The sequence below is a fragment of the Papaver somniferum genome, chromosome 1 (assembly GCF_003573695.1).
Source record: "Papaver somniferum cultivar HN1 chromosome 1, ASM357369v1, whole genome shotgun sequence".
Taxonomy (NCBI): domain Eukaryota; kingdom Viridiplantae; phylum Streptophyta; class Magnoliopsida; order Ranunculales; family Papaveraceae; genus Papaver; species Papaver somniferum.
In genome coordinates this window covers 19,540,003-19,612,091 of record NC_039358.1, presented here as the reverse complement: position 1 = coordinate 19,612,091, position 72,089 = coordinate 19,540,003, and the positions used below count along the sequence as shown (strand labels likewise).

Below are 72,089 nucleotides of genomic sequence, written 5' to 3'. Positions count from 1 at the left end.
TGGTATATAAAGATCTTGTGAAACTATAGCACTGAAACTTACTCAAACAAACTTTGCTACATTAGAAATAACCTCAGAGCTTGTAAAAAATTGCGGCACTTTCATCTAGCAAGAAGTGTAGCTTCAACACCTTCATCGGTGTGGGACATTCTGTCAATAAATCTAGAATAGAATGGGACGAGAAGTCTCGGGACCATTTAGTTGATTTGCCATCTAGTTATAACACGTTTAATTTACTACCCTGTTTCCTTAAGTTTCAGTTTTACTTGCAGGATTCAGATTATGTTATTGTGAGCATCTTCTTGGATGTGATCCTTAAGCAACTTATCTCAAGGATGTGAGTGTTCCTAATTAACAATGTTCCTCTAGAATAGAACATAAGGTAAGTTCGGATATCAACAAGTTAAGCGTGCAAGTTTTGTGTTTGGCTCATAATTATCTGCTTCTGTCTCCAAAAGAAACAAAATTGAAGTCCACTTCTCGATGCTCATATCATACTACTTCAAACATCTAGCATCCTACACGATGATTTCCATTGACAGTTAATCACAGGAAATATATTTTTTACATCTAGAGAATGCAGACATAATGGTTTAGACGCCATATCTCAACAGCTGTATAAGCTTGTCAATTTGTTAAAATAGGTTCAAACTTCCTGAAGTCTAAGAGGATGGTTTGAGCCATTCTAACCGAAAGGGGTTTGAAACAACTTGGTGAGCTGTCACCCCATCTCCTAGTAATTTTAGAGGTGCTCGTACACTTCTTTGCATATCAACAAAGCATTTGGATTATCTAAGATCAAACCTCAAACATGGAAACAATAATGATGTTTAAGTTAAAGGGGAGTACGCAGTTGCAAACCTCTGAGACTGTAAATCCATTTCTCCTTTCACTCCATCAGACAAAGCAGGGTCAAGATTGATCTGCAGTTTGATGTTACACCGCGGTGACTCCATGTATAAAATTCCTTGAGCAAGATCAATGAATGTACTAATAAGACACATTTCTGGAACCTGTCAAACATTAGGAAAATTTCATCCAACGAAAACAGTCCAGTTAAAAGTAAGTAATTAGGCTGAAGGACCAAATCTTGGAGTCATGCAGTTTTCAGTAAAAAGACCACATAACAAATTTTGATATGCCATTTCAGTGTGCAGACCTTTAATTTGGTATGCACACCAAAATGTGCATATCATATCCTTCATGAATATGGGTATGCAATCTGAAATGTGTTTTGTAAACTAGATAGTCCTGTTATTTTCCTTAAAGAAAGAATGTTTTCTGAAAACTTTGGATAATATTATTATGGCCCTCTAGCCTAAGTTTCGGATTTTAAGACATAAATTAACTTGTAAGACTCATGTGCAATCATACGTTGTTGGATGACTGAGCTAAGTCTCCCTACTATGGCAATCCAATCAGGCAACAATTGTTCATTTACTTATCAACGAGAAGAAAAATTCAATGGAACAAGCCCATAGTTATCTTTTAGGCACCATCTAGCAATGGTACAGTTATTCTAAAAAAGAAAACTATTCTTGCACCCATAAAAGTTAGCAAGTGTAGAATTAGAGAGATGATCTAAACAAAATTACTAAAATTCAAAGGTAATTCACCACATTAAATGTACCAACTATACATAAACAAAAATTTTTTGAGTAGATTATTCAGAAAGTTGTCCTAATCCTAGCCCCCATTCAACTTGCTTGAATAGTTTTAATTTTTCGAGGAAGTTACAACATCAATCCACGATCAAATACTAATCCATGAAAAAGAATTACCAATTAATCTTATGCTACAGTTACATTGCTTTAAAGTATGTCAAAACCGAATAATTGAACATTTAGGAAAATGACTTGGTCAATCAAAAACAAGAACTCACATACAACCATTTACTTACCTTTTTTTGGGTAAGAATTTCACCACTGGCACTTCTAAGAAGCCATTCTCGATCATGTTGCAGTCCTGCTCAGAGATTAGATTAAGCATATGTAGGCATTAGTATTACAGAATTTTATTCACACCAAGAACTATTTATCATATCAGTGTCACAAATGAACAAATATCCAGGTCATGAAGATATCTAAGCAAGCATATTTTTGTAGAATAATATTCAGTAAGCTCCTAAATTTTGGCCGAATCCCCCAAAGCACTCACCCATGTCTCCAAAACTCTGGCTAAAACTACTCACTTGTTCTAAATGTGAAACTATGTCAGCTGATCACTTAGCGGGTTCTTGGTCAGGATCTGGAGATAATAAAGAAAGTACTTCTTCAATTGGGTCAGCTGCAGGGATAATCTCACTATGTACAGGACTTTCTAATTTCACCAGCTCATGTAGTCGCACTAACTACTAATTTTCCCACTCACATTAAATAGAGAGGATGAGGATCCACTGACTTTTTGAGAGTTGTTGAAATTGGTTAGTTCCACTAAGGACATCTGAGACCTACATGCTGTCCTCCTAAACGTTTGGTCAGGACTCTGGACTCCAAAACGAAGTCTGTAACTGCAGCATGATAGAGGAATTAAAAGTTGACTTGGCACGTGAAATTTGATTCAGAGGACTAAATACATGCTGATTTTGTCCTTCCAAGGAATTCTCATAGCAGTGCAGTTTTTCTTGTATAAAATTTAAACTATGTCAACTAATAGAACATGTGAGGTCTAACATAAAATGATTGACTGCCAATGCACAACGACTAGTAAGGATACCTGTACTGCTTAGAGGCCAGCTATCAACACTAAATCCTGCACATGACTTTATCGGATAGACAGTAATGGCCTTCAGATGGACATCTGCAATCGAGATGTGTGATGTAAGCACAAGATAGAATGTGATGTATCCAACTTCTAAAAACCAATAAATAAGACAATAATAATTTATGTTAATAAGTGCATATCTTCACAGTGTATGATAAAAGAACAAGCAGTAAAAGATAGTTTAGGTGATCTTACAACAACTCTCTAATCCATGACCGAAGAGTTCATTGCAATAACCAAATGTAACTAACAAAAAATTGAACACAACATCATTTGGTTAAGGATGCTGCTGAAGACAAACAAACAAACAAAAAACAAAGGGGAAGGAGGAAAAAGAGTAGACTAAATGAACTAAGCATTTGAATCTTAACAAAAGAAGCAAAGTTGAATCTATGCGTGAATAAAATCATCATGCAGTCATTAGGTGGCTGTAACGGGAAAACGATACAAATGAAGAATTTAGCATTTGCACCTCTAAAGGATAACTCATTAGTTTTTAAATGATCATACTAGTTCGCCAAAAGACCGTGATGACCTATCCCTAATTAGCGCAGGTTGCGTAGCATCTGCAATTGACCATTTGGGAACTACAAAAGCCCATTAAATCAAATTGCTTATAGCCAAAATATGCGATCAACAACAACTGAGAGAAATGTGTGACCGCCCCAGTAATTAAGCTAAGATTGTTGATGTAATCTGTTTTTCCCCTTACTCGCCAGACATCCATATTCCCCTTACTTTCCAGCCATCCATCTAACAAACGAAGATTAAATTTATGAGTTTTATGACACTATTTCAGTGTTTTGAGCCTCGAGTGGTGTGGTTATATTTTAGAAATGTTTATGAAGCGATCTTGTTAGTGGCTTAGTGCAGTCTTAACAATTGTGGTGTCCGACCTCTGTAATGTATTTTGATTGTCTCGAAGATATCAGAAGTGAGAAAACCTTCAAACTGTAACAATGGTAACAGGAGGCGAAGTAGTAGATGATTCCCTATGACCAATTGACAAAATAGGAAGCTTAATATAAGTAAACGAATGATGCTCTGTGGTGCACACTTCTATTTTCATAAACGTGATTGCTCTGACCGTATCGCATCCGCTTCCAAGCATTGCCTTACACATAATACTCAACACCTAAAAATTTTATTGCAAACACAATTTGACGGAGACACGCTACAAAAAAGAACTAGGCTGCTTCAACTACTACATGCCAACTTATGTCCTTAGCTCAATTTATCAGTCGTGGTTTACTGGCTTAAAAATTAAATGTGGGTAACTCACACATCATTTGGAAGCTCATAAGTTATGAAAGACTTTAACCAGTCAAGCAGTGAACAGATTGGTATATTGCTGGTCATGCTGATCCTAGAACACTTGTAGATAACAGACATTCGGATTCTTAAAATATTTAATATTCCTATGAACGAATAATCTAATATGCACGTATTGGGTTACAACGTGAAGTACTAGGACGTGAGTACATGAGTTGGATCTGACATTCATATTATTTGCCTAAGTGGACCAATTTCTTGAAACTTCGGGGAAAACAGGCAAGTAAAAAACATTTGACATATAGAAAATGTGATCGCATAACAAAAAGGAATGCTATACATTATTCTAGCCGAGAAGTCACCTTTGCCTGAGAAAGGAGTTGACTCTCCGCTACATAGATAACCCTTTCCAGCTAAATTTGGTAGCGGCACAAAAGAATTTACTACGAAGCTGATGAATTTCTGCATAAGATAATTTTGTGAAACAGATATCAGCGAGCTATCAATTAATTACGATAACCAATGAGGTCGGGAACCATTAAAAATGGAAAGCAAAAAAAAAAAAAAGTGATCAATAATTTTCGGGCAAAAGAAAGACGAAGAAGTAAGTCTACACTTTTTGGAGGTAGAGAAGTGACGGGAGAGTGCAAATTGACCTTAAATATCTTGAATTTAGATATCCGGCCTACTTATCAGAAATAAAACTAGTCCAGCTCATACTAAAATGGAAATTGAAAAAGAACCAGCCTGTTCACATTTCGGAGACAATATCCGTGTGTTCATTAAAATACAGTACTGTAGTTGGTTTTAGCAGCATGCCAGATATGGCATTTAGAAAGAACATGTGGTATATCCAAAGCATCTTAACTATACTTTAGCTGTATTTCCTGATGCTGATGGTTATTCGTATCGTACAATCCAAAATCTTGGGGAAAAAAACAATGTAGAAATGAAAAGAAAATAAAACAAACTTTGAACTTAAAATATGTAGAGTCAAGCCCGACATACATTGTAAATGAAATAGTTTACCTTGGCATCTTCAAATGACGACATATAACCGAAGGAAATTCTGACAGCACCCACAGGTTTTCCATTAAGTATGTCATTATCATCCCAGCAGACATGACCAGCCTAATTTTAAAAGGACTTCTGTTGATAAGAACGTGCATCACATCCTTCAACTCAGAAATCAAAGCTTATCTCACAGCAATTTCTAACAGCAAAAGCTGGAGACCAATGATGAATATGACATACCTCAAAATTGGAAAAAAGATCCGTATGAGATAAACCAAGATACTTTGCACATGCGCCAGGGTTGCAAAAGCATCCCGTCTGCAGAAAAATTGCCAGCAGTTACGTCAGCAAGTTAGCATCATAATGTTATCCATGCAACTCAATGAAGATTCGTCTAACTCCTAACACATGAGAAATTACCACCCTCTCAGTAACCTACTAAATCAGACGTCTAATGATTTAACTCTCAAAATTGAAGTTTTGAACCAACATTTGAAGCAATAGTTAGCCAGCCATGATACAAATGTTAAAATAGGCAATTTCCTTTTCCACAGAATAGTGTTAGTCATTCAAAAGGAAGTCGCCCAGCTAGTGGCCACGCTTTTGGTCAACTTCTTGTGAATTCTACTTTTATTTTTACAGACATACTAGCAGACAGACATACTAGCAGCTTTTCTTTGGAAAATCAGTTGGAGGTACCTTACCACCTTCAACTTATTTCCTCACCGCGACCTATTGCACTCTCACGTTTGACGGGAAGCGGGATGAGAACTAACTGTAAACCACCTGCGAAGATATCTATCTACGCCAACTTATGTAACAAGAATTTTAGCCATTCCCAGGACCTGGGTGATATAATCTGGTAAAAAGCCTGCCTACTTTTCTAACAATAGTGTCAGGAACACTACTGCAGCTTCATGGTAGTGTAATAGAAAGCTTAGAAACATATAGAAGCAGGGGAGTAGATTATCAATGATACAACATATAATACACTGCACGTCAAGAGAAGAAGCGGTAGCTCAATTAACATAATATACAGATCAAACGTACCCTTAGCTGAATTCCAGATAAAGACGCCAATTTTTCCACCTCACGATATCCATGCCACGACCCATCGGGGCGTCTGAAATTGAAGGATATAGTAGGGCCCCATTCACGGGAAGACATCTTAATGAAACAAATTCAAGAAATTAGAGCCTTCTCCAACCTATACAGCCAAATTATTGAATGCAAGAGATTCATACAACAAGAAATGCAAAAAAATATTTAAGATCGGACTGCAGGTAGCTCAGAATCTTGGGATTGTTCCGCTATATCTACAACGTTTTCAGTTTTGGTCAGACAAATTGAGCAGCGACAATACCCATATGAAACTTGGATAAATTACCAAAACTAATCTAGGCATTTGAAAGCATTACATTATGAGGAACAGATAGGTGACTGAAGAAAGGTTGCGAATTTTAGGTCGCAAGAGAAGAGACTTCCCTCACCCATAGGAACAGTAATAAATACCTCAACACAGATTGGAGTGTGGTATAGTGGTTATAGATGGGTTCGAAATTAGACCCCAACATATAAGAGCTGGACAGAATACCAAAGTTACTGAAGTTACATGCTGCTAAAAATTGAAGAATTCCAAATAAAATTTGAGGCTTAAACTAGCTAGACACACAAAAAGAAATCAGATTAACTACAGCTTACACCAGCTGTGGCTGTAGAGGCCATACGAACGAATTTCGTTATGATGCTACCTTCTAGGTATAGAGCATCCATAATGTCAAAAAAAGACAGTCTCTAAATTTCTCCCATCAAAAGATGGTGAGTAGATAGCGATTAAGAGATTAACTGATGCATGATGCATCCTTCCAAAAATGCAAAGCTGTATTTAGAGAGGACTGGGAATTCTTATTGGACCACTTTAAGCAGCCTCAATCACATGTTTGAGAAAGGGCCTAGAGTAAGTTTAAAAGGTTTGCCACTTATATTAATTAACCCAATTGAGGCTACTGACACCATGCTAGATCAGACAACGTAGTGGTTAAGCAGAAAAAAGGCACATATGGGAATAGAGAAAAAGTTTTGGCAGTTCAAGGGCTTGGGGTGCCTTTCATACGACCTTGGCTTGTATCATATCTTTCAGCAGCCAGTCCATGCATTTTCCCAGGATTTCTCATCTTACTTCGTTGCGTTAGATACCAGTGTCTCTCAAGACATTACTTGACAAAACTGGATAACTTGGGTGCTCAAAATGGAAGATGCTGTATACCAACACATCTCTGTACATGATGTTGTCTATCTGGAAAGCTAGGAGTCAACATGCTGCAGCAAGAATTTTCAACACAGGCTCTCAATGCACAGTTCATGGTTTCTCTAATTCAAAATTATTGAAGATTTTAAAATTTAACCATCTGATTCCTGCTATTAAGTCCTCATACAGATCCAATATCGTAGATTAACCAACCCAACTTCACCGGTGAGAATTATTTGGTACTAACTGCCTTCAATAATGTAGGTTTTTATATAAAAATAAGGAATTTGCTAAATGTTGAATATGTATTCCAGTATTACGTATTCTTTCTGCATTTCTAAATAAGATGTCTTCGGACACTATTGTGGGAAACAGTTGACTACTGTAAAGTTGATCCAACAGCAATAAACTAACCTTTGTAAGATCTCCATACAGTGTGCAAACAACAGCACCATTTCCATGCCTCAAGGCCGAAAGCTTCTTTCTTACGTAAGACATGAGACATGACGTATGCCTTCAATAACAAAAAAAACAAAAACAAAAAAACAGCAGTGCTTATTTAGACCAACAAATAGTGATACGCAATATATGATCTAAGAAAGCAGCAACAGTGGAACCAGTGAGACAGTGATATGATTGTTTTAAGGCTAGTGGCAATATTTAGGCTTCAGATAGATGCATCTCGGTTACTTCAATGCGGAAGAAAAGTTAAACAAGAAGGAAGAGAACAAATGGCCCAATCAAGGAAAAGAGACATTTCCTGAGTAGAGAACAACAACATATTTTTCGAAATTGATAGGCCCATTTATGTATGTCATACTTCAACAAATCTTTCTGTTTTACAAGTTCAATCTGTTTCAGTTTCGCTAGTGTCAATAAAAAATGTTATTATTGATATTACATTTATAATTAAGAAATAATATCAGTAAAATCTAGAAAGCAACTCTAAGAGCTGCAGCTAAACAAATTCTTATACAGAAAGTTGAAATTTAACAACCACCCACTAATAGAATCTGTATGGATTTGATTTAGTTCCTCTTAGGGGTCACATTTAAAGTGGTCCATATAGTGCAAAAGTGTCGCACAGTTTTAATAGAGAAGGAAGGTACATCATATTTTAATTAACGTTAGACCACAACGATTCACTTAATCTACAACGTACCTGTCTATGGCGTTTAGAGTAAGGTTATTAATTATTCTAAACCCGTGATGGAGGGAAGCAAGGCTCAGGAAAGATATAGTTCCATTCTCAAAGGATTCCTCAATACCCTCCCTTCGCCTAACAAAATCAATATCAGCAATGGAAGCAGCTACTGTGCCTGCGGGGGAAAAAAAGTAGGAAAAATTTTTAAAAATAAAAAATGATGAGAGAGATGAGTGTTAAATGCTGTGTAGGAAGGTATTAACCCACCTCCACTGAAGTATGTCTTCTTCAGCAACTTCGCTGCATCTGGTTCCCAGATGAACTTAATTGGATTAGCAAAATGAAGGGGTGGAATACCCAACAAACAAGAAAAACTGATTGTTCAAGAGATATACAGGAATAGAAAGTAGTGGGCGAACAAGCACAACACCTCAGCTAAAGTCAGAAAATATACTGAAACATATGCAAAGTGAACCGATGTAGAAACCAAAGTGGAGAAATTGCCAACATAGTTTACTCTATAGTGAATTCTTATAAGCCAAGCAAGTGTATCTATGATACATTTGGTTCAGTTGAGGTAAAATGGGAATGCAGATCCAGGTATTAGTCCATTCATGTTTCAGCATCCTTGCACGACTATATCTAATAGTTGGATTTCTGTCAACTCCTTGCTACAATCGGACCTCCTGGTTATGAGATTGTTATTACAAACTCTAACTTCCCCCAACTCCCAAGAGTTAGAGCTTTCATAGATAATGGGAGTTGCAAAACACGACGAGTAAGACATGGAACAAGAACGAAAATCTATATAACATCTCACCAAATTTAATTAATCCAAAAGCAATCAAGGAGATGCGAAGTGAAAAATCACGGAGGCGTTTATCGAAGCATCCAATTACAAAATAGGGAAATACCACCAAAGGAGATATGTTTAAGAAGAATTAGAGCATGTCAGAGGCAGCTGTTTTTACCTGTACGAACAACGAGAGCTCCGAGCCCTGTTGGATAACCAAATATCTAGACAAGGACGAGTAGATGTGTTAGATCAGCCCACTGAAACTTCCTAAGAGAGCTAGAAACAAGTTTGACTACCTTATAAAATGAGATGGCAACAAAGTCAGCCGGAAATCTAGCTAAATCCGGTGGTTGTGTGGCACATCCCTTGGCAGCATCAATCAAGACCATCCACTGTCCACTGAACCACACCAATTGAAATAAGGGCCGGCTTAAATATACAAGTATGTTTGAGTATCGCATAAAGATACAAGCAAACAAGCCACCTAATGCCAAGAAAGTCTATACGCAACAATGCAACCTTGACATAAGGTATACACAAAATAGACTTTCAAAGTTCAAGAATCTGAGCTGCTCTCATGCCCAAATAGGAAAAGTACGGACACTGAAGACATTATCCACACTTTTTCTGCAAAACGATTCTGTTTCCAAATTATCTAGAGAACATAACTAAAATCTTAGAAACCTTATAATTATTACCCAACAATTACAGCTGGGTTTTTTTGGGGGAAATGGGGGGTAAGATAAAAATGGATGTATGAGTAGATGCCTCTCTAATAAGGTAGCGAAGTCGCTGGATGGAAATAACCACGAAATAAGGTCGAAATTCTTTTACATTCTAATTTATCAGGGGAGGAATTAAAAAGGTAAAGAAAGAAAGGGTGTCTGCATGACAAAGTTGTATACCTGGAGTATGGTGAGCCTTCCAAAGCTCTTTCTGAATTTTCCTTCATAAGCTTCACCAAGTCTAGGCTAAATTTCATACCAGAAAAATTGCACTCCGAAGGAAAAGCAAATAGATTGTATGCACTACCTGCCATCAGCAAAACATTGTAAAATTATGGTAAGAGAAGATCCAGTAATAGTTCCTCATTAAACAATAGTCTACCTGTTATGACATCATATGACTCGGCTAAAATAAATTAAAGTAATTAAAATTATCAATAGTAATAATCTGGGGCCGCAGCTTGTTTCCCTCTTGTCCTCTCATTAGAAGTAATCCTTTTTGCTATGTGTTGTATGGTGTGTATCACGATAAAAAAGTTCTTTTTTTAGAATTTTTGACAGAGATTTTTATCGTGCCCAGATCCCTGTTACTTTACTACTAACAATGCTAAATCAAGACAGTTCTCAAAAGAAGACCAAAAGGGCAAATTCTAGCTAATCTATTAAGCTAAATTTAAACGACCAGAATATTGCAGGTAAAATGACATGCCGGATATGGTAAATACTACTAAAATCACCATATCCAAACCAATCTACCACCTTCAAATACACTAACCTGTATATCAGTCTTGTAGAAACAATTTAATGATGAACATTTTAAGAGGTTAAAACCAAACTAAATGTAGACTGATTCAGGGAAGTTTGTCACACTGCACATCCATATACCTAAAGAATTTGCTGTAGGGATATCTTCAAAAATTTCGGTTCTGCTCCTTCTTTGTGCAGAACGCTGAGATAACTTGAGCGAAGATAGATCATTTCTAGGATGACCGTTCTGATTCTCAATCTCTTCCACATCCACAGCCAAAGCAGCAGCACCTTTAGCAAGAGCATATCTAAAAAAAATGATAGGCAAACATGACTTGACATTCTCAGTATGGTGATTAGTAGAACTCCCCCGACTTTCAGGGGTTCCATTAGCAAGAGGGGCACATAATACTCAGAATTACTTCATTATTCCATAATACCCCAATACCGTTCCTTCATCCAAAATTAAAGCAGAAACATTTGAAGTCTCTTCTACATTTGATTCATGAAAAGTATCAACGGGATAACAAAAGGCTTAAAAGAGAAAAGTATACTGACAGATACAGTTGTAAAAGTATATGCCTTAATTACAAATATAAGATGTACTATAGTTATTGTAAAGGATACTCTCTAATCCCAAGGACACTGTTGTGATTCTCCATTGTGTACATAAAACAGCTCTCTTTGCTCCAAGGAAATGCCTCACCAACTAGTTTCAATGCGGCCGTTGCTCCCGAAGTGAATATGCATTTGTAGTCCTTAGGGGATGCATTACAATAGTCAAGGACCTGAAATTCATTATAAAAAAAAAAAAAAAACAATAAATAAAGTATCTTCATTTAGGTGTTCATTTAGAAAGGCACTAGTTTACATCAAAATCCAAAGAACTTAAATGCATGGAACTTATTTATTTTTATACTGTTTGATTTTGGTTTACCTGTTGACGAGCAGACCTAACTAAGTCAGAAGCGGATGAGCTAGTGTCGCTTTGGCTATCTAACGCAAATCAAGGATGACAATTCCATGGAAAATCAACTAAAATCCATACATCGTATTAATAGAACACAAGATTCAATCTTAAATTGAATGAACTTTTTAAGAAAATTGAAATAAAATGAGAATTTGTTAAGGATACGAGGATTTCCATAAACATTAGTAGTAAAATCTTTAAGGATCATTTCCATCTGGGACTCGGAATATAAAGTTGCTCCAGCATGATCCAAGTAAACAAGTTCTGCAAAAAATATTTCAATACAAAACTAATCAAACAGTAGTTGATTAAGTATTACACACAAAATTAAAAAAAAAAAAAAAGGGAAGAAATGAAGATAATAATAATACTGACTTACCTTCCAATCTCTTGAATTCGGAAGACCTAATTTGATCGATGTTTTTGGGAGAATTAGGGTATCCATAATACTCCCCAAACTCCATAAGAAATCTTTCCTTGTCGTCGTCCATTTTGTTTTCGATCAAAAATGTTTTTTTTTCTCTCTCTCTCTTTATTTCTGCTGCTGCTGCCGCCTACTTCTTGGCGGTGCGGGGGGCCGGTAGTTGTTAGAAAGTATTGGACCGGTGGTTGTTAGAGTATTTACTATAGAATGAACAAACTTCATTTTGCTCCCATTATGGAATGAACAAACATGAAAATTGGATGTTCAAATTAACAAATTTGTTGGTTTGAACATTGAATCGGACCATCCAGCACGCGCTTGAGGGAAGAACGGGCAGGCTTGCCAAAAACGTTGGTGTGTGATACAAAAACGCCAACGCTTGTCCTTCCAAGGCGCGTGCTTACTTCAAACACCAGCGTTGTCACAAAAGCACCAACGGCTGAATCTGGACGGCTGAGAAATCGTGTGATCTAACGGCTATAATTTTTAAGTTCCATAAATACTCCTAATTTCAACTCTAAATTCACACATTCTACACATTTTTCACTCTCAAATCATCTACAAAAATGCCTCCCAGAGTTCGTGGTGTTAGATACACTCAACAAGAGGATTTGGCTATTTGCAATGCCTACGTTTTTCAAACATAACATGTTGTCGCTGATGTTGCTAATGGTAGGAATGTATCACAATCGACGTTCTGGGAGAAAGTTTTTGAAATGTTCGCTGCTGAAACGATGAACATTAATGGGCGTGATTGTCACGGATTGGCGCATCATTTTAGGGTAATTAGTTGTAATGTATTGGAGTTCGTCGCTCAACTAACGGAGAATCACAAAAATAAGCTCAACGATGAAGCCGAACATGAAGTGGAACCCAGAACTCTAGCGATGTGGCCAGCATCTCACCGCGGTCGTCCTTTCGACTTCCATGCTTTTTTTAACATTGTTAGGGTGCTCATCAAATACGATCCCTACATCGCCCTAGGAATTCCACCACCCGAACCACCCGCCAAGAATTGACGCCTATGTATAGTTGTTTTAATCTAATGTATTTATTTTATTCTCATGTATGATGTGGTTGTTCAATGCAGTATGTTTTTATTTATGAGATTGATGGTGCAATGTTTAATAGAGGAAAATGTGAAGACATCCACCCCTGGTGCCGTATTTATTACAAAAAAAAAAAATACACGTTGGTAACTCAAACAGGCGGTTTTAGTAAAATCGCGCGGTTTTACTTCTAACGCCAACTGTAATTCAAACGGACGCTCAAAGGAAAGCCGCGCGTTTATACTAGAAACGCCAACGGCTCGATTTTCTTTGTCGATCTATAAATTTCATTCTTCTCATCTCAAAAAATCACATCTTCTTCTTCTTTTTTTTTCTTAAACTCTTAATCTCTCTCACTCTCCAGAAATGTCTATTAGAAATCGGGGTACAAAGTTTACTGAAGAAGAGGATATAACTATATGCAAAGCATATTTTTTTCATTGGGCAATCACTGGTATTGGCTTTCAAGACACTGAGAACGTTTTTTGAATGTTCGTCTCACTGACGGGAAACCCAGGAAACTGAGATGCTCGTCGATTGCGTGCTCGTTTTCAATCTATTAGGCTTGCAGTCCAGCCATTTGTTGCTCTGGTAATGGAAATTGATCGAGAAAATTTCGTCGGTATAACTGAAGATGAAGTGATCCAAACATCTCTTGATAATTGGGAGGAAGCTCACGGTAAACTTTTTCATTACGAAGCGTGTTTCAGAATTCTAAAAGATGGTGCATCTCAAGCAAATCGTTACTGCACTTGAACGTCGCTCCCGGTCTTTACAATATAAGAAGATGTTACTCTTGTTCCATGTCGGTTACATCGTATTAAGAGACCAATGAACAATGACCAATTCTGGGAAAGAATATTGGGACATTTTGTAGCATCGCGGAACGAAAGCATAAGAAACACTAAGAGCCTAGAACTAAGAATTGCATTCATCACTAAGGAAGTCAAACATTATACGGAAGTTTTGTGGATGATTCACCGTAGCTATTCTGGATTATCTAACGAAGAACTTGTGAGTATCTTACCTTTGTCCTCACTAATCAACTACATCATAAATATCTGAACTTGTTGTTTATGTTTTACAGAAAACCCCCGCTCAGACCAAGTTTATTGAAGAAAGCGAAAGAGAGTTTAAGCATTTTGAATGTCGTGAACTCTACAAAGAGAATGTCGCTGGATTTGATGTAGTTTGATGTTTTTGTTGTGGTTTATTAAAATGTAGTTTGATGTTATTTGCAAGTTTAAATTATAATAAATTTCGCTTAATCTGAAGTGAAAATCTATATTTTAAAATCTAAATATTTTCATTCATTGATGCCAATTCTTTTACAAGATATAAACTTAAGCAATAATAAAACGTACTAAACAACTTCAATAAAAATCGAGTACAATTTTTGGCCTCCTGTTTATCTTCGTTTGACGTATCTTCCATTCAACGCGCTCTTTGACAGTTTCGCCTTTGTTTTTGAATTTTTTGTTGTTAACTTTCAAAACTGGAGCTCTTCTTTGCTTTTTAGCGGAACATTTTCTTGGAGCAACTTCAGAAACTTGCACTTCCCTCTTACAATTTTCAATCTTTTAAAACTCCCACATATCTTAGAAACAATAGCTTCAAGTTTTGCATTGCAAAAAAGTACGATCGCCTTTTCAGCCATTGAGAAATAGATTTTAGAAGAGAAAATTCAAGAGAAGTGAATTTTGGTGTGAGTGAATTGTTTGAAATCGATGGTAATTTATAGAGGTAAAAAGTGAATTTTTAATTTTAAAAAAAAATACACGTTGGCGTTTTTGCTACAAACGCCAGCGTCATATGTTAAGGCGCCGCGTTGAAGCTTTGAGCGCCAGCGCTTGTACTACCAACGCCGCGCTTTACTTACAAACTCCAGCGTTTGTATCTCGGTCGCGCGCTTAGTTATCTAACGCCCAGTGTTTTACCATAGTGGAAAAACCAGTTTGGCCATCCACCTGGCTCAACAAAATTTTGCATTTGACCGATGCCATAGGATTAATCGCCCTTAGATCCCAAAAGTATAGCCGCTATAATAGAGGTAGAGTGTGATTTCGATAAATGAGTGGTGTATTCTATTAATTTATGCTTAAAAATAAAGCCGCGTACTATTAATTTATAAACCTACTGGATTTTACGCCTGTGCTACGTTCGGGCATTTTTGTTCTTTTAGCCATATTTTTTATTAGGTGTCATGGGGTTTTTCCCCTCCCGATCACGATACATTTTTGATTAGGTGTGGCTCGGCTTCGCCTCGCCTCACCTTGCCCCGTCCCTATTTGATTTGGTAAATCTCGGCTTCGCCTCGCCCCGTCCCGATTTGATTTGGTGTGGATCAGCTTCGCCTCACCTTGTCCCAATGCATTTGATTAACCTGGTAATCGATAATGTCAGTAGCAACTTCTCGTGGGACATCACAATCTCGACTGTGTGACTTTAGTTACGATACATCAAAATTCTAACTTTCATATAAATTACATAAAACTAAATTGACTTTTACAATATATTAGGGTATAACACATAGAGCAGATAAACCGATTTTTTTTGTAATACAATTATTTAGAATTCAACTACTTAACCCTAAGCGTAAGGACATCATATACCAACTATATGCGAATATGATATTCACAAAAACTTTAACCCTAAGGGTTATTTAACCCTTCAATTTTGAGAATCATTGAATTACCGATTAAGGGTTGACAGACCCTAAACGGAGAATACTCTTGATACCTGTTACAACACTAATGAACCCTATATGAACCTAAAATTGAATAAGATAACCTATCTAAGTATGTAATTGGCCCGACTAAATATGTAAAGCAAAGACAATATAACCTGACTAAATATGTAAAGCATCGCACAATTACAGAAGTACACAGTGATGCAAATCACCGAAACCATAATAAAGTTATAAAATACTAAATTCGAATTATAATTATAATTAAAGTGTCGGTTTACACACTTGTGCAACAGTTCACATGGAATACATTAATAAAGACACTAAAACATACAATTTCCAAAGTACGAAGGTATCATTTTATAGGGTTAATACCAATGAATTAAGACAAAAATAGTACATGTTTCATTTTTCGTTGAGGTTTTACAATTGCGTAATTACATCTCCTACAACTGATTCATGAATCTAAATGTCAATGACCTGTAAAAATGCCGAGATAGAGAAATAAGATAAAAACACTACCGACATCACGAATATACAAAGTGAAGCTTTATTAGTGCAATTGATAACCGCAAACATTTTACCTTTCCCTCCAGCAGAAAGATGGAAATTAAACGATCACAAATATATATATGTATATATACAGATGAATTGATCACCTTGATATAGAGAATCGTACTTTGCAATCACTAATGTTAAATGCATACACTAGAATGTACTTAATTAACCAATGCAAGAGAAAAAGTCTGAGTATCCCATCAACAACTTTAAATAATTATAATCAGAAGTTTACAGAAATCCAAGTGCATTATATGACACACCAGCTCAGTCCCTCATACCCATTCAAAGTCATAGTCTCATATTCGTCCCTACTCTTTTGATCAACTGCTTTTTCATTATTCTCCGGGTGCTCCAAGAACTTGGACACTAACAATCAAGTAGAAAAGTAAATAAAAACTAAAACCGGAATCATAATTTACTATTTTTAGGATTGTAGAAAAAATTAGTGAGGTGACGTTAGGAGCTAAATACCATTCACAATAATTATTTTACCAAGCAAGAATTCCACCTGATAAACGCATAAAATAAATCTTTGGCATAATTGTTTGAAAGTACAATCAACCAACTCAATTCAAATTTTTTTTAATTAGCTAATTTCTTTATTCAGAAACATATATTGTTCTAGATAACTAACAACCAAAATGTCTTAACTGTTTTCGACATAATTAAACATCCTAGTTTCTTGGCAAAATTAAACAACCAAAGTGTCTTATCGTACCTTGAAAGCTATATGTGATTAGCAAGTATTTTTCTCATTCTTATAGCAGTAACTCGATTCAAGCTACAATTTTCAAATAATCCTTACAGCGAAATGCAACCTACAACTTGATAGTATGCTAAATTAAGATCTTTATATCGGTTATCTCTTCACTATTTGTTTTCTTCCAATTACTAATGTATCATTCTTCGTTTCTAATGTATCTCTCAGTTGAACTGAGCACTCAAGTCTACCTCCATCTGTTGTCAGTTTATTTTTTTGGCTAACCATATTGTGTAGCTTTGGTTATAAACCAACATATATAACTCAACACACTTCTTCATATACAATTAAACTAATGATAACAGATACATCTACAGAAAATGCAGAATAATTCTAGAAGGAGCAACATACATCTATAGCATGATGTTGCACTGTGTAAGAAGAATTATATGTAGTGTTTTGGGAATTTTTTTGTTAGAGCATTGCTCGGTCGAACTCGCATGCGTTTCTATCTCAAGCATGTTTGTCAATGTTAGTGATCAAAACTATAAGTCTTGATTTCTAGTCTACTATAGTTAAGGTCTCGGACTACGATAGAAAGTGTAGTTGAGCTCAAGAACTCCATGGAAATCATCATACAAGACGAAGGAATACTCAAGGAACCGGTGGATCTTCATCGACTAAAAGGTATGTGGAGACTTGAACTTATCTATCACTCAAAAGTCTATGTATCTCCTATCTTGAGACAAAAGTCGTTTTGCTATATAGACTTAGATTGTACACATTTGCTATTTCGAGCCGAGTTTATCTCGCCTATCTATTTCTCGAAATATGTGTTGGTAAGCTTTCTCTTTAGCCAAGTTCATCTTTACCTAGTGATGAAATTCATGCCAAGTTTCAATCACTTTGAAAATTGCTTACTTTGACGAAAAATAGTTTGTGAATAACAACTATAGAATATCAACGTCCTCTAAGAATGTTTCAATGATTGAAATGAGAGTTTAAATTATCTAAACATTAGAGGATATAAGCATTGTTGTGGAAACACATATATGTATAAGTCCTTATTCCTTGAACCGAAGTTTGCGAACTTTGTTGATCAAGAGAACCGGAATAGTGGCGTGAGCCAAGTCCGCGAACTGGCGGAAGTTCTTGACCCGAGAAATTTTGCTCGAGTTTGTGAACTCCGTCCGGGAACTTAAGTCCGTGAACCCAGTCCGCGAACTTGAGTAGGTTATATCTAAGAACGATGTTTGTGACCTTATTCTTATATAAACTAAGGAATGCAAATTGCAAACCGTGGCTATATAGTTCATGAACCGATTCGAGTGAATCAAATCGTTTTCGCTTCAATTGTGTCTTGTGTAGTTACATAAGATTTCCTTGCAATTGAACAACTCTCTAACTAGTTCTTTTGAGTCACTTGAACTAGTTATGGTGAAGAAGAAGAATATGGTTGATATGAAAGTGATCATATGGCTAACCATTTGGTTGACTATTGTTGAACCAACAAATGTACAAGTTTGGGTACGGTTACACAAGCCTAGAAAGATATTAGCCTGAATCTAATCAGGTTTTCATCTAACGGTGAATATTAAATGCTTTGTTACCAAGCTAACATTGATTGCAAACCCTGATTTGAAAGACTATATAAGGGAGAACTCTAGCAACTGGGAAACCTAATCCCCACACCTTCTGTGTGATACTAGTCGTGCTAAGCTAGAGTCGATTCTCCTTTAACCTTTGGTTTCTTCTTCTAAACCAGGTTAACAACTTAAAGACTTCATTGGGATTGTGAAGCCAAACCGATACTACTTTCTTGTAGTTGTGTAATCTGATCTTGATGTTTCTATCGTACGAGTACAATTGTAATAATTGGCTTGAGATTGATATCTCTGATAGGCAAGATATAAAAGTAATCACAAACACTTTGTCTCATCGTTTGTGATTCCGCAATATCTTTTTTCGCTGCGTCGATTAAGATTATTGTGAGGTGATTGATAATACTAGGATGTTCTTCGGGAATATAAGTCTGGTTTATCAATTGGTTCCTGTTCACCTTGATTTATCAAAAGACTGAACAAAACTCGTAGGTATATTCGTGGGAGACGGATTTATCTATTACCGTAGACTTTTCTGTGTGATACAGATTTGTTTATTAAACTCTTCGACTTTTGGTCGTAGCAACTCTTAGTTGTGGGTGAGATCAGCTAAGGAAATCAAGTACGTAGTATCCTGATGGGATCAGAGATGTAGGAGAATAATTGTACCTTGGATCAATGTGAGATTGATTGGGGTTCAACTACAGTCCAGACCGAAGTTAATTTGGAGTAGGCTAGTGTCTGTAGCGGCTTAATACAGTGTGTGTGTTCAATCTGGTCCCTGGGTTTTTCTGCATTTGCGGTTTCCTCGTTAACAAAATTCTGATTTCTGTGTTATTTCTTTTCCGCATTATATTTTGTTATATAATTGAAATATCACAGGTTGTGCGTTGTTCAATCAATTAGAATATCCGACCTTTTGGTTGTTGATTTAAATTGATTGACACTTGGATATTGGTCTTTGGTACCATCCAAGTTATCTCTCTAGTATTTGATAAAGACTCGCAGATTTCTATTTGCTTGAGCGTATATCAAATTGAGAGATTGAGATATAAACTCTTTGATATAATTTTTATCTAGATTGAGTCTGAATGTCTAGTTGATTCTCTAGAAAGTATATTGGAGTTTTTCCATACAGATTGCTAAGCGAAATATTGGGTGTGGTTGTTTTACCCCCCACTTTTTCATTTTTTATGTAAAAGTATACCCTGTGTATACCTATGACACCAAGAGTATTTCTACAAACATGCGGTTTTAACTTCAAAGCAAAGGAGGTACCTAATACAAACATTCAAGGGAATGTGTAAACATTTAAATCTTTAGTTAAAGATGGAGATCAGTTGAACAAATCATTGTTGCAGTAGATAAGGTGTTACCTGGGTACTGGGCCGGGAACCATAACTCTGCACATGTTGCACCAAAAGTGACCTTACACAAACACAGAATTTGAACACATAATATATGAATTAAACATGTAACTCTAAGAATTTGCAAATTCCTTGGCCTCCTCTTGTAAAAATCAATGAAGGAATCATAAATGTATTTTCAAAACACAACCAAAAAATAAAATAATTCACATATAATATAATAGGGAATAAGGTAAGATAATTTTTATTACCTTCGAAGAGGAAATCAGTTTGAAGGTCTGATCAAAGTGAGGTCTGCAGTACCCAATCCTAAATTACATAGAAAAATTAGGATGTCCTCATTTTACAGACCTTGGGTTTGGGTTCATCCACTTGAATTTGCATTCGGGGGACCAGTTGTCTCTCACATTACCAACCACCTTGGACGTGCTGTTGCACATGCAGACCCTTGGTCGGATCAGTTCCAATAGTTAGTGAAAAGGCGAGGGTACCCAAATATACCTCAAGCTAAAAAATTTCCTTCCTATAAGTCTTTTCTCCGAAAGTGATTATCTATGGACTGATTCGAGATAATACAACTAATCGGTTCACACTTCATGTGATCGTCTATGGATACGAGATCAAGGCAATACAACAACGAAGTATGTTTACTTGATACAAAGGTTCGGACTTAACCAAACACAATAGGATTACTTATCAAGTTAATATGAATTAACGTTTGTGTAATTTACTTTAATTATAATAAAACAATTATAATGCGGAAAATAAAAGTAAATGACACAGCAAGATTTTGTTAACGAGGAAACCGCAAATGCAGAAAAACCCCGGGACCTTGTCCAGAATTGAATACTTTCGGGATTAAGCCGCTATACAAAATAAACCAACTTCGTATAGTTGAGACCAAGCAACTAAACCTATAGTTCACCTAGTTCTGTATGTATTCCCATGCCTCCAGCTTATGAATAAGTCACGTACTTGGAACAATTTATTTGGTTCGCATTCCAAACAGTAAAGGAACAACAAATCTGTTTGGTATCAACTCTCTTCAACCAAGTGATATGAGCCGGACAAAGGCTCTTCTGTTTATCTTAACATAAACTCCTTCGTCAGGTTCTTAGATCTATCTTATGTTTAATTACCCAAAGTAATCATAAGATTTTGCAATCAATACCTTTAATCCCAAGGAACCGTAGTGATGCCGATATACTCAACTATTTTATCCAATCTACCACAAGGATAAACCGATTATAGTGAGATCCTCTTTTTACCAAAACAAGTATTGTGCACGACAAAGATTTATAACCAAGTCAGAAATCTTGTATCTCTTATTTGTCTTTAAATCTTATTAGATCTTCAATAAACACCTGCACACAACTACTTGAATCTCTTGTAATCAATCATACATAACGAAGTCTGTTAACAATGGATTATCACAAGATCGTCTTTAGGACTAACAACAGTCTAAAGATCCCTGTCGAAACTTTGAACTAGTTTGAGTGAATCTTATATCAGAAGAGAAGATTCTCAAGCATAAACAAACTTGGTGCAATCAAAGTTCAACCATCGTTAGTCAATCAAATCAATCGAAAACAAAAGATAAACCGCAATTATCTAGTTTCCCACCAACGGTACTCGTAGAGCTTCTCAATCCCAAGGAAGTCTTTAAATTGAGCGGCCTTAAGAGATTTCGCCTAATTAGGTTACTCTCCTCTCCGAATAGGCGGCTTCACCAGTAACAGTACAACAAAGGAAGTTTACTGTCGCGAAGGATTAGTTTGCTAGAAATACAAACTTCAAGTATTTATAGACAAGGAAGTTTGGACACCAAGGAATTTCCAAAACCGAAAATATTCTCAAGATATTCAATAATTATTTCCATATTCAGTTTTCATAATTCCTGAGAATGCTCTGTACAAAAATATTGATCAAAAATCTCCTTGGAAAATCTTTAACTAGCAAATACACATTACTAATTCTTATTTTCCATATATAATTAAAAACCTTAATTAAAAGATTCTCAACTTATTTAATTTCGATCCTAGGATTTACTTCCTTCTTAGTTGTTAAGGAATATCTTTGAACAATAAAATATACGCATTACTGCATGTGTTCAAAGTGTGTCGACATCCTTACTTTGTAAGTCCTCTTTCATACTTATACACTTGAAACCAATTTACCATGCTTCAAAATAAGTTTAGAATTGGTTCATCTGACTTTCAAGAGCTATGCGATTAATTAAGAACTCTCAATCACAAATCATGGGTTTAACGGTTCTACCATAACAAGTTTTGGTTCTACCTCCATGTGAGTATTGTGCATAGTCACACTAGCTTCCCCAAATTCGGTTGACTAGGTACTAGGATCGGTTCCCCACATATATATGGTATCTAACTCATATGTGTTGCACATGTCCGTAGGATCGGTTCCCCTTTGCCTAAAAACGTGTTGCACATGTCCATAGGATCGGTTCCCCTTTCTGCTATAAACCTTACTGCACCCCAAACAAGGATCGATTCCACTTTGTGATGTGTTGCACCTCTTACTAGGATCGGTTCCCCTTTACCCAATGTTAGGTCTTACAAACTACACAAACTCGATCATACCATCAGGTGATTACTTAAGATCGGTTTCACTAATAAAAGTCATATCAATACAAAAGTCAGACCTCATGTGAATAGTTTTACCAAGAACACAAACAAGTCATGAGCGGTTATACTAATCACACATATTGGTCGTTCATAAGATATGCAATAAAGAAAAATCCCAATAACGCCTGGTGATTTCCTTTTCGATTCACAAATAAAGTTCATGAACTTACTTCCTTAAAACACATGTAAACACATTGTTTCCTAGGATGATATCCTCACCTCATACCCATACATAATCACAATAACATTCAAACGATTATGCCGATGTCTTATCTACAAAGTTTAATGGTTAAGAAATAAACCTCGTATTATATTCGTTAATACTATGTCTATCTAGAGTGTTCATGCTTCGCAGTTTTGTTTTCAATATGCACGACTTGAAAGATACGTTAGGGAATGAAACAGTTCAAGTCAAATATCACTAACCTCAAGGGGAAGGATGATATTATGGTTGTAGCTCCTTACTTCTTCACTTCTTCAAGTCTTCGCAATACTTGTAATGTCTCAAATCCTAATACTTTCAAGCTAACCTATACGAAGTTGACTCTATTACATTTAATCAAGCGACTCTTAAATGAGTTTTGGTTAACTAAAATATGACAACCAAACTTGACATACCAACGCTTGGTGGGTTCAACTGAGCTATACTCTAACAATCTCCCCTTTTGTCAATTTTACAAAACTCTTACAATCATATGGTTAAACAAATTACAAGAATTCATTACACATACGGTTGATTCCCGAACTCAAAAACACACATAACCTGCATACATTCAATCCTTAAAAATGCAACAGTTGTTGACATTATAATAACAAAGCTCATACTCCCGCTAAAGGATATAGGTATATTTCCAATCCTCACGTCTTTGTTATACCAAATCATATGATATGTTACTCCCCCTTAGTCTATGCTTTTCCTCATTCATTAGATAAACGTTCAAGCACCAATGTCCTTCTTCCCTAGTGACACCAATCAATATAAATTGACACCAGCATCACTTGTTTACTCCATATATTTCTCCCCCCTTTTGTCACAAAATGACAAAGAAACGAAAAACTAAAGGACAACACGAAAATGATCTTACAAATCTCAAAATATACTTGCAACCTTTTGAGTCAAGCACGAGGTTCCACACATCATTTTTGATAACCAATATCAAAACCGAAACTACAAAGTAATTATGTTTTGATATGTTATCATGAAAATAATTTCCCGAAACAATTTTTCCCAAATAATTTATCAAACCAAAAATCAACTAAGCATATTAGTTCCTTTGCTAAACCGATTGTACAAATACAATCGCTTCATTCGATAAGACCAAAATAAAGATAACTCTATTTTTCTCATCAGGTTCTAATTATCCATATAACTTAGACCTTTAAGTTTTAAACAAGCCAAATACTAGGTTAGTTAACTAGTATTTCTTGTTAAGGCATTCGATTAGACTTGAATAACCGAAACCTCTACTTTGATAAGTCTAACTAAGATCAGAATTAACTTAGTTTCTCTTATCCGGAATCGAATTGGACTAAACAACTCATCCCGTAAACATATTCTTTTGTCAAGCCATAAAAAATTCATACAAACCAAAACAAATCATCTTGCATAATTATTCACCTCAACCGGAAGCAATTGAAACAATATAAACATTAAAGCACCGCAATTGCACCGTATATTTATAATCCTAAACAATTGATACCACACAACAAAGTAAGATAATAATAGTTTTCTTAACCAGAACCAATTGAATCACACACATATCCATACACACATAATGGAATAAAAAAAAATCAATTGTACCGAAATTTTGTTAAGCAAAATCAAAAGGATATAAGCAATAACATTAGGCTTTTCTTAAATAGGAAAACAATTAACTAACAAGATTGTTACCTCAATTTCGCATCCAACTTCTCCAATATGATCGCATCTTCTTCTTCTTCCAGGGAGAATTGATATCGAAATACCATTATGTTGTCATCCTTATGCAAAACAAAAGAATAACAATAACCAACCTTTACCAGAGAAAGGTTGAAAACCGGTTTTTAACTATTGCAAGCAAAAGTTGAAAACCCATGAAACACATACGCTTTTATGCTATGCCAAACCGATTCAACATACTGTGACTTTTCACATATTGTTTCTATCAGAACCCCTCATGATCCTTTGATAAATCCTACCAACATGGGCTAGAACTTAATCCTGCTAAATCAAAAAGTCACCCAAACCATAAGGGTTCACAACATATTATGAGATCGAATATCAAGGTAATAAAACCGAAATCAAACATCTCATAAACATACATAGCAATAAATAAAGCATTCAGCACAGGCTATGTAAATCAAAAACTATCACAAGAAAAATTATAAATCAAATAACTTTATTCATAATAGACTCAGTACAATCAATGAAAGAAATCAAAAATTGCAGCCTATTTTTCTTAGATTAAGTATTACAACATATAACTTAATCTCTAGTGGTGCTCTTGTTGTTCACTGAGGTTTCTTCAATGTTCAAACTGTTAAAGCATGTCTTAAGAGACTTGTCTGCAACTACTTCTTGTTTTTCAAGATCTTCAATTAGAACCTTAAGTTCAGCAAGAGCTCCTTTTGACCCTTCGATCTTCTCTTTTAATAAATCTTGATGTCGAATAGTCATAACAAGATTGGTTTCTAGTTCTTCAAAACCTTGAATATATTGAGACATACTATCGTACAGAATCCACTTGGTTTTGGTTGGATCTTGCTTATTGTAAGCCAACAGACATGACTCATCTTGTGATCCTTCTGAACTATCAGAATCGTAATCAGACATGATTTTTTATCTATTTCTCTTTTTCCTCTCTATATTGATTCCTTGACAATCTTTAACCTTTTGAGCTTCCTCCTTATTAGCCTTTGAGATACTGCGAGTTATTGGAGGCATGCTCGAATATATAAAAATATAAAGGATTGAACAGGGTATCGGAATACAGGTAAGAAATAGTTTCCCTTTAAGAGGAGACAACTTACGGACTGAAAATAATAGAGGATCCGAAAATATTACAGAAATATATTCTGTTTCATTTGTCCGAACTTCTCAAGACGAAAGGTTTATTAAAATTTGAAAATTCTAACAAAAAATCCAAATTCTGAAGATCATGTTAAACATGAACATTTTTAGAAACCATGGATTCACATCTATCCATAAAGTGTCACAACTTTTCTGATAATCAACTACATAAACCTATGTGCTCCAGTTTTATTGTGCCTCTCCCATGCATGAAAAAGAGCACGAAAGAGGATGAGAGTGCACAAATTTTGATACAACTAAGTTGCATATGAGTAAGCTTTTTCCAGCTTACATTGAATATCAGAAACATAGTTTATGTTTCTCTTAGGGAATTTCTTCCCAAGATATTTTCTCTCAAGACGATGATCTTTTATAGCTCTAGAGATATGATCATGTGGAGAAAACTTACTGATGTGAGAATTTTCAGAGATTGGTATATCTCTCTTAATTATTTTAATGAGATTTTCAAAGGATTTTCTCATTCTAAGGACTTCCTTATGATTCACGTCAGTGTGATTGTCTGAAACAATTATCGGAAATTCCCGATTGTTTCTTTTGGCGGAGATTCTCTCTTTCCCTTTCTTCTGTAATTTTTCATCAAAACAACTGTTTCGATATGAATGCGGAGGAACCTTTTTCCAGAAGTGATTATCAACTCTTTCCTCTGATTCTTTTGAGTTGATCTTATCAGGTAGTGGTATAATCTATCTTTCTACTGAGGAATGGTCTTTCAGTTTTTTAAGACAGGAAACTTCTTTCAATATTTTTACCATAGTATATTGAAGAAGTATAAGTTTCCTGTCAAGTGACTGAAACGTGTATTTCTTAAGATTACTTTCACGTAATCGGTTCAAAGTTTCCTTTGGACAAGATTTCGTTTTATCATCAGTAGACATAGAAGATGGTTTCTTATCCTCTTCGTACTTGATGTAGTTGGGTAAACTACTATCATCTTGATCTGTTTCATACGTGACCAAACCAGTTTTATCACAATCTGTAAAAGTCGAGCAAGGACTTTTAGTTTCCTCAGTATCAGAAGAAATCACAACAAAATCATTCGTCAGAATCATAGGATGTGTCTCTTTTCTTTGAGAAAGAGATTTACCAAGAGCTTATAATTTGACAGTGAGATTTAATTTCTCTTCATCCAGACTATGCAGTTGACTGTCTTTTTCTATGATCTCCTGTTTAAGAAGATTTGTCTTTGTCTTCAATATAAGAACTTTAGAAGACAGAGATTTTATAGGCTTTAGGAGTTTTACCAACTCTTTATCAGCATCTCCTTTTTCATCATAAAAATACATAGATGTTTTCGCAACTCCTGGATCATGAGTTAACGAAGTGGTAACATCATCAACTTTTGAGTATTCATACTCTTGCAAAACATTAACTGAATCAGACATAGATTCAATTCTTATAGTATGGATCGCACCAAACACAGATTGTTAGATCTTTTCGTGTTTGCCTGCTCTGATACCAATTGAAAAGGCGAGGGTACCCAAATATACCTCAATCTAAAACTTTTCCTTCCTGTAAGTCCTTTCTCGGAAAGTGATTGTCTATGGACTGAGTCGAGACAATACAACTAATCGGTTCACACTTCGTGTGATCGTCTATGGATACAGATCGAGACAATACAACAACGAAGTATGTTTACTTGATACAAAGGTTCAGATTTAACCAAACACAATAGGATTTCTTATCAAGTAAATAGGAATTAACGTTTGTGTAATTTACTTTAATTATAGTAAAACAATTATAATGCGTAAAATAAAAGTAAATGACACAACAAGATTTTATGAACGAGGAAACCACAAATGCAGAAAAACTCCGGGACCTTGTCCAGAATTGAAAAATCTCATGATTAAGCCGCTATACAAAATAAACCAACTTCGTATAATTGAGACCAAACAACTAAACCCATAGTTCGCCTAGTTCCGTATGTATTCCCACGCCTCCAACTTATGAATAAGTCATGTACTTGAAACAATTCCTTTGGTTCGTATTCCAAACAGTAAAGGAATAACAAATTTGTTTGGTATGAACTCTCTTCAACCAAGTGATATGAAGCAGACAAAGGCTCTTCTGTTTATCTTAACATAAACTCCTTCGTCAGGTTCTTAGATCTATCTTATGTTCAATTGCCCAAAGTAATCATAAGATTTTGCAATCAATACCTTTAATCCCAAGGAACCGTATTGATGTCGATCTACTCAACTATTCTATCCAATCTACCACAAGGATAAACTGATTATAGTGAGATCCTCTTTTTACCAAAACAAGTATTGTGCACACCAAAGATTTATATAACCAAGTCAGAAATCTTTTATCTCTTCTTTGTCTTCAAATCTTCTTAGATCTTCAATAAACACCTACACACAACTACTTGAATCTCTTGCGATCAATCACACACATAACAGAGTCTATTAACAATGGATTATCACAAGATCGTCTTTAGAACTAAAAACAGTCTAAAGATTGAAAAAGCGGGGGGTATAACAACAGCACCCAATATTTTGCTTAGCAATCTATATGAACTAACTCCGAAATACTTTGCTAGAGAATCAACTAGACAGTCAGACTCAATCTAGATAAAAGTATCTCAAGGAGTTAATATCTCTCTCTTGATTTGATTTTTACTCAAGCTAAAAACAATAGCGAGTCTTTATCAAATACAAGGAATAACTTGGACGGTACCAAAGACCAATGTCCAAGTGTTAATCAATGAAATCAACAACCACAAGGTCGGATCTCTAATCGATTAAACTTCAACGCGCAACCTGTATTATTTCAATTATAAAGATAAACAATATAATGCGGAAAATGAAATAACACAGACACCAGAAATTTTGTTAACGAGGAAACTGCAAATGCAGAAAAAGTAGACTCCCAGCACTCAAAGGTCCGATTCCAAACAGTATATGAAGTAGACTCCCAGCACTTAATTCGTTAAACACTTGAGAGCTAAAAGTACACAGGTTAGTGAATCAAATGCAAAGAGAATTAGGTGTACGGAAGTAGCTAATATCATAGAATTTGTGATCTCTTGTGATCAGTGACCCATTCACAAAGCTAAAAGAAGGTTTCCCTCATCTATAAAAGATGTAATGTACTTGTTAATACTGGTGATGGCATGAATGCATAGTCGTTATTCATCTGGTGTAACATAATTCAATCATCAATGTCAATTTTATGAGCGAATTTGGTACTATTTTACTACTTGTAAGTTAGGGTAAAGGATGCAATACAAAAATGATTACTATAGAGGACTGAATCTGGTGTGAATTGAACACACAACCTTCTAACTTGATGTCAGACGCACTACCATTGTGCCACAGATTTATATTCATTGATGCACCGTTTTGGACCATGAAACTTTGTTCTAGCAGAAATTAAACATGCCAACATAAAATTTTAAAGGCAATCTAGAAAACAAAACGAAATTTTCGACACATGGATTAAAATGAACAAACGAAGGGATTACAATGAACAAATGAAGATTAAATTTGTACCAAAATTTCCGGGTTACGCTATTATAATCCTAAAAGTTCTAAGTTCGATTTTTAGAGTAAAGTAACATACAAAACCAACGAAACCCAAATTACATTACTCACAAATAAGTAGTATTACACCATTAAACATAATAGTCAAAACATGTTAACCTTAAGTCTTCACTACAAAGCCTAGGATTGAGATTTATATCATTATTAACTGGGAACCAATTTGTATCTCTTTATAGCTATGCAGATTACTTAAATCAAAGAGAGAAGAGATTACCTCAAAAAATGAATCAAATCTGATGAGACACCCATTGTCCAAATTAGCCTCTTCACCTACAAAATCAACACAAAAATTAATCATTAAAAAATACATTGAAAGTTGGAAACAACCAAATATGACAAACAAATATTTGTGCATGGTTGTATGCAGATGTATACAGACTCAGTACTGCAAGACTGCTTCAGTGATGAAACACTGAGATATTTAACATTGCTCTTTATACCACTTTTATTGTGTGTTTTCTGCTGCTGCCCAAAGGAATTGCGGGAAAGAATATAACTCGAAACCGATATACTTACCCCTAACAGATGCTCAGGATCTTGATTGATTTTTCCTGTTTACATTAACCTGTCGTCAAACCTAACATCACCTCAGGCCAGACTGTCACCATCCAGAGGGGAGTAAACTCTGAAAACACAAACATGATACTGATTATTATACTTAAACAACAAAAATCCTGCAACACAAAACAAATGAATTATATGAAGCGCCTTGTATAAACCTGTGAAAAATCAGGATTAGTAAAACCCACCCTTCACCACTTCGCGTAGGGATTCCTTTTAATCCTTGTTCAACCACTGGTCCTTGACTAACGCAGTGGTTCTATCACCCGAAGAGGAACATCCATTTATCATTACTCATTGACCAATTTAATATAACTACACAAACATAAATGGATGGTTTCCTTTCTATAGGTAGATGAGGGTGTTCAATTAGTATTATGACAATCGGTAGAAAATTTCAACCAAATGAGCTTTGACGATGTAGTCTACACCTCACATCTGCAAAAATGAATTACCGAAATCAACAGGAAGACCAAGACATAATCCAAGGAGTAACAACTCAATATCCATAATTCCCACAATTGTTGATTCAATAATGGCCAAAAGCCCTTTGATGCAACAAAATGTTTCCATCAACTGCCATAAAATCCTATAATGATATCAAGGCTATGACGTTATTATTTTGTAGATCATTTTCACCATTTCTCATCTTGTTAGTGACATTGCATATTCCGCTCAACGTTATAAAGGATCGATCTACTGAATAATAACATCATCGACCGAATAATATATGTCAGCAAATATATCAAGGGTTTCCTGAGTACATAAATCTAAATAGAAGGGAAAATATTTGCTTTGACATGAGAGAAGGTATTTTGTAACTGGACAGTGCTAACCATATGAAATTCTGCACCTCAACCAAATCCACAATCTTGCGTAAGTCTGGGTGGGGCACAAAGAGAGAGACTTAACTATATGATTAGGTAAATACATGAGCAACAAATCTTATGCTTACTTTCGGGGAATGCTGGAGATATGGTACACCTTTATCAGAAACTTTAGTCCAGTAATTTTCCCCACTGACAATTTTTCCTGCAAATAATTACCACAACATCTTAGTACTAAACCTACATTAATTTTTAAAGACACTAAAAAACTAAGATCGTAGAATACCTTCAGTATGGAGGAATGATCGTCCAAGCTATGCATATTTGTGACTTGACAAACTGAATCAGCAAAAAATAAAACATTGTGAGGAATGTCTATTCCTATTTTGGTTGGATTACTAATGAAACCCATTTCAGAGGTGGATTTTGCTAACCTAACTGGCTAACTCGGAGTATGCAAAAATGGAGTTTTTTCACTCAGGAATTTTTTTTTAGTCCCAGTCCAGTCATCGTGGAACCTATAGTTGTCATTATATAGTTTCATTAACAATAAGAATCAAAATAAGGGAGAACTGAAACAAAACAAAATTAAAAAAAAAATCCTAGAAAGCTACGTCTGGTAATGATTCTATGTAATTCTGGAAATTTTGAAATTGAGCAATTATATTAACGATCCGGTATCGTGCACACAATCATATACATGCACATCAATCTATAAGTTAATATAATTGAAGACGAAAGCCTACACAGATTCATTATTCATGATGAAAGAGTGATATGCTTGCACCGACATTGTATATTGATGGGCAGTAATCATCCATTTTCTCCCCCTTGAAACTTACAGGTATTAGCGTGAATGGAACTTGGACCTCCAGTACCCGGTAATGCTCGTCCATTGACCCTGTCATCTTGGAGTGTTTTCCCGTGGACAAATGCAAGAACGTCTCTAGGAAATTAATCAGGCGATGCAATCACTATCCCTTTCTAGAGTAGCGTCAATTGCATCAAAGCCCCTTGTCTTTCCTCCTACAATAGACAATCATCAAAGGTTAAATCAAGTTCAGTTGTTGCACGTGTATATCAAATGATTATACCTTTAACTTCTAGAGTCTTATTTCCTCTAAATAATAGTTTTCATCGTTCATCCATTTCCAAGATGATAATGTAGAATTTTTCACCTGAAAGCAATGTTCTTACCTCATTTGTGAGTGCTTTAGTTTAGGTTTATAATCTTCCATGTCATCTGCTGAGAAGACGAAAGCCTACACAGATTCATTATTCATGATGAAAGAGTGATATGCTTGCACCGACATTGTATATTGATGCGCAGTAATCATCCATTTTCTCCCCCTTGAAACTTACGGGTATTAGCGTGAATGGGAACTTGGACCTCCAGTACCCGATAATGCTCGTCCATTGACCATGTCATCTTGGAGTGTTTTCCCGTGGAAAAATGCAAGAATGTCTCTAGGAAATTAATCAGGCGATGCAATCACTATCCCTTTCTAGAGTAGCGTCAATTGCATCAAATCCCTTTGTCTTTCCTCCTATAATAGACCATCATCAAAGGTTAAATCAAGTTCAATTGTTGCACTGTATATCAAATGAGTATACCTTTAACTTCTAGAGTCCTATTTCCTCTAAATAATAGTTTTCATCGTTCATCCATTTCCAAGCTGACAATGTAGAATTTTCACTTGAAAGCAATGTTCTTACCTCATTTGTGAGTGCATTAGTTTAGGTTTATAATCTGCCATGTCATCTGCTGAGAATCTAACACCAACTGTTGGAACAATCTGCACAGAGAAAGTTTAAATTTTTTTTGAGTTTAACCTGTGATTTGGAATTAGAAGGCTCAGTCTTGCAATGAATATGAGTATTTACATTAATGAATAAACAGTGCAACCTCCTAATGCATGTCTACGTTTTAGGTTAAAATCAATATAATTTTTGTGAATACAATACTAACTAAAGGAAGAATCTGCAGAGGGGCCAGAATCAAGGTTATTTGCACTATTTTCACTCAAACCTACCAATTACATGAAACTCATATGAAAAAGATAAACCACACACTCAAATTAAGCTTAACCCACAAACCCAAATCTAATTAAAATACTAAATTATACGTAAATCTAATTCAGTTTGTGGTCTCTTATTACACAATAGTGATCATCGTCCTATAATTTGAAGAGATTCTTATAAGAACCGTTACTGGCTGAGAGTACTACCAAAAACCCCTAGAAATTGACAAATCCAGAAAACCCTACTCTGCCCAAACCTAAAATCCTAAATTTTGACAATCTTACATATCTTATATGTTGTCTTGTAACGCAACAATAAAGGAATTTCTTGTGAAACGGATTGCAATCTGATAATGCATACTAATTGAACGTAATTGAACCACCTGATTGGGTACTGTATAAACATTCAGTCTTCAATGATTTCTCATAGTATGTTCCTGTAGGTTACCCACCCTTCATCCTATAAAACAAAACTAATAAAAAAAAATATTAGCAATAACCACAGAAAACTAATAAGGGAGAAAATACGATTGAAATCAATATTAATTGGAAATCAATATCGTAAAACTAAATGATAAATCAATGTTTAAACCAATAAGTTGGAGCTAAAAACCCTAGAAATTGATAAACCTATAAAACAATAACTCTGCCCAAACCTAATATCATAAATTGCAGAAATCTCAATAATCGATAAATCAGAGTTTGCTACAATGGATTTCGACATCGATACCTTTTCAATTTGAGGATTTTAACCTCGAAAATTCAGAATCCCAATTACCAATTTCTCAAATTATACCACCAAACTAATTTAGAGATCAAGATAGTCGATGACTTCATGCAATCCAACTTGATTTGATATTAGCAAAAGAAAGGGTTATAAAAGAAAGCCCGATAGCTGCTCCTCCAATAGTATTGATGGTTGTAACAACTTATTTCAAGCAAAGAACCATCAACCCATGCGGTGAATAAGATAAACAATCAAATCTGAGAACTGAGAGCAAAGTAAGAGAAAAACTGAACTCAACTTATTTCTTCTGGATTTAGTGTTTGTTGACCCGCATCCCACTCCATAACATTACTGAAATTTCCTGACCGTCCAAGTCATAGCTCGATCTGAATGATCCGAACCGCCAGATCAGGGTCCCTGTCAAATCCTGTCCGTCTAATGACCCTCAAATCTCAGAGTCAATTACCATTTTTTTTATTACAGAGATACAACAATATAAATACCCCTATCATTTAAATACCTTATCCATTAAAAAATAGATTACCTTAATACCCTCACTTATAATATTATTTTCCATTAAAAATATATTTTTCTATTATTTCACATCCACCAGCAGCACCATTTCACCACCACCAACAACACCGTCGCCACCACCACTCCACCACCACCACCACTCCGCCACACCACCACTTACTAAATACAACCACCAATAATATTCCACCACCGCCACACACCACCACCATTGTTGTTGTTGCCGCCACCACCACCGCCGCCGCCGCCATCAATATTAGGTGTCAACAACTGAAGTTGATCCAAAAAATCAAAAGTTCAAAAATATTTGTCAAATTTGGTTGTTGATTCCATTTTTCTATTGTTGATAAACAAACATTGGTTGTTGACTCCCTAAACTAAGGTCAATTTCTATTGTTGATACACAAATATTTGTTATTGACTCCTTACACTAAGATCAATTTCTATTGTTGATACACAAATATTGGTTGTTGATTCCATTTTTCCATTGTTGATACACAAACATTGGTTGTTGACTCCCTAAACTAAGGTCAATTTCTATTGTTGATACACAAATATTTGTTGTTGACTCCTTACACTAAGATCAATTTCTATTGTTGATACACAAATATTAGTTGTTGATTCTATTTTTCTATTGTTGATACACAAACATTGGTTGTTGACTCCCTAAACTAAGGTCAATTTCTATTGTTGATACACAAATATTTGGTGTTGACTCCTTACACTAAGATCAATTTCTATTGTTGATTCACAAATATTGGTTGTTGATTCCATTTTTCTATTGTTGATACAAAAACATTGGTTGTTGACTCCCTAAAATAAGGTCAATTTCTATTGTTAATACACAAATATTTGGTGTTGACTCCTTACACTAAGATCAATTTCTATTGTTGATACACAAATATTTGTTGTTGACTCCTCACCACCACCACAATCACCACCATAACCACTATAACAACTTCCACTACCACCAGTACAACACCAAATAAACACAATACACCTAAACCATTACCAGTAAACAATTGAAACACAATCAAAATCACAAGATCATTGACATCAATACTAGTGCAATCAAATCTTTAAATCAAATGTACATTGAAAACAGATTCAGTCATTACCGTCAATAGTTGATGGAGTAGTTTTCAGCAACTTGTCGTCCAACCTCACCACCACCACCACCACCAGCAGCGTACAACATTTCCAATATCACAAACAACCAGAATCATCATTATCTTCATTACCAAATTTAATTCATCATTCCAACCAGAACCAACACAATCTCCATCATCAAAATTCATTGTTCTAACCTCACCAGCATCACCAACACCACCAGCACACAGAATTTCCACCAACACCACAATAACCATAACCACCACTATCTTCAAGACTGATTTTATTTCATCATTCGAACCTGAACCAACACAATGTTGATGGCTGATTTTATCTACATACTACCACCACCAGCAGAAACTCAAACTAGAGAAAGAAGATAATCAATTGATAGATTGAAATACATACCTCCTTCATCGCCGTCGCCACCACTATCATTGTAGATATGGTATCTTCCTTCACCACCACCACCATCACCACCATCATCTTCTTCTAATAAAACACAGATTTGATATCCTCCTTCACCACCGCCACGACCTCCACCTCTATTATTATCGTCATCAACAACAACTGACGCAATGTTTCCAGATCTGAAACTAGAATCAATTCTTCAGGTAGACTATTCTTATCGATTTCGTAATGAAACGGTGGTGATAGCAGTGGTGGTGGCGATGGCTGAAAGAGAAATCTTCTTTCTTCGTTTCATGAATCCTAAGCGCAAAAAGATCGATCTCTCTTCTTCACCAGTCGTCGCCACATGAGATAGCAGTGGTGGTGGCGATGACTGAAAGATAATTTTCAGATTTGAATTTGTTTTTTTTTATATTTGTTTCCACTGTATTCTCTATTCGTAGTGGTGGTATGTGGTAATGGTGGTGGTGGTGATGGCACTGGTGTTGGTGTTGGTTGTGATGGCGACGAAGATGGTGGTGGTAGAAATGAAGACGGTGGTGGAGAGTTTAGATTTAGATTTCTCTCTTCTCTGAATGTTCGAAGGGACGGGCTTCACAAATAAAAAAGGAAGTTTAAAGGAGGAAGGGCATATGCGGAAAGAAGAAAAATGTTGATGGACCCCTGATGGGCCTGTAGTTGGAGGGGGTATTTTTATTGTCTCATGAGGGTATTTGTGAAGCCCGTTAGAATTGAGGGCATTTACATAATTCCCATTTCTTTTTTTTATAAACAAAATATAATTGATTTCAGTTTATTTTTCATTCCCTTTTATATCAAATTTTATTTTATTTCCAAAACCTAATTTCACAAGGATTTCCTTATTGGGCCCGGCCCGTGAATCCTAAACCGACCAAGGTCCCGTCATCAAATCAGCGGTTCTACACCAATTTATGCTCATTAGGTGATGCTCTATCATGCCACGGGGATCTTCGTTCAAGCCGTGGTTCGCTCGCGCAATCAAAAATCGGTAACATCTTATCTTACGACTAAGTTCAATTACTTGTTTCGTTCTGGAAAATTACCATTCAGTGCTGACTGAGGAACATGACTGTCCCTCACTAACCAGGGGACTTAATGTAGATGGTGAATTTTCGACAAGGGCTAAAATCGTGAAACCATAATTGTATGTGCTCCTGATCCAGCAATCAGATGAGTATTGAGGCTCATGTCTTTTATCGAAAGCATGAAAGCTCATGTCACGAGAATCTCTGACTGAGAATACTGTCTCTCAGAGTATATGTAGATTTGTGGTTTCTCAGCTGAGGCAACGTCATATCTCATGAATACTGAGCAATTTCAGTAATTACTTATATATAGAATCTAAAGATTGGACGGTTCCTAGACAGCTTGCCTGTTACTATAGAGCAATAATGTCTTCAGGATGTAACAATGTTTTCCCTGACTATATAAAAGAAATATGACGCTTCAATAAGCTCATATCACTCAAATCCTGAATAACTAATGCTCCTAGACGATCGTACTAGTATAGAGCCATCAATTAATTATTCCTAAATCATTAGATTCATTAACTGAATCCTTGGAAAATATTCTATATTTTTCATAATATTTCGTTACTTCAATTCATGGTTCTTCCCAGCAGAATTCCATGGGTTAGTAATAAATATTCGACACACGGGCATCTGAGCACTATCGAGTAAGCTCCGACCAAAATGGTGCAAGTGTACTCAGCAATAATGCACTAACGAGCACCTGAATGCACGAACGAGCATTCCAAAATACGAAGGAACGATGAACCTATGCAAAAGAGGAACAAAATAATAAATAATAAAATATTAATCAAGGCGCTGGGGGATTGGGTCCACCGGCCGGCCGGTCGCTCCATGGCCAGTCCCACGCCCAATTTTATATTTTATCATATTTTCATTATTTTTCTTGATCTCATGAAAATCCCTTCATTTGAACAAATATCCTTTGTTTTAAGGAAACTCCTCAGTTTCATGGTGTTTCCTTCGCATCAAGGAAATAATATAAAATTGGGAAAGATGTCGTGGGACCGTGTCTACTAACCGGCCGGCTATGCCCTAGTCGTGGCCGGTCCCACACCTCAGGATTCCTCATTATTTTATTATTATTTCCCTCATCTCATGAAAACTCCTTAATTTCATGACATTTCCTTCAAGTTATGAAAAATAATATAAAATTAGGAAAACTCGTGGGACCAGGCCCTAGCCGGCCGGTCATGCCCTAGCTAGTCCCACAAGCCCCTTATTTTATTATTATTATTTTTATGTTTCCTTCATCCCATGAAATTCCTTGATTTCATGATGTTTCCTTCAAATCATGAAATAATACATAAAATTAGGGAAAACTCACGGGACCGGACCCCAGCCGGCCGACCATGCCCAAGCCGGTCCCACACGCCCTTATTTTATTATTATTAATATTATTTGATTCCTTCATCTCATGGAAACTCCTTCACTTCAAGGAAACTCCTTGATTTCAACAAAACTCCTTGGTTTCAACAAACTCCCTTGATTTCATGATATTTCCCTAAAATCATAAAAAATAATATAAAATTAGGAAAAGTGCCATGGGATCGGGCTCTTTGGACGGCCGGCCATGCCTTGGCCATAGACGGTCCCACACTTCATGATTCCTTCATTTTATTATTATTTTTCCTTCATCTCATGAAGTTTTCCTCAGTTTCAACAAAATTCCTAATTTCATCATATTTTCTCAAATGATTGGTCAAACACACATCAGAAAATATCAAAATTCTCAGAACTGAGACACGGACACTTCGGCGATGCGAGCATATTATCTTGACCGACCAAGGTTGGCTATTTGGCTTGCAAGAGGCCGGTCCCACATACTTTCATCATTTGAACTAATTTGTTCACATTAGGTTCAAATGCTTCCAAACAATTTTGGAATTTCATAAAACGATCGTCAGTCGATCGCGTGACCAACCAGGGCCGGTTTTCGTGACCCTTTGGATGGTCCTTCATCTCTTCATAATTTATTAGGTTTTATCACCTAAGGTTCATACGAGCATTGTTTGAATAAATGATTAAACCAGCATTTAATCATCTTTTCACCAACTGGTCTTCAAGAGACATTGGTATTTTGTTCACTCGAGCATTTGGGCGCTACATGGTCGATCCATCATCCCATGTATCCGGTCCCTCCTTCACTCCATGGTTGATTTTCAATAAATCATCAATTGATCAAAATTAGGGTTTCGAATCCAAAGCTCTGCAAAAACATAATTCTGAGCAGATTCAAACACTAATAATTTTACGACGATCCCATGATCAACATTTTATTAATTATACTCAGTTCAGTTGCCAGTATCTTAAAACAATATTTTATTTGGTCATGCTTTCAACAATTCATCAAACGAACAACACTTGCTCAAATGAGCAATATTTTCTCAGACTAAGGAATATTGGTTTAACTATCAATATTCAACAATCCATGAGAAACATTATCTCACCTTAATTATCAAAATTTATTATACTTCTATCTCAACAGACACGTTCAATTCATGTGTCCCATAACATTTGTTCGACTCAGCAATACAAGGACTCATCGTCCCATGAAGTCAGCAACTGACTAACTAAATACACGTCTGCCTTGCAGACTCCACAATCACGAGACACCAATCGTGTTACATGGGGGGATATTAACTAGGGTTTTGGTCTGGCGGTCTACGGCACGTGTGTTCATACACACGATGAGAATGTGAGCAAGTCGTGCAATTAGTTGAAGGAGTTGACAAATTAGTGGGTAGAAAATCAACCAAGTCTCCGTACGATGAGCAACTGGTTTTAACACGATTTCCACTTCCCCACTCTTTGACTCCAGCAACTGTCACACTTCATGGGATCAAGGTGTTTACAATTCTAGCAATATAAATAAGTATCTGAATCATGATTGAAGGGAAGACAATCTCACGTCGAACAGACAACAAGAGATTAACAACTCAACATCTGAGCAATTACTCTCAACAGAGCAAATTCAATCATTCAGAACTTATCTTATTTCAGAACACACAATACACCTACAATCTTAGATCACCATTGATCTCACATATTTCTCAGCCTTCCCTTCTACAGATCGACCCATCCTCTCTTGTGGCCGAATTTACTCTGGAACGACCATTGTCTTGGTTTAGGCCGGAGTACTACAGATTGATATCTCGAATTCAAAGCACTCCCTTCTTGCAGTGCATCTGTGTGAGGTTTGACAGTTTGCTCGGTTTAAGGAGTTTCCTCCGCACGGTCGTCTCCTCAATTCCGTAAAAACCAGCAACTTGTTTTCCCCCATCTACAATCGGTTAGCTTAGAGAAAATTAAAAAAAATTTATGGTCTCTTCCCTTTTATATTAAATTTATTTACAAAACCTAATAAAACATGGATTTCCTCTTTTGGGCTTGGGCCTGCAAACGCCGAACCGACCAAATCTGGATTTTCGACTGACCAAATCAACAGTGCTTCATCTTTCTGTGCTCACAGAATCACACTCTATCATACTATCAGGGTCCTTATCTATGCATTTGCTCGTACATGATACCATTGGAGAAAATCGAGGATTCTGAAAATACCTTTATGCGAGCGAGTTCAACTGCGTATCTCGTCGACTGGAAAATCACCATCTAATGTTTACTGCGGAACATGAGCATGACTGTCCCTCACTAAGCAGGGGACTTAATGTTGATGGTGGATTTTCGACAAAGGTCAAAATCGTAAAATCATGATACAACATGTTTCTGACCCGACTTCAGGAACACATGTGACGATTCGTGTTTTACTAGATCTCTGACTGAGTGAACATTCCTCTCAGAGCCACGATGAATATGTTTCTCAAAAGGCATCCACTAGCTGAGCATTCTATGTCGTGCATTTCATCATAACCTCCATGTAGAATAACATGGTTGGGCGGTCCTCCTACATAATTGTTTGTTGAGAGGGCTTAACGCCTTCAGGACGTCGGTGACACTCATTGTTCCCTGCCTACATAGAGAGACCCACCTATACAAAGAAGAATGATTGGGCGATCCTCCTACATAATTGTTTGTTGATATGGCTTAACGCCTTCAGGACGTAGGTGACGCTGACTGTTCCCTGACTATGTAAAGAGACCGTGTATAGATTCGGGCGGCTCTGCTACATAATTGTTTGTTGAGGGGTATAAACGCCTTCAGGACGTCGACGTTGCACGTTATTCCCTGACTATGCACCTTTCAGAACGAGTATGATGCTTCAACTATCTCATATCTCGATTCTACAATAGATTAATTCTACCGTGACATTCGCCACTGAATTCCTAGAAAATAATCAATTTTATCCCATTACTCTGATTTCATGATCGAATCCATAGATGATCTCATGGAATGGTAATAGATAATCACATTACTCCGATTTCATGATCGAATCCACGGCTGATCTCATGGAATGGTAATAGATAATTTTATTATTCCGATTCTATGGTCGAATCCACGATCCTGTGGGATGGTAATGCGCATTTTATTATTCTGAATCCATGATCGAATCCACGACTGATATTATGGATTGATAATAAATAACTACTCACCTCTATTACTCAGTTTCATGAATTATTCTCCACTGAATTTCATGAATTAATAATAAATACTCAACAACCGGGCATCTGGACTATCACTGAGTAAGCCCCATAAAATGGTGCAAGTGTACTCAACAGTGATGCACGAACGAGCACCCAAATGCACGAACGAGCATTCAAAAATATGGACAAATGAGGAATCCTACACAAAACAGGAGAGAGAAAATAATATAAAAATAATAAAGAGGCGCCTAGGGACCGGGACCACCGGCCTTCCGATCATGCCACCATGGCCGGTCACCCACGCCTCTTCCTTTTATTTTTTGTTATTTTCTTATTTTCACGAACTCATGAAAACTCCTTCATTCGAGCAACTTTCCTTTATTTGAGCAAAACTCACGGTTTTTCCATATTTTCATGGTTTCATGAGAAATAGTAATAAAATAGGGAAAAGTGTTGCGGGATCAGGAAACCTAGTCGGCCGGCCATGCCCTAGTCGTGCTGGTCCTACACCTTACAATCCCTAGTCTTTCATAATTATTATTTCCCTCATCTCATGAAACTCCTCCGTTTAAGCAAAAATTCATGGTTTCTTCATATTTTCTCAAATATTGCTCAAACCATGAAAAAGCCAAAAACTCAAATGGTCACATGACCGACTAGGCTACTCACACCAAAAATTAAAATATCATTATTTTAATATTTTCCAAATTTTGATCAAACGAGCAAAGTCCTACTTGCTCATTCGAGCGAAATCAAGAATTTCAGTCAAAGATCGAACTCTTCTGAAAATCCGAGATATTGCTCAAACGCACACCAGAAAATACCGAACTCTCAGGACTGAGACACAGACATTATGGTGACCCGAGCATGCTTCCTTGACCAACCAAGGCCTTACCTAAGGCTTGCAAGGAGCCGGTCCCACACATTCTTATAATTTTGACCTAATTTGCTCGATTGCTCATATTGGGTCCAAACTCTTTCCAACCAACTTGGAATTTGCTCAAACGACCATCAACTGGTCCCACGACCACCAAGGGCTGGTTTCATGCCCTCTTGGTCGGTCCCTCACTTCTCCATAAATTAGGTTTTATTACCTAATGCTCAGACGAGCACTATTTTAATAAATGATGAAACTGGCATTTAATCATCATTCTTTCACCAACTGGTCAACTCAGAACCCTGGTGCACGCTCACTCTAGAAATTGGGAACCACATGGTCATCCATTATCCCATGTGGTCGATCCCTCCCTCACTCATGACCTATTTTCAGCAATTCATCAATTGACGAACAATTGATCAAAAATTAGGGTTTCGAACAAACGCTCCACAAATCATCATTCTGAGCAAGTTCAAACACTAATCAACATTCAGATTAATTATATAATATCTGGTAGTCTGCCAATATTTTAATTAATATTTTATTGGGTCACGTTACCAATAAATAATTCGTCGAATTGAGCAATACTTGCTTAGTTGCTCGAATATTGATCCAACTATCAATATTCGGTATTTATCAGTAATTCTTCGAATTGAGCAATATTTTCTCAGTTGCTTGAATATTGATCCAACTATCAATATTCAGTAATTCATCAAATCGATGCTCAGTTGCTCGAATTTACAATATTTTCTCAGACGAGCAATATCTAAGAACTGCACGTCTAACATGTTCAATCCATGAATCATTGAGCATTCATCAATCATGCTCAATTCAAAAAAACCTAGACTCGTTGTCTAATCAGTCAACAACTGACTAATTAAATACACGTCTGTCTGGCAGACTCCACGATTTGTGAGATATCAATCACGTCACATAAGGGGATATCAATTAAGGTTTTGGTCTGGCGGCCTACGGCACGTGGATTCATCCACGATAAGAAATGAGTAAGTCGTGCAAACAGTTGAAGGATTTAGCAAAGTACTGGGTGGACGGTTAACCAAGTCTCCGCACTACCTGAAACTGGTTTCACCACGATCTCCTACTTTCTCACTCTTTCACTCAAGAAACCGTCACACTTACAGGGATCAATGTGTTCATTATTCTGGCAATATAAATAAGTCCAAAATCGAGGAAAAAAGATAACATTCGTCTGCGCAACAACTCAATTGAAACTTATTCACAAAACTCAACACTCAACAATTCATCAATCTTGAAGAAACCCATCACACATACATAATCCATGATTATCATTGATCCCACACAATTCTCAACTTCCTTCCTACAGATCAATACATCTCTCTCTTTGTGACCGAATTGACTTTGGAACGACCATTGACTTGATTTAGGCTGGATCCCTACAGATTGATCTCTCGAATTCAAATACTCCCTTTGTAGTGCATCTGTGTGAGGTTAATCGGTTTGCTCGGTTGAGGAGTCTCGTCCGCACGCTCGTCTCTCCACTTCCCTAAAAACTAGCAAATCGTTTTTCCCCACCTACACTAATTAACTTCGGACTGGACTGTAGTTGAACCCTAATCAATCTCATACTGATTTAAGGTATAGTTGCGCTCCTTACGTCTCTGATCCTAGAAGGATACTACCCACTTGATTCCCTTAGTTGATCTCACCCATAACCAAGAGTTGCTACGACCCAAAGTCGAAGACTTGATAGACAAATCTGTCTCACACAGAAAAATCTATAGGATTAAATAAATCTGTCTTCCCCAGAAATACCCAATAGTTTTTGTTTTGTCTTTTGATAAATCAAGGTGAACAGGAACCAACTGATAACCCGGACTTATATTCCCGAAGAACAGCCTAGAACTATCAATCACCTCACAATAATCTTAATCGACTAGCGAAAGAAGATATTGTGGAATCACAAACGACGAGACGAAGTGTTTGTGATTACTTTTTTTATCTTGTCTATCGGAGATATAAAATCTCGAGTCAATTATTTCAATTGTACTCAATATGATATAAACAACAAGATCATATCACGCAACTACAAAGATAATAGTTGGGTCTGGCCTCACAATCCCAATGAAGTCTTCAAGTCGTTAACCTACAGGGTCCCGAGAAGAAACCTAAGGTTAAAGAAGATCGACTCTAGTTATGCAACTAGTAACACACATGAGGTGCGGGTGAAAAGGCGAGGGTACCCAAATATACCTCAAGCTAAAAAATTTCCTACCTATAAGTCCTTTCTCCGAAAGTGATTGTCTATGGACTGAGTCGAGAGAATGCAACTAATCGGTTCACACTTCGTGTGATCGTCTATGGATACGAGATCAAGACAATACAACAACGAAGTATGTTTACTTGATAAAAAAGTTTGGACTTAACCAAACACAATAAGATTGCTTATCAATTCATGATGACGTTTCAATCTTGAAAATAGCTTTGATGACGATAGTCGTGAATAACGATTATTATAATATTATAGAAGAATGTTTCAATGATTGCAATGTAAAGTTGAGATTACCAACTATGGATATAAGCATATATAGTGTGTTCGCGCATTAGTGTATAAATCCATGTGCCGGAAACCAAGTGCGTGCATATATGTGCATGCGGTATTGCTGAAGGAGACAGGTTGAGCACGCGTACCAACAGAAGTTTTCATACCGAAAATTTCTGCTGAGTTTGTAAGTTTGAAAACTAGTAAACCAGTCACCTTAGGTACGCATACCCGTACGCGTACCCACAGAAGTTTTCGAACCGAAAATTTCTGCGGAGTTTGTAAACTCAAATCCGGTAGCTAAGGTACGCATACCCGTACGCGTACCCAAGCTGGTTATTTCTCAAATCGGTAGTTCATGAGCTTAAAACAATAAATTGTAAGGAATGCAATCTTTGCAAACCGTGGCTATATTGTTCATGAATTGATTCAAGTGGATCAAACCGATTTTTTCAATTGTGTCTATGAATAAATACCTAAGCAATTGAACAACTCTTTAACTAGTTCTTATGAGTCATTTGAACTAGTTATGAGAAAGATGAATACGATTAATATGAAAGTGCTCATATGGCTAACCATCGGTTAAACTAAGTGTACACGTTTAGGTACGGTTACTCAAACCTAAATGAATACATTTCATTTGTGTGTGACAAGCTAAGTTTCGATCTAACGGTTGAAAGATATTAGCTTGGTTGAATCAGGTTTTTCATCTAACGGTGAATATTGAATGCTTTGTTACCAAGGTAAATTAGATTGCAAACCCTGATTTGAAAAATATATAAGGGGAACTCTAGCAACTGGAAGAAATAATCCCCACACCTACTATGTGATACTAGTTGGTTTTTCTAGAGTCGATTCTCCTTTAACCTTAGGTTTCTTCTCGAGACCCTGTAGGTTAACGATTGAAAGACTTCATTGGGATTGTGAAGCCAGACGAACTACTTTTCTTGTAGTTGAGCGATCTGATCTTGCCATTTTCTATTGTACGAGTTCAATTGAATAATTGACTTGAGATTATATATCCGATAAGGAAAGATAAAAAGAAATCACAAACATCTTCGTCTCATCGTTTGTGATTCCGCAATATCTAGTTTCGCTACCATACGACTTAGATTATTGTGAGGTGATTGATAATATTAGGTGTTCGTCGGGAATATAATTCAGGGTTATCATCTAGTTCCTGTTCACCTTGATTTATCAAAAGACGGAACAAAAACTCATACGTTTATCTGTGGGAGACAGATTTATCTATCACCGTAGACTTTTCTGTGTGATACAGATTTGTTTATTAAAGTCTTCGACTTTGGGTCGTAGCAACTCTTAGTTGTGGGTGAGATCAGCTAAGAGAATCAAGCGCATAGTATCCTGCTGGGATAAGAGACGTAAGGAGCGCAAGTGTACCTTGAATCAGTGTGAGATTGATTAGGGTTCAAATACAGTCCAGATCGAAGTTAGTTTATAGTAGGCCAGTGTCTGTAGCGGCTTAATATAGTGTGGTGTTCAATCTGGACTAGGTCCCGGGGTTTTTCTGCATTTGCGGTTTCCTTGTTAACAAAACTTTTGGTGTCTGTGTTATTTTTATTCTGCATTATATTTTGTTATATAATTGAAATATCACAGGTTGTGCGTTGTATCGATCAATTGTGAAATCCAACCTTTGGTTGTTGATTGGAAATTGATTGATACTTTTTATTAAGATTGAGTCTGACTGTCTAGTTGATTCTATTAAAAGTATATTAGAGTTAGCCCATACAGATTTCTAATTGAAATATTGGGTGAGGTTGTTGTACCCCCGCTTTTTCAATTTCCATACTCAATCTAATTTTAATCCTCTCTCAATGGGTGTCTCTAATATTAGTAGGTAAACTAATTGTCAGAAGTTCAAAGTTTTTTAAGTATAAATCTAGATGCAAGAGTAATCAAGATTCAAGGGGAAAACACTTGCATATGGATACTTCCTCAAAAAATACCATCACCATCTCTGAAATTTCTACTGATTCTGTAAACAACTTAGCAGTCAATATGAAGAACAACCTGAATCTTGAGAGTGCAATAACCAATGATATACTTAGATAAACACATGGTGTTAGAAAAGGAAAATGAAGACTTTTCTTTATGTATGCTTGGCAGAATATGCAGTCCCGTAATTATATCCACAGGCAGAGTGAGGAAATTGGTAAGAGACTTATGGCCAATGTTTAAAGAGGTTTTAGTCAAGAAATTTGGTGCAAGGCTTAATGTTCATATTTATCGCTTTGGGTCTGAAATTGATACCATGAGAATTAAAGATGATGGTCCCTGAGTGCTTGATAGTTATCTGGTGGTGCTTATAGATATTCCCAGCCTAGGATTCCAGTTTGGTGCTGCGATAAATCTGGATTATGAGTTGTTCATAGTTTTTCTATGTAGAATTCCTACTCATTTTATAACTCCAGCAGCATATAGAGCTATGGCTACTTCTATGTAGAATTCCTACTCATTTTATCTCCAGATCATAAAACGATGAAGATGTTGATTACAATTAATGTCACAGGGTCGCTTCCTAAGAGGGTTCTTGCAAGGGCTCAAGAAGATGAAGCATGTATTTCAGTAAATTATAATGTAATGCCGTAGAGAATATGTGATATCTGCAGAGTTCTAGATCACAGGTTGGAACCATGTGTTACAGGAGAAGTAATGATAGTGGATGAACATGTTGTTAGTGTTGAAATAGAGCCTTTGGTGACAAGTCATAGTGGTCATGTGGACATGAGCAATCATGGTGTTAACAAGGCCACAATAACATAGTTGGAGTTAGAGGAGGCTCGTGATTCTATAGTTGGAGAAATTAGCGAAAACGGAGAACTAGGTGGCTCCTTTAGAGATGAAATTACTCCTTCAAAATCTCTGGAAGAGGATGAAGGTAGTGATCTTAATATGGTGGCTGCTCAAATATCAGCAGACTCTGATAGAGTGAATGAGGATAGAAGGATGGTGAAGGAAAGAAACCGAATAAAAGGCAAAGGTAAACTTCCATTGGTGCCAGAAGGAGTTGGGAATGTAAAGTTAGATACAAGTGGACAGTTAGTGATTAAGGAAGGTGCTAATGTTGTTGGTATTGATGAAGCAGTCAGAAGATTAGAAGAAGCAAAGAAACATCAGCTAAAGGCAGACTCGCTACTAGACTTTACTGTCAATATTAAAGAACCGGAAAGGAAAAAGATGAAGTATAAGAGAAGAGTTCCAGTAATGGGGGAAGCAGTAAATCTGAAGAAGTCTAGACTTCATCAAAGTACGGGACCGGAATTACAGTTAGAAGGTGTGGAAGAATTTGTTGGTGAGATGCATGAGAATACTCAGACCAATATCTCTTCATTCGCTCCTCTCCTATTTATTTCCTATTCCCTCTGTGCAATCTCATAGACATGATAACATCATTCTGGCTAACATTCATATGGTTAGTAATCCTGCTGATTCGATCGACGACCCTTTTGGCATGTTCAACGATTACAACATTGACATTTCTGCAAGCCTTCATCCAGTAGTCTCGACTAATCCTGGTAAAGATATGGTGACAACTTCTCAGATCAACAGTCAGGTACACCATACTACACACCCTTTTCCTGTTTTCAGTTCTTATATGTTAATTGAAAAGCATGACACTAGACTGCACTATATCATAAGTAAATGCAACTATGTGTTAGAAGATCATAGATACTGGAATGAATATGAGAATGATTGGATGATTATAGGCTCCGGAAAAGTCTGTTTCTCTCTTGTTATAATGAGTAGGGGTCTTTACATGTACACAATTTATTTGGAAGTTCTTAACATGCACAATTACATCTGATATAAAGAATGTATCCAATTCGGAAACATTAAAATTTTGTCATCGAACTGTCAAGGTTGTGGAAAATTCCTAGGGAACATTTCAAGGCCTTAGTTAACTCTATGCAACATGATATTATCTTCTTAATTGAAACAAAACAACCTAGCAAGAATGTATTAAGTCTACTCAAATCGGTCAAGTATGTTGATGGGCTGTCGTAGGCACACCAAATTAATAAATATATTTCCCAATAATTAAATGGTAATATAGCAGTAGTAAGAAATCGTTCCCACAGAGAGATGTGTAATTGATAGGTTATTCGATCAACAAAATAAAGTAAATAACAAAGGGGGGTTTTGGTTGTAAGATAAATATAAAGACAATAAGGAGAAAGGTATGATTAAGGAATCCTTCGACGTTACCAAGCGTTAACAGGATTAGAATACTTATCTATTGTTCGTAAGAACCATTCATCACCAACCGTGGAATAACAGATATATCAGTGTTATTCCCAAAACTTTTTCTATCACTGGATATGGAAGTTCTCGACTACCAGATTCTATTCAATGAACCACCAAGTAGTATATCACTCAAGGTGTAATCCAATCGAACACCTTAAGCTTTGTGAATTTAGGTTGTTCCCAGTAGTTAAAATCTTAGATCAAGGTTTACTTGCTGGTGTTGTCTTTACGCACGATTTCTCCAGAGAATCCATCTGTAAGGTCTCGCGATTTCTACTTGTGTAGAGAGTTAATCGACGATTACTTATCTCATAACTTCTACTAGCAATATAATAATAATAAACCAGTCTAGTATGCATCCCAAATCAATCGAAGAATCACCCATAAACCCTAGATACAGTAAACACAAACGATGATGATAAAAACTCTCAATAGATTTGTATTATTAATAAAGCTTAACGCTTAGAACGTTGAATTCATCCTTAATCAACAAAAGATTTAGTTTCTCATGATTACACAATTAACCGGTTTCCCCCTAAAGGGGTAAACCCTAAAATATTAATGAAGAACAAAAGTATAATATGAGATTTTCCCTTTTACATGACCTAATACCTTTTTATAGGTTTACATTGCTTGTCCATCAAGTATTTAGTTCGGTTCAAGAACCCGACCCGAAAATACGACACAAAGACTCCAAACGTGACCTTGGGCCTTCCCAAGTATGAATACACGTTTTCCTACTTTCTAAGTACGCATACCGGCCCGCGAACTTCAAATTCCAGCAGAAATTTTCGGAATTAAAGTATGCGTACCCGTCCGCATACTTTACTGTCTTCGGTATTCAATAAAAGCTTGTTTTGGCCACAACTTCTTTATCCGAACTCGGAATGACCTCATTCCTTTTGAATTATTTTTATCTTTCAATTCTCTTCAAGATGATGATGAGAAATCCTTAATTTGAATGAGTTAAGATCGGTCTTTGGCCCTTCTCTTGATTTTGAGCGTTTTGCTCCTTTTCGTCTCACTTCTTCCACTTCTCTTGGACTTGGGCACTTGGAATACTTCTCTTTTTAGATCTTTTCAGCACTTTGTAGATCCATTTTGGATGATTCACCTATTAGAGTAAAATAAGAGAAAATAATAGTAATAATACGAATACGTGCAAGAATAATAGCTTAAACAAGTATGGAATGGATACTAATATGATATGAATTATGCACTTATCAAATTTCCCCAAACTTAGTTTTTGCTAGTCCTCGAGAAAACTAAATAAAACTAATCCTAAATACAACAACTCCATGTCATTGAGAAAACGATTACACTTAGCATGTATAACATGCCTTTAAACCTCTAGGTGTCCCTAGTGGACGAGTTATAGTCTCGTGAGGGTTTACAAGAGGTATACCCACAAAACCTACTCCAATTTCTCGCCTTGGAAGAACTATTAAGGATAGACACAAAGTAGTAGCTAAATAATTAGCCTGCATAAGTTCTTTAGTTGCAAACATCCCACATACACTCCAATCATCACACACAAGCAATTACTTGCGTGTGACATTCAACATGATTGCAAAACTCTACTAAGATAGTCATCGTACTTGTTGCAACGTTTTTCATAACACTCGCATACTAAAATCACATGGATAGATAAGAAAATGGAAATAGAAAAGTGAAGTGTGCAAATGTTGATTAAAGTGAAAGATGTTACCGACAATACCTTTATGAATGTCGTCAAAGGATTCTTATTTATAGAGAAATAGTTGAGAGAAGCACCCATTTAACTTGACCACATGATTAGATACTCTAAACGCATGTTTCCTTTTCAACAAGTATGTGATAGTTGCCTTGGATCCTGCGTTCCACGCTTGTATAGGCGACGGAGACAGGGACAACGTTTCACACATACTGCTATCCAAGTGTCAAGAACCTCATAAATAGTCTTTTTGACTTGCTGATTAATGATTTAATGGGGGTTGTAGTAATGAGGTTCAAACTCTCGGATTTGTGAAGGTAATGGATTTTTAGATTTAAAAATATATATACACAAAAATATTAACAATGGTGCAAGAGGTACTGGGGTTTAGGATTCCACCGAATTCATTTCTTAAGGTTCAAATAATGATTCTTTTAACAATTATAGCTCAGTAAATATATAAAATATATTGACTCTTATTTTTGCCAAGATAAATTCTCCAAATATTAGATGTAAATGTTATGCATGAGGCATCAAATCATCTAAGCTAAGCATGCCGCATCAAATCAAATGACAACTAATTTTTTCAAATCATAATCTCAATTAAAATTAGTGCAAAAGTCATGAGAAGAATTAAATATAATTACCCAAGTGTGAAATAAGGCTTCCTCCATCACCCCAATGTTGGGGTTTAGCTCCTCATATTAATCATAATCTCAAAATACATGTATTAAGCTCAAAAAGTTGATTAAAGGGAGTAAAACAAGTGAACAGAAAAATTGCAACAGAAATAACTGTTGCAAAGGCGCTGTTCACCGTTACAAAAGGAAGAACGATAAAAAGATAAACTGTCGTTGTAGCGTTTTAAGACCCACACTACGACCCATGAGCCGCTGTCGCTGTCACTGTTGAAGAACGACTGCTCTGGCGGGTCCGTTCTTCGTGTTCTTCATCATCATCATCAGCAGCAGCAGAGTTTTGTTAAACTCTGATTTCGTCTTCTCTAGCTCTCCCTAGCTCCCAAAACTCTCGACAACCCTTCTAATCGACCCAAGGAGTTAATTTATACCCAACAGCAGCATTTAATCCTTCGCAATAACTCCATATAATTCTCATTTACTGGGGAAAATATTTTTTTTATTTTCTTCACTGTCAGCCAAGATACGATCTTTTCCACCTCTTCTGCCTGCGCAAATGAGTTGTAATACTTCCATAAGCCACATACAAACTTTATAAGAGAAGATATCTTCCCCTGTTTGTCCACAAACTTTCCAAATTTAGCTCACAATGCACCCGATAATATCTTCCCCTGTTTAACTTTGATTTCCTCCCACGGCTTACTTGGCCCATTTTGCTCGATCAAAATGCTTGTACTAACTCTGTCCTGTGAATTCAAGCCCAGCCCATTTGATTTCAAGTGTTGAATCTCGCAAAAACACGTCCAAAAATTCAACTCCAAATCATGCAGACGATAATTAAGTTTCCCGCCAATTTTGGAATTTGAATTTGGGAAGAAAACTGGCCTCCCCCTAATCCTGTACGGGTGTCCCTTTAGCAATTTGGGCTGAAATAGTAATTCTTGAGTGGAAATAGTAATTTTTCTGGGTTCCTCCGGGACATTTCTGGGACGTTTCCGGTGCATTTTTGGGGTGCCTTTAGTACTTTTCTCCGGGGTGTAAATCATCACTTTTTGAGCAACTCTTTCCACAGAAGGGTATTTTCTCCAAAAACACCTAAACAAACATAAAAACACCGTAATAAGAACAAATGGGTACTAACAAAATACACAAAAGAGATGAAAATAGACACATAAATGTGTATATCACTTGCTATATAATGACGATAGGTTTTTGTTTTTATCGACTATGATTAGTCCGCAATTCCAGACTTATCATTTATTAGTGTCTTTAAATGAAGAGGAGCCTTATATATATATTATTTTTTCCGGCCCACTCTTTATGAGTGTAAGACAACTGTCTTATGGGGCTTTTATATGCTCAACCCATGATTACCTTGCTACAACATCCATGGAAGTATCATGATCCCACCAAATCACTTTAAAGAAACATATAACTGCAAAAATAAAAAGAAAGTGATTCAGTAATGGTTAATTGCGAGGATGAATCTTTCATACCATAAATTAGTTTCACATTCAATTATGAACGTATATTTTTAAGGATTGTAGAATGATAAAGTGGAACTCAATTAATAGTCGCAAGAACTGTTTCAACCTTAAAAAGGTTTAGAGTGTTATCCTAAATAGTTCATAATTAACTCCAAAAGATGAAGTCTCAAGAATGCAATAAATCAAAGAGTATCATATATATTTTTTAATTTTTTATGCAAGCCAAACATGCTTAACTACTCTCCCACACTTAAACTCAACATTTTCCTCAATGTTCAAAACCGAAAATTGTGATTTCTGACATAACAACCCTGAAAAACTCGAAAAATGTACTAATGGGTAGGGATCTAGGAAAAACATCCTAAACGAAAGATGTTCGCCTATATCTTTTCTATATGGTGTCAAAAGGGAACAATATCTAGATAAATGGTCTGAGTTTTATGGCCTCCGGAATGACTGACATGCAATCTGAAAAAGTTCTGGAAAAAATACCGAAACTCAAATGTCCATGCCAATCGCTCCAACTTAACAGACTCCAACTTCAGATTTTCTTTCCGGAAAAGAAAGGCGAGTCTGTCCTGTTTAAAAGTTGGGTCAACCACTCAAATCGGACTCCGTATGAAGTCTCAAGAGCTGTTTTCGTGACAACTGCGCAGTCAGAATTTTCTGACAAGAATTTGTCAAAACTTTCATTATAGATATAGGACTTTGTAAAATCTAATATGGGAATGCAAAATATGATATGAAAAACTAATAATTATAAAAATAAAAGGGATAGAGATACAAAACCGATGGGTTGCCTCCCATGAAGCGCTTGGTTTAACGTTGTCAGCCCGACGTTATTGCTATCGTCCGTACACCAACAATCTGAAAATTTGGCAATCCTTCCAAACAACAATATGCAATTCAAATAATAGCTTCACAAAAACTGTGAATACCAATATTCTGCGGAGCACGTGTCACGATCTTAGTGGCCGCATACAAGATAACTGTGTAGCCCTCGCTATGTAGAGAAACCTGAGTAACAGAGGATGCCTTCGCAGATCTGCTTTATCTCATCCCAAGAAGGGATACTTTGACGGCTAGGATGGAAAAAATAAAGCCTAGTCTAGGAAGGGGCAGCTGGCGAGGGTACAGAGTTAGATGACGCATCTAATCAACATTAAATGCACAAATCTCTTATCTACACGCATAATCAAAACACATGAAGAGAGATGATGTGGCGGTACCTGATTGGCGGAGGCTGGCGGTGAACGAAGGTACAACCTGTACTAAGGTTGGGAAGTTCCTGAAGGAACGTGGGTCAGCTGAGATGGCAGAATACGACTGGAGAAAGCACGCGGTGAACGAAGGTACCATTGGTACGAAATGTATATGAGCACATGATTAACCCAGAGGCAACAAAGATATACCTGGAGCAGAAGGTCTATAAATACCAAGCCTCACCAACAAACTAAAGACATTCAATATCTAGGAGAGAAGATCTAGTCTTAAGCTTATACCTCTTTAATGTTTAGAACTTAAGTATTACTTCAACTTGAGTTCTCTCTATTACTTTGGGAAACATTTAAGATCTTTGTAACCACCACACTTAATACAAAACAATCACTCATTACCCCGTGGACGTAGACGAAAGTCGAACCACGTAATCTCATGTATCTCATGATAACTTAGAAGCTCTTACATTGTATTTGTGTTCTTTGTTATTATTGTGATCTTGGTTATCTTTTATTACTTATCATAATCAGTTCAACACAGTATCGATACTACTTAACATCTGATTCTCTGAGCTATATACATTACGTAGACTGCGGGAAAACGAGTAGTCACAGTTTGGCGCCCACCGTGCTTTGCTCACAAGCTTGAGTTTAGACATAACTTTATCTTTAACTTACGCATCTTCTCTAACGAAGGGATCTGTTCTTTAAAACGATGGATCTCACTTTCTAGTGATTTGTTCATCCATTATTTATGTATGTTCTTTGAGTTCATATCCTCTAAAGACATACCATGTCACAGATCTACAAAAATTTTCACAAAAACGTACTCACAAAACGTTAAAACCTTTGTTTTATACTAAAACAACCTTTTTCAACAAAGCATCTTTTAGATCTGAGAACCTTTGACTGACAGTGGAATCTCAGTGAAGATTTTAAGGAAGAAAGATCTTCTCAAGCATTTAATAACCTTGTTTTTTGTGAAGATCTGACACCCCTTTTTAATTGGTTTTCAACGTTTAAGGTTGTTTTTTCCAAGGGTGTCATAAACATTTAATACCTGTCTTTCAAAGACGTTATTTTAGTCCTTTTTCTGAAAAAGCTGCTTAGCCGTCTTCTGTGTCAGAGCATTAATTGCTGCTTTTAACGAAGGCACCCAAGTAGCAGGTTTTGTCGAATTTCTGTGACCGCAGGATAACTAGAGCCGAAGGCATGCAGAAACCAAATGATGTACCAACAAGCTCACGACCAGCACTTACCAGAGGAAGATCTCAAAAGCCGTCTCAAGCGAATCAAAGAACCGAAGCATAGGACGGAAAAAGCGAAATAACAATAAGAACGATTGCTAACAAATCACCTATTCATGCCGAAGGGATGGGGCAAACATCGGGAGCTCAACCACTTTACGGCATTCCGTTACCGGAGCATCCCATCACTACGCAGCCACCTGCGGCCAACATAGGGTTGCCCAGAACCTTAGGTCCTACAGGACGAGGGTTGGGAAACCTAACTCCAATCCAGATAGTTCTAGACACACCAGTTATAGAAGAAGGAACGGATAACTTTGAGGATCCGGCTGACAACACTCCTCAGGGTGGTAGAATCCACAACGAATACCAAATGGCGGCACAAATAGCAGCCTTGCTACTCCGTAACAATGAGCATGAGAATGCAATCCACGTGATGGCCCAAGAGAACCAAAATCTCAAAGGCATGCTGTACATACAGATCGAAGGCTCCCAAGCTCACCCTCCGTCAAAGAGGCGTGAAAACGGAGCTATCTCAGGAAGAAGCAGGGTGGATATTAACCCACCAAAGGCCAACCAACCCAGGGGAACAATGAGAACGCACCACGATCCAGACGAGACGGATTCAACATACAAGCCTTCTCAATCCTACTACGACGAAGCACTTTCCAGAGATGCTCACAATGTGAACATGGTTATGAAGCAAATGGAGAAAATGCGGAAGGAAATACAAAGGCTAAACACTGGCCACGTAGGTGAAAGACTACAAGAAGTGCTTCAAGAGGAAACCACATCCCCATTGTATTTTCTCATTTTGAGAGAATCCATCCCTCTGAAATGCCCGGTACCCACGTTCTAAGCATACAACGGTACCTCAGATCCTGCAGCCCACTTACGGTACCACACTCGTGTCCTTGCCCATTGGGAAAGAGATGATGTAGTACTTTGTAGGTACTTCCCTACAAGCTGGACAGGATCAGCACTAACCTGGTGTGGAAATTTACCAGCAAACTCAATTGACTCTTTTGAGCAATTGCCTACGGTGTTTTTGGAGACATACATGTAAAACAAATCAACAAAGGCAGGGTGAGATAGGTTATTTTCTTTAGCTACCGGACCCCGGGAAACATTGATGCAATACACAGACAGGTGGCAAAAGACGTGCCAAGCAATTAGAAAAGTCAATCCAGAAATTAACATTAATTGCTATAAATATGGACTTGACAGAACCTCAACCTTCTCCGTGGATCTTCACAACAGAGCCATCGATTCCTAAGGAGAGATCAGGGTTGTCCAAGATCGCTACATCAGACTTGAAGAAATCCAGAAAGACAACCCCAGGGCACAAGCAAAGGCGACAACAGCTCCACAGCGAACCAACTCTCTGGAGCCAATTTCGGAGATACCTAAGGGATAAAACGAAGTCGGGGGCAGAACCAGCTCTCGAGAAAACGATCCAAACACATAAATGTCAAAAGAGGCAAAGGAAGAGAATAATTTGTAAATAAAATCTATACGAAGCTGAATACAACTTTCTCTCACATTCTAAGCAAGGAGGGAGCAAAGCCAGGCTTTCCATACCTAATACTAGGGGAAAGCAGCCAGATAAAACGAAGGAGGCCAAGGAGTATTGTGCATACCACCAATACTACGGGCATGCAACTGATGCGTGCTACCACTTACGAAACGTGATTCATAGACGAAGGCAAATTCATGGAGTACGTACATCTACAACCAGCTGAAACTGAGGAGGCCCTGAAGAAAACGGTAGAATTACCTCAGGAAGGAAAATATATCAACATGATCACCTTCTCCATCGGAGGTCAAGAAGAAATGTTCGAAGACATCCCCGAGTTAGCTCGAAACAAAAAAAAATCTAGAAGCCCATGAGGTGTTCAAGCTAAGTGGACCACCTACTAGCACTTGGGAAGAGTGGATGGCCACGCCATTAACATTCTCAACAAAAGACGTCAATCAGGAGGTTGACATGCACAACTATCCATTAGTGATCACTCTTCCAATACACGTATGAAACGTTACGAAAGTCCTCGTTGACGAGGGCAGTTCGTTAAATGTATTGTTTTACGAACCCTACCTACGCATGGGTTTGACAGCGAAGCAGATGGATTCTTCTACTTGCACAATATACGGATTCAATAGAGAAGTCTCTAGACCAAAAGGAGAAATTGTCTTGCAAGTGCATGCAGGGCCCTTAGTAACCAATACACGGTTCTGCGTGGTGGAAGCACCTTCGCCCTACAATGTAATCACGGGCAGGCTATGAGTCCATAGATTGTGAGGAACAGTTTCGACATATCATCAATACCTACGATTTCCTACACCCATGGTGAAATGGAAATCAAAGGTGACCAGCAAGACGCAAGGCTATGCAATCTAGCAGAGGTCAGACTTAACAAAGAAAGAGTTGTTGCCCAGCATCACGAAAGAAAAAGACGCAAAGCAAACACTAAGGAGGTGAAGGACGGAGCCTTCTCAGTACCCGAAGCCATCTCAGTTCCTGAGACAAGCACCTCCGCCACTCCAGGGGCGAACGTCTCCGCCAAATGACAATTACAGAAAAGCACTCCTCAACGGCCTCAGCAACAAACCTGCTCACCGGTGGAACCAACGAAGAAAATCAACATCGAGACGGAGACAGAACCAAAAATGCTCAACATCGTGTTTGTGGGTGAAAACCGTTTCTGCCGATTTCGGTAATTTCGTGTGAGTGCGGATGAGAAACGAATCTAAACCCAAAAAAATGTACTGCACGGGAGTACTTTTAATTCGAGAGATCAATCTGTACAATCCTGGACTAAACCAAGAAATGGTTGTTCCAGGCTTGCTTTGGTCACAAAGTGAAGGAGAAGGGTTGGTCTTATGGAGGGAAGCGAAGAAAATGTTGAGGCCAAAATAGTTGATTCTAGAAGTGTGGGTATTTTGTGACTTGTATCCGAAAGTTGAACTGGCGAGCTAAATGGAAAGCTACCAGGTGATTTCTGGATGTGTATTGTTCTCCTGACCAAAACTTGTTGTTTGGTGGAAATAGGTGAAACCTATTTATACAAGTCGTAATAAAATGTACCCTGGCCTCGTAAGAAGTGGAAGCGATTGAGTGGTGGAAGAAAATGTTAATGGGTAACGCCTGGAATTGATGTTTCCATGATGAGGATACGTTTCACCATTATTTCTTGCATTTACTAACCGCCTCCCTCTTATGGCACTTTCTTGTAATGGGCGTTTTGCACGCCGTACGCTGTAAACCGCCAGACCAATACCCTGATGAGCATCCCCCTGTTTGTGACATGTTTGGATGTCTCGAGTGTTTTCATGGAAAACGTGTAGCATGTTGTTATGTGCGGCAAGTTAAAATAGAGAGGCTTGACGGTTCAGTGGCGACCTTCGACGGCCGAGATTTTGCATCTCGGGAGGAAGGGTAGTCGTTGATTATGGCTACCTTCCGTTGGTAGCCAGCGGCATGGCCGTGGTGCTGGCATGGCTTGCGCATGCCTTTGGCGTGGCCAATTAGGGTTTGGTGTTATGACCAAAGAATTGGCATCGTAGCCAAGAGGTTTCCACAAGTCGTTTGGTTTGGTGGCAAGCTTGTACGACAGAGATTTGCATATCAGGAGGAAGGGTAGCCGTTGATCGTAGCTACCTTACGTTTGGCGGCCAGCGGCATGGTGGCATGGCATGCTCGTGCATACTTTAGGCACGACCAAATTAGGGTTTTGGCATAAACCTTGGAATTTGGAATTGCGACCAAAAGTTTCCACAAGTTTGGTAGCGAACTTGGACGGCTGAGATTTGCATCTCAGGAGGAAGGGTAGCCGTTGATTAGGGCTACCTTCCGTTGGTGGCTAGAGGCGTTTGCGCATGCTTTTTGGCACGGTGGCATGGCCAATTTATGGTTTGGCGGCACAAACCAAAGGATTTGGAATTGTGGCCAAAAAGTTGCCACAAGTGCTGCGGTTTGGTGGCGAACTTGGACGGCTGAGATTTTCATCTCAGGAGGAAGGCTAGCCGTTAATTATGGCAGCCTTCCGTCGGCGCTCGACAACTTTTTCTAAATTAGGGTTTGGCATGCCGGAACCCTAATTAGCGCCCTTTACTAAAATCGTTGTAGAATTCTCATACGAACTCGGATTTTGACGGTCTGCACGAAAAAGAATTTTCTATCTCCCCACGCGGGAATATTTGGGGTTTGAGCTCGTTTAGGAGGTGAAAACATCCCGACAGCAAAACCCAGAAAAAGAATTCGGGAGGGATGTTGCGGACCCGAGGTGGCATAATTTTGTGCCACGATTAGGAATTAGGGTTTTGTCCATCGTCATTAGAGCATGGCCGCGCCTAGGGTTCAGGATATCCAAATTGAAGACCGTTGTGAAGCTGGTCACGCACGGAGAGTGATCTGGCAAGTTTTGGAATGCTGTCGCGGTAAGTGTGCCTGGCATGTGCGTTTGGCGTGCGCGCTTAGCATGTGCGGCATGCGCGTGCGGCATGTTGGCGCGTTTTGGAAAGCCGACACGTTTTGGGAATCCGACTTAGTATGGGGACCTCTTTTGAGGCTACGACAGGTTTGGAGCTACCTAATTGGTCAATGAAGGAAGGTGTCCGGAAAGCTAGGGCGCGACCACACTTCTAGTGCGCGTGGCGGGTTTAATGTGTCCTGATTGGTCGATGGGAAGTGGGGCCAGCAAGCTAGGGCGTGGCCACACTTCCAATGCGCCTTGGAGGATTTGAAGCGACCTGATTGATAGATTGAAAGAGGGCCGAAAAGCAACGTGGGTCCGACTTTGTTTGGAATGCGCATGGCGCATTTAGGGCGACCTGATTGGTCGATGGGAAGTGGGGTCGGCAAGCTAGGGCGTGGCCATACTTCCAGCGCATTGTGGCGGATTGAATTACCTAATAGGCTTAATTTTGACAAGCAAGGTCTGGTATATTGCGCGAGGCGCAAAACCCTAACTTCTGCAAGTTAGACAGGTTGACTGAATTCTATATGTCGACACAGAGTTCTTTTAAGTTCGTTGCCAGAGAGCAGCATGCTTTTCTGATTGAATACCTTATGCAAAGATCTTATTCTTGATACTTGGAGATTCGTGCTATTCTGCTGCGAGTGAACATAAATCATCATGCCATATCAACCTTAAGAGTTCAGGCGGAGAACGAAGCATAGAAGGCATTCATAGGAACTTATATTAAGTGAATATACGCGAGGCGCCGAAATTTACAGAACATTTGGGATTCGCCGGTCTGGGTAAATTTCGTGTAAGTATATTGAGTGGCTGAATAAATATGCCAGTGGAGAGGTTAGCACATGTGGCTCTGTTTTCTTGCAGAGTAACGTCACATCAGATGCAAGGTTTTACGATTTTATCCCTAAGCTAAAAACCACCACCAACATTAAGTCCCCTGCTTAGCACTTAACAATGGCGATGTTGTGGGGTAAGAATGATGTTAGAGCATAGCTCGGTCGACCTCGCATACATTGCTATATCAAGCATGTTTGTCAATGTTAGTGTTCAAAACTATGAGTCCTGATTTCTAGTCTACATAGCTAAGTCTTGGACTGGGATAGAAAAGTGTAGTTGAGCTCAAGGACTTCATGGAGATTCATCATACAACGACGAATATCTACTCAAGGAACCGTGAAACTTCATCAACAAAAAGGTATATGGAGACTTGAACTTATCTATCACTCAAAAGTATATCTATTCTATCTCCTACTTCTTATGAGACAAAAGTCGTATGCTATATAGACTGGATCATACACATTTGATATTTCGAGCTGAGTATACTCTACTCATCTATATCTCAAAATAATATGTTGGTAAAGAATTTCGCTTTGATCAGGTTTATCTTCACCTAGTGACGAAAGTCATAATCTTTCAATCACTTTGAAAATCGCTTTGACGAGAAATAGTGTAACAACTATATAACGTCCTCTAAGAATGTTTCAATGGTTGGAATGAGAGTTTAGGTCAATATAACCAATGATGGATATAAGCATTATGTGGAAACACATATGTGCATAAGTCCTCTTCCTTAATCCGAAGTTTGCGAACTTTGTTGATTGAGAGAAACCGGAGGAATTGGCTTTGCCAAGTCCGTGAACTGATGGAAGTTCTCTTACCTAGAATTTCTGCTGGGATTTCCAAAAACTCGTTTGCGTGTTTAGTCTGCGAACCTAGTCCGCGAACTGGCGGAAGTCTCCTTGCCGAGATTTCTGTTGAGTTTGGAAAACTCTGCCGGTTGCCTTAAGTCCGCGAACTTGTTTGCGTACTTAAGTGGGTTATGATCTAAAAATGTGCTCTGAACATGAAACTTAAATTACTAAGGAATGCAGTATGCAAACCGTGGCTAAAGTTCATGAGCCGATTCAAATCGAATCGAATCATCTTTGTTTCAATTGTTTCTTGTGTAGTTACATAAGATCTCATAGCAATTGAACAACTCTCTAACTAGTTCATTTGAGTCAATTGAACTAGTTATGGTGAAGAAGAACAAGGTTAATATGAAATGCTCATATGGTTAACCTTTTGGGTTACTATGTTGAACCAACATACACGTACACGTTTGGGCACGGTTTTCAAAAACCCAATAAACGTATATCTCAAGTGTGTGTGACAAGCTAAGTTTTCGATCTAACGGTTGAGAAAAATTAGCTTGAATCTAAATCAGGTTTTCATCTAACAGTGAATATTGATTGCTTTGTACCTAAGGCAAAATCCTGATTTGAAGATTATATATAGGAGACATCTAGCATTGGGAAAAATTAATCCCCACACGTATGTGTGATACTAGTGCGCTCGCTAGAGTCGATTCTCCTCTAACATTTGGTTTTATTCTCTAAAACCAGGTTAACGACTTAAAGACTTCATTGGTATTGTGAAGCCAGACCGATACTACTTTTATCGTAGTTGTGTGATCTGATCTTGCATCTTCTATCGTACGAGTACAATCTTATTGATTGGCTTGAGATCGTGAGAGTTCTCCGATAGGCAAGATAAACAAGTCACAAACATCTTCGTCTCACTGTTTGTGATTCCTCGACGTCCTCTTGTTTATACAAGTAAGACTGTTGAGAGGTGATTGATTAATCTAGGCTGTTCTTCGGGAATATAAGACCGGATTATCAATTGGTTCCTGTTCACCTTGATTTTATATAATAAGACGGAACAAAAGCCTAGGGTTCTTCTGTGGGAGACATATTTATCCTTTGATAGACTTTTCTGTGTGAGATAGATTTGTTTATTATCAAGTCTGCGATTTTGGATTGCAACAACTCTTAGTTGTGGGTGAGATCAGCTAAGGGAATCAAGTGCGCAGTGTCCTGCTGGGATCAGAGGCGTAGGGAGTACAACTGTACCTTGGATTAGTGAGAGACTGATTGGGGTTCAACTATAGTCCAGTCCGAAGTTAATTAGCTTGTAGTAGGCTAGTATTTGTAGCGGCTTAATACAGTGTGTATTCAATCTGGACTAGGTCCCGGGGTTTTTCTGCATTTGCGGTTTCCTCATTAACAAAATTTCTGGTGTCTGTGTTATTTCATTTTCCGCATTATATTGTTTATCTTTGTAATTGAAATAATACATGTTGTGCGTTAAAGATCATCAATTGGAAATCCGACCTTTGGTTGTTGATTGATATTGATGGATCATTGGACATTGGTCTTTGGTACCCTCCAAGTTATCTCTCTTTGATAAAGACTCGCAGATTTCCATTTGCTTGAGTAAAAATCAAATTGAGAGATTGAGATATAAACTCTTTGATATATCTTTTTATTGATTGAGTCTAACTGTCTAGTTTATTCTTATAAAAAGTATATTGGAATTTGTCCATACAGATTACTAAGGTAAATATTGGGTGGTGTTGTTAGACCCCCGCTTTTTCAATTGGTATCAGAGCAGGCAAACACATTAAAGACCTTGTAAGTCTTTGTTTGTAGCGATCTGATTATGGACGAGTCTATCTCTAGTAACGTACCAGTTAAGAAATTACCAGATGATTCTAAAAGCTTGGATTCACCTGAGAGAACTGTCACATCTAAGTCAATATCTAAACATTCTCTTGATGTAAAAACTGTTGATTGGGAAACTCTCCTAGAAGAACAGTTGGATGAACTTTCTGATGAAGGTGATTCAGATATAGATAGAGATGTTGATGAGGAAGTCTCAAAGTATGTTAAGTTTTTGGATTCATGGAAAATGAAAAGATTACAACTTCTCATGTCTCATCTCTTCTGATTCCTCTCTGTCGAGAAAACAAGAAATTGAGAAGATGTTACGCAGGTGTTTATTTTTCGAATCGTTCTTGCGAATCGATCCTCAAGGATTCTGAGGAAAACCTACGTATGAAGTCACTTGAATGTGATAATCTTTATCAAAAGTACTTTTTGTTGGAAGAGAAACTTGCAGAATCTGAAGTAAGTAGAGCTGTCAATTTATAACCCGGCTTGCGGGTTGACCCTAACCCGGCTTGTTTCAACCCGGTCCGGCTTGGATTGTTGTCTAAACGGGCCGGGTTAGGGCTGTCATATACAACCCTACTAGAAAACAATCCTGGCTAGGGCCAATCCGCGGGTTACCCGTCAACCCGTCAAAATTAATAAATATATCCCTCAATCCCACCAACTCTTTAAAATCCATGATTTGCAAACATATATTAGAATTAGTTAATTTTAAATCAATAAATAAAGCTAATTTTGGATCTACCCAAACAAATATAACAATTTTTAGATTTTAAATAATCAATCAATAAATTAAATTATAACTTAGATTCATCAATCACATATTTATTCGGGATGTCCTAAATTGATAAAAGAACAAGCATAATTTAAACAGTGAGTTAGTCTTACTCACATTGAATTTAAACTTATAATATGATAAAAAAAAGAGTAAAATGCTTAGTTGATGTTAGGGTTCTCTGCCTAAGAAAACTAAAGTGCTGTAACCGGTTATATCGTTGATTAAGTGGCAATAAAAACGTCCACTTTACAACTCAGTGGTGGGGCTTCTAGTTAAACACCAAATTGACTTAGGTTCGACCTTTACTAAATGAATAATCCTAAACAATTCTAAATTTTAAATTTAATTTTTAAATTGAAAACATTAACAAGCCAACCCGCCAACCCGTCACGGTTGACCCGTCTAGGGCTAGGGTTGGGATTTTGAGCTTGTTCGTGAATAGTACTAGGGCTAGGGTTGACCCTAACCCTAGTACGGGTTGGCAAGCTAGGGCCGGGTTGACCCTAGCTTGCCCGTTTGACAGCTCTAGAAGTAAGGTTTAACTCTCAACAAATTAGTTTTGATGACAGAGAAAGTGCTTGTCTCGCTCGAGAAAAACGCCTTGAGGATGATTTAGCTGCTGCTCTTGATAAAATCGGGATGTTGGAAGATGACTTGAAAAATTTCAATACTAGTTCAAGCAAATTAACCACTATGCTAGGAGCAAGTAAAAATCATCGTGATACACGAGGATTGGGATATAAGGGAATAGATGCTCCAAGTATTAGCAAAGAGGTAAAATTTGTCAAGGCTAATGATTCTTCTCAACAAAAGGTTTCCACTGATGAAAAAAGTTAAATACCTTCACCTGCAGTTAAGGTTCAAAAGAGCAAAGTTTATCAACCTCCAAAGACAGCACACATGGATCAAGGTAAGAACATTCCTTATGTTTGCCACTATTGTGGAAATAAAGGTCACCTGGAAAGGATATGTCGTTTCCGTATAAGGAATGAGAAACTTCATGATGTTCTTGTTTGGGCATCACAAGAATTTGTGAAACCAAGATCATACGTTAAGAATGATCCTCTTAACGTTACAGGTTGTAACTGTCCAACCTTTAGGCAAAAGAATCAGTGTTGTGATAAACCTAGATTTGCCTATAAACGTCTTACGCATCCTTTTCACAATCGTAATGGTTATCAAAAGGATAACTTCGTAAAGACGAAGACAAGATCCGATGCTCCCAATTGGAGAAAGACTAACATGCAAAATAATAGTCAATCCAATTCTCTTCCGAGAAATCTTGAAGAGAGTAATGGGAAGAAGGTTCCGGTTGTTCCTAAACGCACTCAGAAGTGGGTACCAAAGAAAGCCAATGATGCTTTGAGTGTGAAAAATAATGATCTCCCAGAAAATTCCATGACTATGGAGAAGGCAATATCCATGATGTTAGAACTTAACAAGTTTTTTGGGAAAATGGAATTTGATGTGAAAGGTTCTAAAAGCGATCTCTTTCATGATAATCCAAAGGTCACTTGTGGTGAGTAAGACATTGTTCACCCCAACACAACTTGATTGTGTTGTAAGTGCATCCTCACCAAGGAATGCCCTGTTATGTATACGGTGAGGGAAACACGAGAATTGGGGCACACATATTATGTTCAGTAAGGCTTTAGAATTCGACTGGATTCATCTAAAAAGGTATATCTATAAACTTGAGCAAGATTTGTGTTTTTATTTGCTTAGAGAACTTATAATGATTCACGTACCTTTCTTATCGTTCTTTTCTACCTAACTTGATATGTGTTTAAGGTTCTTAAATGTTTAGGCTTGAAAATAATAGTTCGGGATGTTTGAACTTCATGGTACACCTACCAAGTATGTATAACATCTTTTAAAATCAAAATCCAGGGGTTCAAGTTCGCGGACTTGAAAATTCGTTTGCAAACCCGTATGCATACTTGACGTCGATATTCGGTAAACTTGTTTTGGACGTAACTTCTTCGTCCGAACTCGGAATGACCTCATTATTTTTGAATTCTCTTCCTCTTTGAATTCTCTTCAAAATGGAGATGATAAACTTTGAATTTGGATGAGTTAAGATTGGTATTTGTGTTGTCTCTTGTTTTTGAGTGTTTTGCTCCGTTTCGTTGCACTTGTTCCACTTCTTGGACTTGGGCACCTGGATTCTTGGAGTACTATTCTTCTAAGCTAATTCGTAGCTTTTACAAGAATGTTGTTGGTGAATCACAAAGAAGGAAGTTCAAGATGGTAGTAGTACACATTACTATGGGATTCCTAAATGTTCACAATCATGGTGCATGGTCGTTAATGACTTTGTATGTTCTTCTTTGAAAATCTTTTTATAGCCTTTGGTAGATATTTTTGGTGTAAATCCGGGAGAAAATGATTGATTCTACCCTCTAAGAACAAATCATCTTAATGTGCATTACAAGTTTGTCCTGTTGCCTAGGAAACTTCTTATGAGAATTTATTCTTATTTTTGAGAAGGATTACTAGAGTTTGGAATAGACATTATTGTGTTTATACATAGCTATGTCCAATGTTTTCATCTTCCTGTTTTATATTTATTTGTTTAAATTCTAAAAATATTTGAAAGATGATGTTATTGCAGTATTAATGTTTATGATTTTGTGATATTGCAATTGTTGATGGGATATGTATGGTTGCGTCCATGAACTTGAAGGTCCCATATTTTTGTCAAAAGTAAAGTCGTTTGTGATCAGTATTCGTATTGATGAAAGGACGAATGGACTTCTGACAAATACAAAAGTTATGCCTATGCAGTCATTTATTTGATGGAAAATATGATAAAATCTTTTGTGTGACAAGGATAAAGTCTATTATGTCTTTATGCAAATAATGATTGAAAATAGAATAGATCCTTGTATGTATTCCACAGTAATGATCATCACTGATCCATATTTTATGTATTACTGTGAGGCTCCGTAATGTATCTTATATCGAGCACGATACAACTAAGTTGATTATTTTGTGATTAGCTTTGTTGGTTGTTCCGAAAGGTACTATATGTTGAGCATTTTGAACTAAATTAATCATCTTGTTTGGTTATTTAGTTATTACTCCGTAAGATTCTTCTTATGATGGAGTATATGAACGGATATACTAATCATGTTCTATTGGTTAATGTAGTCATATATTCCGTAAGGTTTTCCTTATGTTGAGTATATGAACGGTTAAGTTAGTCATCTCTGTATCATTACCTTAGTCGTAGCTCCGTAAGTTTACTTATGTTGAGCACAATCAATTAAATTGATCACTTTTGTGTTTTGATTTAGTTGCGTATTCCAATTAAATTAATCATGGGTTTACTTGTGATTAATTTGATTGAGTTTTGGATATAGAAAATCATTCCTATGGTTTTTGGTGTCCAATTAAAAATCCTTCTTTTCTTTCGAAATTAAGGTCGCTCTTGTTGTTCTTTCGGGAATGACATAAAATGGGGGAGAGTTCTTTTGAACTTGTGCTTAATGTTAATATCTTGCGGGGTGTGCGGCTGTGGAATTTTATAGGGGTTATCTTGTATCTTAAAACTCCTTGATGAATGCATTTATCTTCGGCTTTATGATTGCATTTAAATTAAGTTGGTATGTATTTTTTTTCTTTTAGTCTATGAAACATCTCTTCTCGGAAATTTCATTAGGATCCCGTTCTTGTACCTTTGCCAATTTTATTGACAAAAAGGGGGAGAATTAATGTGTAGTTCTACTACATATACATATTGTTTTCAGATCATTGTGTAAGGGGGAGTGGTTTCCATGTGAGATGGAGTATTGACTAAGGGGGAGTGATACATATCACCGTAGTATTATTGTTAAAGTCGTGATGCAATTGGACTTTGATGTTACATAATAATACTATGTCACTGTATAATGATGATCGAGAATCTCGATTTCTCTCATTGTTATAGCTACGAATCTTCAACAACGGTGATGCTAAACTTACAACTTTTGGGATCATTGGAGTACTTGGAAGGACGAAGATTTCAGGGAACGTTGAAGATTAGACTATGGAATAGGAGCCACTAAAGTTTATCTTTTTTGTATTCCATATGCATTAATAGCTTTGTCACTAAAATTGACAAAGGGGGAGATTGTTAGAGCATAGCTCGGCCGACCTCGCATGCGTTGCTATATCAAGCATGTTTGTCAATGTTAGTGTTCAAAACTATGAGTCTTGATTTCTAGTCTACATAGCTAAGTCTCGGACTAGGATAGAAAGGTATAGTTGAGCTCAAGGACTTCATGGAGATTCATCATACAACGACGAAGATCTACTCAAGGAACCGTGGAACTTCATCAACAAAAAGGTATGTGGAGACTTGAACTTATCTATCACTCAAAAGTCTATCTATTCTATCTCCTACTTCTTATGAGACAAAAGTCGTATGCTATATAGACTGGATCATACACATTTGATATTTCGAGCTGAGTATACTCTACTTATATATAACTCAAAATCATGTGTTGGTAAAGCGTTTCACTTTGATCAGGTTTATCTTCACCTAGTGACGAAAGTCATAATGTTTCAATCATTTTGATATCGCTTTGACGAGAAATAGTGTAACAACTATATAACGTCCTCTAAGAATGTTTCAATGATTGCAATGAGAGTTTAGGTCAATATAACCAATGATGGATATAAGCATTGTGTGGAAATACATATGTGCATAAGTCCTATTCCTTAATCCGAAGTTTGCGAACTTTGTTGATTGAGAGAAACCGGAGGAATTGGTTTTACCAAGTCCGCGAACTGACGAAAGTTCTCTTACCGAGAATTTCTGCTGGGATTTCCAAAAACTCGTTTGCGTGTTTAGTCCGCGAACTCAGCCCGCGAACTTAGTCTGCGAACTGGCGGAAGTCTCTTTGCCGAGATTTTCTACTGAGTTTGGAAAACTCTGCCGGTTTCCTTAAGTCCGCGAACTTGTTTGCGAAATTGAGTGGGTTATGATCTAAAGATGTTCTATGAACATGAAACTTAAATTACTAAGGAATGCAGTATGCAAACCGTGGCTATAAAGTTCATGAGCCGGTTCAATCGAATCATCTTTGTTTCAATTGTGTCTTGTGTAGTTACATAAGATCTCATAGCAATTGAACAACTCTCTAACTAGTTCATTTGAGTCAATTGAACTAGTTATGGTGAAGAAGAACAAGGTTAATATGAAATGCTCATATGGTTAACCTTTTGGGTTACTATGTTGAACCAACATACACGTACACGTTTGGGCACGGTTTTTACAAACCCAGTAAACGTATATCTCAAGTGTGTGTGACAAGCTAAGTTTTCGATCTAACGTTTGAGAAATATTAGCTTGAATCTAAATCAGGTTTTCATCAAACGGTGAATATTGATTTCTTTGTACCTAAAGAAAAACCCTGATTTGAAGACTATATAAAGGAGACATCTAGCATTGGGCAAAACTAATCCCCACACGTCTATGTGATACTAGTGCGCTCGCTAGAATCGATTCTCCTCTAACCTTTGGTTTTCTTCTCTAAAACCAGGTTAACGACTTAAAGACTTCATTGATATTGTGAAGCCAGAACGATACTACTTTTATCGTAGTTGTGTGATCTGATCTTGCATCTTATATCGTACGAGTACAATATTATTGATTGGCTTGAGATCATTAGAGTTCTCCGACAAGAAAGATAAAGAAGTCACAAACATCTTCGTCTCACTGTTTATGATTCCTAGACGTCCTCTTGTTTATACAAGTAAGACTGTTGAGAGGTGATTGATTAATCTAGGCTGTTCTTCGGGAATATAAGACCGGATTATCAATTGGTTCCTGTTCACCTTGATTTCATATCATAAGACGGAACAAAACCTAGGGTTCTTCTGTGGGAGACAGATTTATCCTTTGATAGACTTTTCTGTGTGATACATATTTGTTTATTATCAAGTCTACGATTTTGGGTTGCAGCAACTCATAGTTGTGGGTGAGATAAGCTAACGGAATCAAGTGCGCAGTGTCCTGCTGGGATCAGAGGCGTAGGGAGTACAACTGTACCTTGGATCAGTGGGAGACTGATTAGGGTTCAACTATAGTCCAGTCCGAAGTTAGCTTGTAGTAGGCTAGTGTCTGTAGCGGCTTAATACAATGTGTATTCAATCTGGACTAGGTCCCGGGTTTTTTTTTTTGCATTTGCGGTTTCCTAGTTAACAAAATTTCTGGTGTATGTGTTATTTCACTTTCCGCATTATATTGTTTATCTTTATAATTGAAATAATACAGGTTGTGCGTTAAAGATCATTAATTGGAAATCCAACCTTTGGTTGTTGATTGATATTGATTAATCCTTGGACATTGGTCTCTGGTACCGTCCAAGTTATCTCTCTTTGATAAAGACTCGCAGATTTCCATTTGCTTCAGTAAAGAAAAATCGAGAGATTGAGATATAAACTCTTTGATATATCTTTTTATTGATTGAGTCTAACTGTCTAGTTGATTCTCATAAAAAGTATATTGGAGTTTGTCCATACAGATTGCTAAGCGAAATATTGGGTGGTGTTGTTAGACCCCTGCTTTTTCACATGAGATGGTGACGGACAAGAGTAAAATCGAAGGGGCATATGTGAAGAGTTTGCCAGGGAAATTTAACTAACCTTTAGCGGAAGGCATGAGGAGTCCGTGATCCTTGTATTGACGACTTGGCGCATTTCCGGATTGAACAGGGGGTGTTGGCGTAGAGTTTTGCTTCCAGGAATGTTGGTGCCAATTTGGGCCATGGGGTGGTGAAGATGGCGCTTCCTTCTTGGGAATGGCGTACTACGCGGCTTTGAACGGTGGAGATTGCGTTGCTTTGAACGACGAAGATGGTGCTTCAATCTTGGCCTAGCAGAGATGATGTTGCGGAATGACGAGTAGCGCGTCTAGCTTGGAAGGGCCGATGGTGCGGCTAACTCGGAATAACCCTACTAACTCGGGCGCGAACTTCTGGCACAGGCCTGGTGCGGCTGCCTTGGAGTAGCGGATGGACGCGACTAGCTAGGCATGGTGGATGGCGCAGCATTGAACAGCCAAGATGGCTCCGTTTTTGGTTGGCTACGGAAATTCCAATGGTGTGAACAGCTTGGAAGGGCTAATGGCGAGGCTTGGGCGCGGCTTGGACGCAGAGCCGTTTGGCTTGGCTTGGGCGCGACTTGGACGCAGACCCGTTTGGTTTAGCTTGGGCGCGGCTTGGAAATGGATCCGTTTGGCTTGGCTTGGGACGCGGGACGTTGGCGTTGCTGGCTTGGTTAAGGTGGGGCCACAGAGCATTGGCATAGTGTTGGCCTAACCGTGGAAATTAGCTCATGGAACGCCAACACCGCGGACCCGACTGCCTTCTTTCGTGCGTGTCCAAAAAGAGAAACCTTTCTCTAGTCGAACTCCAAAAACACCATGCCTATAAAAGGCATTGCCCATCTTCCTTACTTTCATATTGTTTGCTTTATTTCCACATCTTGGTGTTAGCAGAAAAGGTTTGGATCAGCGGAGAGAGCAACAACAAAAGTAGGCGAGCGTATTTTAGGTACGTTTCTCGACGTTTCTTCTAGGAACGGTGATGATGACACTGAAACTTTAGCTACCAAGCGGAAATGACGGAGCTGATGGTTTCAGTACGTGGAACGGTGTAAATGGTACTTGGAAGGATTGCTGGCTAGATCACGGAATTCTGGAGCGTTGATGCTAACTTAAACATGGAGCGCTGGAGCCATGGAGAGTTGGATTGACCACGGAGTGATGGATCCATGGAGAGTTGGCTTGACTACGGAGTGCTGGAGCCATGGAGAGTTGCAGGTTGAGCGACTGGTGTTCCTCGTGTTATTGCTCCGCTGGTTTGATCATGGAGCTAAGATATTGGCACACTACTTGTTCGGCTACGGAGCATGAGTGTGGTGCGCCCAGTCATCTATTCCCGTTCATGGAGCGGTAAGGAATCCTTATTCTGTTCAAACTCTAGAAACTGCGTTTGTATGAAAAGGGGTATCGACCCTCTTCTGTTTTTGTTGTTCGTCCAACTCCGTGCTTTCATCTGCAGTATCTGGTTCCTCTTCGTCATTTGTTAGTGGTGGCAGAGCGAGCATTAATGGTAACGAAGCAATCTCCAATAGTTATAATCATCAGCAAGGCGAGCCAAGAGAACTCGAGGTAGGTGCTCTCGCGTGTATCCACCCAATAGTACTATTGATCTTCTCCAGAATGTGTAATAAGGTTCTGACTCTAAAAGAATGAGTATCTGACCTCTCCTGTGGATTTCAAAATTTTCCAAACT

At 37.4% G+C, this 72,089-nt stretch overlaps 2 protein-coding genes and 2 long non-coding RNA genes across 7 annotated transcripts in view; all 4 read right to left on the bottom strand.

The window, feature by feature from the left end:
* LOC113280759 (molybdenum cofactor sulfurase) overlaps nucleotides 1-12,241 on the bottom strand; it is a 14,665-nt gene extending 2,424 nt beyond the window's left edge. For 2 of the 3 annotated variants that reach the window (XR_003325752.1, XM_026529354.1), the window contains exons 1-18: nucleotides 12,059-12,241; nucleotides 11,845-11,943; nucleotides 11,647-11,705; nucleotides 11,337-11,497; nucleotides 10,848-11,017; nucleotides 10,143-10,269; nucleotides 9,534-9,636; nucleotides 9,413-9,458; nucleotides 8,709-8,747; nucleotides 8,460-8,616; nucleotides 7,712-7,811; nucleotides 6,100-6,216; nucleotides 5,290-5,367; nucleotides 5,065-5,166; nucleotides 4,398-4,497; nucleotides 2,716-2,799; nucleotides 1,901-1,965; nucleotides 862-1,013 (exon numbers count right to left, since the gene is read on the bottom strand). Coding sequence is in view for 2 of the 3 variants with exons in the window: in XM_026529354.1 (XP_026385139.1) it covers nucleotides 862-1,013; nucleotides 1,901-1,965; nucleotides 2,716-2,799; nucleotides 4,398-4,497; nucleotides 5,065-5,166; nucleotides 5,290-5,367; nucleotides 6,100-6,216; nucleotides 7,712-7,811; nucleotides 8,460-8,616; nucleotides 8,709-8,747; nucleotides 9,413-9,458; nucleotides 9,534-9,636; nucleotides 10,143-10,269; nucleotides 10,848-11,017; nucleotides 11,337-11,497; nucleotides 11,647-11,705; nucleotides 11,845-11,943; nucleotides 12,059-12,170 (1,871 nt within the window). In the remaining variant the exon portion in view is untranslated. The remainder of the gene's footprint in view (nucleotides 1-861; nucleotides 1,014-1,900; nucleotides 1,966-2,715; nucleotides 2,800-4,397; nucleotides 4,498-5,064; nucleotides 5,167-5,289; nucleotides 5,368-6,099; nucleotides 6,217-7,711; nucleotides 7,812-8,459; nucleotides 8,617-8,708; nucleotides 8,748-9,412; nucleotides 9,459-9,533; nucleotides 9,637-10,142; nucleotides 10,270-10,847; nucleotides 11,018-11,336; nucleotides 11,498-11,646; nucleotides 11,706-11,844; nucleotides 11,944-12,058) is intronic. The other variant, XM_026529347.1, reaches the window with a different exon arrangement.
* A 17,238-nt stretch (nucleotides 12,242-29,479) lies between these two features.
* On the bottom strand, nucleotides 29,480-30,167 carry LOC113326488. Of its 2 annotated transcripts, none has more exons than XR_003348378.1 (3): nucleotides 30,047-30,167; nucleotides 29,844-29,952; nucleotides 29,480-29,597 (listed from the first exon to the last, which is right to left on the bottom strand). It is a non-coding gene; the product is annotated as an uncharacterized LOC113326488 (long non-coding RNA). The 2 variants fall into 2 exon arrangements; XR_003348377.1 differs by having other exon boundaries at nucleotides 30,077-30,167.
* Nucleotides 30,168-31,584: 1,417 nt separating this feature from the next.
* On the bottom strand, nucleotides 31,585-33,146 carry LOC113326482. The gene is made up of 3 exons (XR_003348376.1): nucleotides 33,120-33,146; nucleotides 32,432-32,511; nucleotides 31,585-31,741 (listed from the first exon to the last, which is right to left on the bottom strand). It is a non-coding gene; the product is annotated as an uncharacterized LOC113326482 (long non-coding RNA).
* A 1,010-nt stretch (nucleotides 33,147-34,156) lies between these two features.
* LOC113357057 (RNA-binding protein cabeza-like) lies at nucleotides 34,157-36,271 on the bottom strand. The gene is made up of 4 exons (XM_026600349.1): nucleotides 36,261-36,271; nucleotides 35,513-35,694; nucleotides 35,236-35,405; nucleotides 34,157-34,264 (listed from the first exon to the last, which is right to left on the bottom strand). The coding sequence occupies exons 1-4, from the start codon at nucleotides 36,269-36,271 to the stop codon at nucleotides 34,157-34,159; spliced, it is 471 nt and encodes a 156-aa protein (XP_026456134.1).
* Nucleotides 36,272-72,089: the final 35,818 nt, after the last annotated feature.

What these genes read in the sequence shown, in the direction of transcription:
- LOC113357057 (XM_026600349.1), bottom strand. An exon ending in TGGCGACGGCGATGAAGGAG is followed by an intron (nt 35,406 to 35,512) that starts GTATGTATTTCA and finishes GTGTTGGTTCAG; the next exon opens with GTTCGAATGATGAAATAAAA. An exon ending in GGAATGATGAATTAAATTTG is followed by an intron (nt 34,265 to 35,235) that starts GTAATGAAGATA and finishes GATCAACTTCAG; the next exon opens with TTGTTGACACCTAATATTGA.